Source organism: Symphodus melops, assembly GCF_947650265.1.
Source record: "Symphodus melops genome assembly, chromosome: 17".
NCBI lineage: Eukaryota > Metazoa > Chordata > Actinopteri > Labriformes > Labridae > Symphodus > Symphodus melops.
Window position 1 is genome coordinate 16776140 of NC_136707.1, and position 72089 is coordinate 16848228.

Here is a 72089-nt window from a genome sequence, read left to right on the forward strand (position 1 = left end):
TTATTCATTTTGATGATAAGTACAGAGATTACGTGACACGTTCAATTTCATTCTTCTGACAGAAAACATAGAGCTACCTCAAATCGCACTGACGCAATGAGTTTTAGCCCCCTAAAACCCCTCTGTTTTTTTTTTTTTTTTTTATATCTCTCCATAGATGAAATAAGGCCTTTGAGTAAAACTTCTTTCCTGTTCTGTCACACAAACAGCTCTGCTTCCTCTGCAGCTCACCTCTGCCTTGCAAGATTTATGAGAAGTGTCCAGGTGCCCATGAAATGCTGCCACGTCTGATTCTCTGTGATAGAATAACAACCGTGTCAGGTACTGATACAGGACAGGCTGCATTGATCATTCAGAGCGGGAGGAGGGTGTTCAGGGGGGGCAGAGATGTCTTTGCATTCAGGACCACGGACAAGAGCAGCCAGACTCATCGAGGTGAATGGAAACGATTAGTTTCCCTGGCTTTTCAGCCGAGGTCTGAGCCAGTGAACTCCCACAGCTGAATCACTCACTTTCTGCCTCCCTCTGCTTCCTGGTCTGATTTATGGGAAAAAATCATCTTTATTGAGCGATGGGGTCATGTAGCTTCCACTCTCTCTCTCTCTCTCTCTCTCTCTCTCTCTCTCTCTCTCTCTCCCCCCCCCCCCCACACACACACAAACACACACATTGTCATGCAGCTGAATACAGGTCCCATGTGGTAGTTTTTTCCTGTTTCCCTAATCAGAGCTAAGTTGGTTCATTAACACTCTCTGCTTTCTTTATGAACAGCTGCACATGTTTAAATTGGCATGAGTGATTCATACAACACAGGCCTGTGTACTGAAATACTTTCTTTCTCTCTCTCACTTCCTGCTCTCACATTCTGCTCGTCCCCCCCCCCCCCCCCCAATTTCTCTCCACGTCCCTCTCCCACTGTGGTGAATAAAACACTACTGATTACTTTGGCTGTCTGGAGGAGCTTGCAGACAACTCATTCCTCCTTCGTACCGAGGACTAAGTTAAGTGAGGATGGCATGGCGGTAGTGGTTGTGACGGTGGACGCTGAGAGCTGCAGCAGACAGCAAATTAGGAGTGGGCTGTGTGTGTGTGTGTGTGTGTGTGTGTGTGTGTGTGTGTGTGGTGGAGTTTGTGGGGGTGTAGTCAAGCTGTGCGTTTGAATCTTGGGTTCTCTGTCTGCCAGATAATCATCTAACACTCTCTGAAACCCACATGGCCTCGGTCTTCTGAACGTCCCCTTTCTTGAGCCACCCCCCCAGGGATTCTATCCCCCCACCCCACCCCACCACACACACAAACACACACACACACACACACACACTTTGAAGTTATTCTCCCCTACTGCTTTGCTAATGTTAGCTTTGCTGTAAGTGCTTTTGATGGAAGAGGCATCTGTGGAAATGATTACTCCCACTATTCCTGGGATAAAGGAGCTGTGGATGGGACGTGGCGAGGGACGCGCTGACTGCACACTAAACAGCCCAGTCGGGCCGCTCATCTTTTCTCACACCCACACAGACATATATACAGGCAAACGCATCAAGGCGCATGTTCAGCACAAGCTCGAGATGATCTAAGTTCTTCACCGCCACACATACAGTACAAGATGCCAAACTGGGAACAGCTTGTGCACTCGTACACACATCAGTGGTGTGGAAAATAATGTGTGCTGTTATCTGCTCTGACAAAACATCCAAGTTTACGTGGGCGTGAGGCAAAGGGAACGTTACAAGCTGAAACGTAGATTCCACTGCTTTTCTCCTGTTTAATCTGAACTCCTGTTTAATTTGCTCATTTCTCACTGTGACATCGTGACACGTTCAGCTTGGTTATATGGAATCAATGTCTGAGCAAGGAAAACTCGAGAGAGACTCCATGAGGGAGACATGACAGTCCGACAAACAACAAAGAAACATCTCCAACATTTTCAGCTCCAAAATAATGAGACCATGATGTGAGAGAAGCCGGAGAGGAAGAGGGGAACTGAGAAGAGAGATGGAATACAAAAGACAATCTTATTTCCTATATGCAGCATCTAAAGATCCTGCTGCCTGTCGCTAACACTAATATACAGTTAGGCCAAAAAAGAAGCTCATCAGTGCCAGGAATAGACCCTCAGCTCTGTTCAAAGCCTCTCTGCAAGAACAGTCAAGAGCGTTGCGGAGTTGGAAAGAAGCTTCTAGGAGTTCAGGAATCCTTTGACTTCAGAAACTCAAATTGAGTTTTTCAAAAGGACTTGACTTTACCATGTTTTACCTAACACTACTATGTGTCCTCGTCTACAAATCCTCTTTGTATTTTAACCTTCTTCTCTTTTCAGAAAACGAGTGCTTAAACAGGCCGTTTGGAGATTTTCCCTTTATCACAAAGTGCAGTAACCCCTCTCCCAGATGGTGGGACACTCCTACAGCGAGGTGTTTCTTCTGCCCTTGGATTCTGCCTGGTTATGGTAAACAAATGGTGCAATAAAGCCCAGGCAACCCAAGCCCCTCCAAATGGGCGTGGTCAAACAAAGATAGCTTGCAACTATAGACACAGAAAGCCTTTTCTGAGCCCGTCTGAGATAGAGGGGTTTATAGGCACGATCAAACACAGGATTAGAGTGGATTTAGAACAAGAAGCTTCACAGACATGATTTTGGAATCTGTGAAATGTATTTAAACTTGTTGAATAGGAGTATAAAATGGTACCTTTAAGCTTCACAGACAAGACAATACAAAGTAATCTCTCAACTTTTAAAATCTTAAGTTAAAGAAGAAAATCAACGCCTTGTGAGAAATAGCAGAGAACTGTAGAAACATGTTCTTAACATTGTAATTAATATAAACACAAAATAAAGATCCAGCAATAAAGAATAGACATTTAGAGCATTTCCTCTCTCTTTCTCAGGGTTTTTGACAAATTATCAAAATGTTCTTTTGTTGTTCAATGTTTGTTGTTTGTATTTTTGAGCATCAAATGGAAATTTCCTCATATGGCGGTCTATTTCCATGGGATTTCAACAAGCTTTCACAAAGCTGAGCTCTAGGATCAGCAGGATGAAGCGCTCGGCTCGATGTGTTGCACAAGCTGGTTTATCTTTTGCTCAGCTCAAAAACCGTGCATCAATGCTTTCCATATGATTTTCATGTTTGACAGCTCCCTTCTGAGGGTGAATAGTTAAACTTGTCATATACATTTCACTTTATGACAATTTGGTTTTGTTGCATTTATGCCATCTAAGAAAGGTTTAGCTCTTGGCAGGAGAAATAGAAGACATTGTGAACACAATGTCACTGAAACATTGGGCACCAGAGAGTGGGACGTGGGCTCGGAGAAAAAGGGCACAGAAGTGTGGAATACCATATTGATAGTCAGACTGCTCTTCTGCTTGATCATTATTCTGAGGTAGTGGGAACCGATGACCTTTCCTGGTCAAGAGCTTAGTGTGGTTAAAAATTCAATTGAGTGGAAGACGAGAGAAAGGAGAAAAAAAATAACATGGTAACCTTTATTCTGCCTTTGACGCTAACCTTGAACAACGGGCCCCAAAGGGGATGAGCGCCTTGTACTTAAATGTGTGAGAAAGAATAGGCTTTGGATTGTGAGCGTGTGTGCATGTACGCGACTGTGCATGCTTGAGTCTGAGTGAACACAGCGAAAAAGCAATTATTGTGTGTGTGTGTGTGTGTGTTTTTCGCAGTGGCAGAAATAAGTAGGCAGGCAGTGAGAGTGTGTGAAAACGGTTATGATGAAATTGTTTTCAACACAAAGTCAGACGCTGTTTAAAATAAAGTAATCACTTGGACTTTTTAACAATTCCTTTTGTCTTTTCCTTCGAACACGTAAATATCCATAAAACGGCTCTCGCTACATCCGCAAAAGCCCGTTTCCTCTGCTGCATTTCTAATCCACAGCTATTTCCTAGCCGACCTCTTCCCTTGTTCTCATCCTCCCCCTGCCTGTCTCCTTCCCTCTCGAGGACTGAAACAGAGCTAATTGAAATAAATGAACTGGAGAGCAAATCAGAGTTGATTACATCGGCTGTGCTGGGATGCTGATTGCAAGCTTGTTGAGCGAATGTTGCAGAACTAGTTTGTAATGAAGAGCCTTGTTTGTCTATTACACCCTGACTGGACTTTGCACACGGCCGCACGCTCTCATGGTTATTGTTCTAACCCGCCTACATGATTCTGAAGAGGAAAAAAACACAGAGCAGAAGGATTTCTTATCTGTTTTAATTCAACAGTCAAATTTTGACAAATGCATTTGTTTCAGACAGGCAAATGGTAATTGCTCATAAAGTCCTCAGAATAACTGTACAGTATATAAAATTAGTTTAACAAACACTATACACAGAAGGGGCAGCACAGGATGGGCCAAAAGGAACTGGAATGTTTAAATGTCATGAAACAAACAGAACAGCAGGAGTTAGTTACAAAAAAAAAAACAAGTGCTGGATAGGCAGTCCACTGTTTGACTCGGAGGATACAGGCAGAGCTGTAAAAAATGTCATTTGCTAAAGGGAAAATCAACAGTAAAACAGGATCACATCCATTTGTCGTTACAGTGATATTCCACGGCTCTGCTTGTTTATTTGAAGTCCCCGTGTAAGCCTATAGGCAGAGACAGACTGTGGTAATAATGTCATCTAAAAACAAATCCTGGAGCTCCTCCACAGACGGTGAATAATAGAAGAACATGGCACTACAGTGACACCCATGGTAAATTCAAAATGACGTAAAGACTAATTCTTAAACACAGCTCTATGTTTGCAAACGGAAAATTTCAAGCAGATCTTTTTTTTTTCACAAGTTCTCAAAATGCTACCTGATGACATCAATAACTCCAGTCTTGATGCAGTGATTTCTTAGCGTGTGTTGACAGGTGTCTGTATTGTAGAAGCTGATTCACTGTTTCAAATCATAGAAACAGCAAACTGTGAGTTCAGTTTAAGAATGGATTTTCCCTTCAAAGCGATAAACCACATTGCTCTGTACTGTCCCTGCCCTCCTTTCACTGGCCTTGTGAAATTGGCACAATCAGCCAGAAGATGTGCAAAAAAACACAGTAGACTAGTCCCCAGCCTCGGAGGGTGTTTGTGCTGCTGAAAGAGCAATAACCCTCTCCTCCCTCTCTCCTATAATCCTGCCCACAGAGACACACAAACACAGTGAAATAAAAATAACAGAATCATCTTTAGCACCACTGAAGAGCAAATCATGTCAAATGAACAGCCACATAATTCTGTTGAATTCAACATGTGAAAAAAAAAAAATTCAATACCAGAGGAACAAAACCCTTTGAGTAGGCCAGAAAAGTGAATACAGGTTATGTCAGCAGTTACAAAATGCGTTCAAGAGATGCGTGACATGTCTCTTTGTATAAAGGACTACACGACTAGACTGGAGAACATTAATAATCAGCATGCTATTAATTCTTGCCCTGAAATAACCCCAACCTTGTTGCCGAGGTATGTCACAGCAAGTAAACGCCACAGTAGGAGGAATGTCAGTTTGACTGGATTGTAGTCCTCAGGAACATACTGTAGAGGGCTTAAAAAGTCTATTATCAAGCCCGAGGAGGGAGGCCGTCCAATGAAGGAAACAACCTTCTCCGTTCAAGTAAGTGTTGGGTTCAATAACTAGCTACGCCTGTTGAATACTAATCAAGGTTATTCACTGAGCAAACTGCAGTTGAAGGGTAAAAAAGGACAATTTATCATTCCTGCACACAGGGAATTAATTACTTTGCTTGTGTGACATTAATATGCTAGGCTAGTTCGCAACTGCAATTCAATTGTCATTATGGGGAAATCTGAGCATACAAATGAGTATAACAACATCTCTTTGCTTGGATTATTTCAGTCTCAGTCTATTTAAAACATTAGGCAGCAAATAGTTCATCCATGGTCTGAAGAGGTCCACTTCACTGATCCCATACCACAGAATGACACACTATTCATTTCTGTGATGGGACATATCGGACCTGTTTTCTAAAAGTGGTGTAATCCGTAATATTCCAGAGAATACAGCACACTCAAACAGTGACATAAAAAAAAAAAACACTTTAAAATTAAATACATCTAACTGGAATTTTTCCCTTTCGTAAATGTGCTTTGTTCCCACTGTTGCATGTCCTTGTTCTTGACATTATTCTCGTTGTAAAGCCACAAACCTATTTCACTGGCTGTGTAAGAGTCTCAAACAACATACCACAGACCAACCACATAAAGGAACAGAATAAAATAAATATTACTTGGGCAGCTGTAAAAGTCCAGTTTTTCTTGCTAAAACTTGCTGTCAGTGTCCGTTTTTTTTTGTGGTTGTTTTTCAGTGTGATGTTAACCATTAAAGCAAACTCGTCCGACTTGGAATCCAAATTTCTGGTTGCTTTTGCCGAAGTCTGTTGGAGCTACGTCTATAATAGGCAGTAGCTCTGCAGAGGGGGAGTCAATCTCTAGAACCGTCCTCTCCTGACCTTTGCCAGACTGCAAAAACAAAAACAAACAAAAAAGAGCCATTGTTAGAATTGCCCAGCCTTAGTTGATTGAATAGTTATCCCAAATCTCTTGGCTATCCTAGTGGGAGAATTGTGGTCACATACTTGCAAACAAAGTGTAAGCACCATTTTCCAGCAATAAATCTGATTATTATTGTTTGGATTATAATTTGCTAGAGTATAGCAGATAATATGTTTTGTGTTTATTTTTGGAATATCTACTGTGATTATTCCATTTTCAAGGTTTGTTGTAATTCTATAAGACTTCCGTAGTCAGGGGCGCTTCACGGATCTGTTGGGGTCCTAGGCAAACTTTTATTGGGGACCCCTCCAACCAGTGTCCTTCATTTGTTTTTTACAGCAATAATGCACGTGACATTTAGCAGGGCATTGAGAGTGCGTGCTGTCAGATGGGGCCCCATGAGGGAGGTTTCCTACTGTCCTTGTAAATTTGTACAATGGGCAATGCTGTGGTTTAAAGTTTGTCAGCCTTTGGGGGGGCGACTACTGGCCTGGGGCCCCAAGCAGTTGCCTGCCTTGCCTGTTGACAAGCAGCGCCTCTGTCCGCAGTCACGTGATCAGGAGACAGGAAGTAAAGTGTATTGTTGTGTGTTACGCTGTCGAAGTAAAATAAACCAGAAACGGCGGAAAAACAAGGTCGTTTTACAGTGGACTCATGGACATGGGAACATGTGTATTAAACCGATTCAATGCGGAATTTTTTTTTTGTGTTGTCACTCTAGAGTGGTTAAATGTATGAAGAAGAAGCGTGAAGAAACCACTACACAAAGCATAAACATTGATCAACAAATTAGTTTCATTAGGGCTCATTCTTATTTCTCCGGTATGCTCCTGTACTGACCTGGCATCCATCATGCACTGCACTGATGAAAGGGCTTTTGGCTTGTGTGAGTTCCTCATCATTGCTGCCCCGGAAGCGGAGTGCACGCTGGTAGGAGTGGGTGGTGCTGTCATACCAGCCTGCAGAGTTCTGGCAGGTGTAGGTGAAGCTCTGCTTGGCCGTAGCACTCAGTAGTTTTAGGAAAGTCAGTTGTACTACATGTACAGGGTTCCCATCCCTGTCATTGTAAGTGAACTGGGTGGCACAGACACACAGGCATTAGTGTACTTTATAGTCAGACATTATACTACAATTACACATTCAAAAGAGCATTTCTATTAAACCACAAAATCTAACTGAATGAAAAAATACAAAAAACTGTATTTCTCTGGAAGAGATTAAGCCCCCGAAAACATGCCTGATCCTATAATCTGTGCAAGACAAACATCACATTTCAAATCACCCAATATGTGCTTACAAAAGAGTTTACGTAAGCACAAGTCAAAAAGTTACAACAGCTCCTCTCCAGAATTAAGAAAGGGAAAGAAAAGAGGAGGGGAAATGAAAGAGGAAACAAAAAAAAAAGAGGCAGATTCGAGTTCCTGTGAGAAATTCAATTCAGTTGCAATTGTGCTGGCAGCTCTGTGATAATCTGAGAGGGTTATGAGACATCTGATCAGGTGCAGATGAAAGGCCTGTGCTCTGAGCGGGCTGCCCTGAATGTGAGTCAATGAGACAGAGCTGCTTGGTGTGAGTCATCCAGGCTGCTGAATTCAGCTGCTGGCAACATCAAATCAGCTCCCTTTTTGCACATGGTCCAATAAATTAATACCAAATTATGCGATGCACAAATTGACAAATAAACAAAATGGATTCACACTCAGTCATGTGCACATGGATGGACACGCATGCAAGCCTCCAACATAATTATCTTAACCCCCCTCATATCAATGATGGAAACTCAATCATATGCATAAATATCAATCGAACATTCTCAATTAGGATGAGTAATTCAGCTGAAAACTGGCTGGCATTTGGATCCAGATGAGAATAATGCGGGGATGTAGGTTCTTTTTTTATATTTGTACCTGCTTGCCTTTCCTGTATTGGCTGAACCAGCTTCCTGGCTTCTCTTTGTTCCAGGCTGCTAATTTCACCTACACACACAGCGGGAGAGAAAGGGAGGATGCTGAGTCAAATTTAAGGCTTGAGGGATAGAGGGAGTGATTTGTGCTCTGATATGATATGACGAGGTCGGCTTTGTAAAGGCTGACAGCGAGAGATTGGAGACTCTACCATCTCAATCCTCTTGTCAGGGTAGAGACATGTTTCTCCATCAGCTGTGAAGTTACAGTAGACCTTGATGGAGTCTCGGTGACAGCCCTGGTTAGGATCAATCCAGTAGTCCCCTTCAGAGAGCACAGAGAAAGGACATCAATCAAGCAACAGATGTGGATTATAATGAAGGAATCTGGGCCAACAAGATGATAGCAAAAAGGCTGGCAAAAAATGTTTTAATAAATAAATAATAAAGAAGAAGCAGGTTGGAGATGGTGAAGAACAACAAAAAGAACCTTTGCTTACCATCTTTATAGCTGGGTTGGACCATCAGAAGCTCCTTGCATGTCCGGGCGGGGCTCTCAAAGGTTCCCCGGGGTCTTCTCATCACCTCTACTTCTGTCTTCATGGAGGACAGAGTGGCAAAGACTTCTTCCATTCCCTCAGCATCCTCCAGAGGCTGATCTCCCTGGAGAAACTCGTCCATATCCTCCCCTCCGTCCCTATCCGAGTGTCTCCGTCTTTTCCGCTTGCCCCCCCTGAGCGGCAGGGGCTGAATCATTGTCGCAGGTGGTCCCTGAAGAGTGAACAGACAGGTGAACGAGAGGTGAAAGGGAAAGGCAGAGATGAGAAGGAATAATAAAAAATTAAAAAAAAAGTGGCACTGTGATGTCCATGATGTGGATCATTGGCCGTACTCACTGGGGGTCCAGGGGGGCCAGCAGTGCCTGGATCACCTCTGGGACCAACAGCACCCTGGGGAGCAGAAAAGGCCAAAACTCAGTGTCATGCAGATCTCACCTGAAGCCCTTCTCACACCACTTGGCTAAATCCCAGCTTTATCCAGACAGATATGGCTGCTGCTTTATAGGATTATCCAGCTATGTGCATCAGCACTCTTTGGTCAAAGCCTTGGCTCTCAAGACACACTATAGTGGTTTTCATAACATCACACACACCAAAACCAAATCCTATTAAAAGAGCCCAATGGAAAAATTTGACACAAGGCAAGCGTGGCAGTACAGCAGGCTTTTAGTTCCAAAGACACGCAGTAAACACCAAACAGCATTATGATTATGGAGCATGCTACATTTAAGCCAACAAACACACTTTTTCTCTCTTCCCAGCATATGTTCCCAGCAGCTGCTAACCAAGCTTAGGTGTGTGTACAGGAATGACAGCGGGTAAATAAGACAGATGAACAGACTCACCATCTCTCCCTTCGATCCTTTCTCCCCAGCTGCACCCTAAAAGTAGAAAGACGGAGAAAGTAAGCAAAAGAATAAAAAGCCATTATGTTCTAGAAATAGGACTCGGTGTTGTAGTCATTTCTAATCTTCTTTTTCCTGTTTTAGTCACTTTTTCTTTTTGTATGTTTGTATCCTGTATTGTTGTGTTCATCTTTGTGTATCTGTTTTTGAGTTTGGTGCATTTTGAAGTCTCATCGATGGACGTGCGTCAGCGGTGAGCTTAGACGTTAAATGTTGTCGCGTGGCAACGATTGATTTCCGACATACTTGTCCCTAAAGAAATATCCATGAAACAAATTAAAAGGAATTATTACACACCTGCTTAGAGATGGGACAGGTTATGTTACAAATTCTTCCTTTTACTAAAAACAATAGAAGTGAGTAATAAAAGGATACTAGATCTCTGGATAGAACCGAAGCTCGACTCCCCAGTTATTGAATATTGAGTATTGAATTTTCAGTGAAATCTGAGGTGATTAACCTAACTTAAGCAAAGTTACAGAAACGGTATGAAAAAAGCGAGAGACTGTTTTTCTGTGCTTGGGCAAGATGATCTTAAAGCTAAACTGCCTTCTGTTCCTCTTTCTTCACATGCTTTTGGAACAATTGGATCAACACCTGGTAGGATCTTTGCTAAAGGATTGCTTTATATTCAAAGATGGATTCCTGACGTGAATGACATGCACACAACAGAAAGAAGAACACCATACCTTTAACTTTTATAAAGGCTATTCAGTTCATTGAAGCTACTGTATGGCTTAGCTATGAAGGTTTTTTTCTTACAATGCAACTCCTACATAATGGATTTCAAGACAATCCCAGCACCCATTTCTTTCTCTCTGTAGTCCTGCTACTTGAATGAGTCATTTAAAGAGGTGATACTATGCAGTAAGATGATTAACATTATGTGACTAAACTGATACATATATGAAGAATGTTTTATGTATTGAAGTTACAACAGCTGAGTCACTTACTGACAGTCCAGGGGGTCCCAATGGACCAGTGGGACCAGAGGTACCGCCCAATCCCTATAAATAAGAACAAACATATGTCGTCAGTGTAATAACTTACCATGTGTTGTAGTGAATGAGATGCATCATACAGAAATGTGTACCTCATCTCCTTTAGGCCCTTGTGCACCCTGGTTCCCTGGCAGGCCTCTATCTCCTTTCTCCCCAGGTTCTCCGGGGGGTCCAATTAGACCGATCAGCCCACCGTGGCCCTGCAGGCCAACACAGGCTGCATTACATCTGATTCCCAGAGTTTAAACTGAGACAGGGAGTTTTCTCTGTCATAGGTTAACTCTTACTTTATCTCCCTTATTTCCAGGGTCTCCTTTTAAACCTAGAAGTCCTGGTGGTCCCTGTTAACAAAGTCAAATGTATTAGTTGGCCGGTAGACACCAGAATGTAATTCATGACTATTAATGTCCCATATCTTTTTTTCTCGTGGTATGCTTTGTTAACAGCTTAATGCAAGGAGCTCACTAATGGTCCTGGTGGTCCCGTTTGTCCTGGCGGTCCATTTAAACCTTGCTCCCCCTAAAATTAAAACAGGATTTAGAGATTGGCTTCAATTATGCTCCAGCATCGATTCAACATGATTAAGAGCCGTTTGTGTTCCTTAAATGGTGTCGCTTCAGACTTTATAGAGGACGAATCAATGTGTCGAGTAATGTGTAGAGTCTACTTACAGCTGGACCTGGGATGCCTCGAAAACCCTCTGGACCAGAACTACCTGGATGTCCTTGAGGTCCCACTGGGCCCATCTTCCCAACAGGACCCATAGTTCCTTGAGTCCCCTGCAGAGCAAAGGGACACAGGCAGCCAAGTGTTAAATGCAAAATAAGAGACAAAAAAACCTTAATACAAAACACACCAGTCCTTACCTTGGCTCCCTTCATGCCCTGCTTCCCTTCTTTTCCTGCAGCTCCTATATGACCCTGTTATTTAGAAAGACAACATGGCTGATGAGATAACACCTTTTACTTACACACAAACATGCACGTAGCTACAAACACATACATGCAAATAAACATTTATAATATGCTAAGTTCACCCTTCGTCCAGGAGGACCTGTTGGACCAGGCTCTCCAGAGGCTCCTGCGGGTCCCTGAGGAGAACAAAAAAAGGGACTCCAGTTTAGAATGGATATATTATAATACCAGTGACAATAACAGGCATGATGACAACAAAGCAGAAATCTCAATAAGTCATCTTAGCATATAAGAGCTACAAGTATTGTCAACATTGGTTTGTAGGTACTATAATCCTGCTTACTGCTTTGCCTGGTTCTCCATTGTCTCCTTTAGGCCCTGGTCCACCATCCAGTCCCTGGGTGAAAAAAATCATTAAATCATTAAGAAACAATAAAGCCTTTAAAAATGATTATATATATATATATATATATATATATATATATATATACTGAGGATACTTACATTAACACCAGGTTCTCCAGTGGGTCCTGAGTCTCCAGGAAATCCGATAGGGCCCTTTACACACAAACAATGAGCTAGCAACCATCTTATGTATGGGATGACATTAACAGACTGACTGCTAGGCGAGATACTAAAAGCAACGGATCTAGTGCGAAACACTCACGATGTTGCCTTTGGGTCCATCCTCTCCTGGTGTTCCTCTGGGTCCGGGAGGCCCAGCTGCACCTGAAGGGCCACTGTCACCCTTCTCCCCAACATCGCCTTTGGCACCCTGAGACACCAGCATATGAAATGACAGTCAGTGTAAAGGGCAGTGAGAGAAAGTGCCCAAGAAAGTAAAGATTGAGGCAACATGACTCACAGCAGCGCCGGTCTCTCCAGCTGACCCTGGATCTCCAGCTTCGCCATCCTCACCCTGATAGAAGAGGGACATTCGATAATACTTAGTATGCAAATAACAACACACACATCTGCAACCAGGACCACACAAATAAACCAGCGACATTCCACTGTATGTACAGTATGTTCTTATTGACACACTATGTGGAGGCTATTTGGAAATGTTCACCTTCTCTCCGACAATTCCAGGTTGACCGACTCCACCTGGCATACCGGGTGCACCCTGCGGTAAGGGCAAGAGAACAACTTCAACAAAAAAAACCATAAAACCAGGGCATATTTGAAATATTTATTTGATTTTTTTCTCTAGAATCAGGTTTGTGATGCAGATTATGTTCTTGTTGTTTGTCAGCAGTTTCCCCTCACCCAATGCTGAAACTGGAACAGAATAATCGCAAAACAAGGAGAAATATTATGTGTCAGGTTTGCTCAGCGGATAGTGTCTGAGTCACACGGTAGGGTGTGTGCTATGTGTGCGCCTCGCTCAATCATTTTGTTTGCTTGTGCATGTGTATGTCTGCATGCAAGTCACTGTGCATGCATGTGTGTCAGTGTTTCAGGCTTTGTGTCTCAGTACGAGCCCAGTAAAAGCATGTTTTTCGCTAGAATGCACAAACATGAGGGCTGAGTTCAACAACGCACTGACTCTGAGCTCCTGCTGTCAACTGCTACCCTCACATGCCAGCCCTTCCCATTTTTCTATTTTCCAGTATTCCTGTATAGAACCATTTATGAACCCATCATCTCTGCTCAGCTACGTCTCCGTGCATCTTGTGATGGAGCACAAGCGTTGCTCATACAGATTCTGCAGCTCACTTCTGAATAATTGACCGCGGTAAGAGGCTGCAGAGGGTCGGCCATTACTAGAGGTAAATATAACTGCCTCAGATGATAGTCTTTTACTTCTTAATGATTCATAGAGCAGTAAATATAACTCTCTCACAGGGATTGTATTCTTATACCAATTAATAATTCAAGTTTCAACAGCAGGGGAGGGTGTGAGACAAGAAGTGTTCATATGAGGAGACTGTGTATGAAGAGACGAGCGCCTTAAAAATATCAAGTGCTGTGTTAGGAGAAGCTATTGTTCACTTTGATGCAAGACAACGCTGTGTATTCAATGTGTATGAGTCTCTTTGATTCCACAGCTGATACAACAGCATGTTTTCTTTATGACTCATAAAGACATTCAAATGCACACAATTATTTGACAACACCAGCACTCCAGCTTTCTCAAAGGGTTCGCGTGCAGTTTCCATTCTGAAATTGTCAAAGTCAGTTTTTTATATAGTCTTTAAAAATACATAATTTAAACGGGTGAAAAAAAAATGATTATGTTGCTTCAAATATAAAAAGGAAAAATTAGGAAAAATTCAATTAACTATCAGTGAAGTATGTCATGAATGCAAAGTTTAACGAGAGGACATCAACTTTTTTTAAGATTCATTTGAAGCATTTATTATTGTGATTATTCTAATTGGACTTATCGAATAAATTGGACCATGCTGGTGCATTTATTTCATATGTTGTCTTTGCAGATTCACTTCAAATGTTTCGACCAACAAGAAAGCTTGTTGAGAAGGCTCCTTGCACTTACTCTTTTTTTTCCCCTCCCTCAATATGGCTACTTTGTTAGATATTGCTTTATGCTCAAATACAGATCAGTGATTTAAAATTAAAAACACTCTACCTCTCCGCCAATTGCCCCCTGAGGGCCTCGCGGGCCGTGCTGTCCTGGAGGCCCCTGAGAAGACAGAAATTAAATGTTTTAATTAGGACTTTATTGGAGACAACAAGGAAACTCTGCATCAATAAAAAAAAAAAGAAGAAGAAAAAACAAACTGAATATGAACAGGCGGTTTGCTGGTGCCTGCTTTATTAAATGAGAATTAGATTCAGCTCATAGTGGATGGTTTATGCAATGGCCCAAGTATCTCCGATCATTATCCTGGTGACATGATGAAGACACCCAGACAGGTCATTACCCTCAATATGACACAAGCTCAGATTCTTTCTCCACCCCAAACCCAGCCCCCACCTCGCATATTCTCTCTTATTAATAAGAAACCTCGAGCCTGCAATGTGCCAGACCATATTCTCTCAGCTGCAGTAACGACATGTGATTTGACTATTCTATGCAGCTCAAAAAGAGTGCCAAGCAATTAATCTCTAGCAGTACTGGGCTTCAGATTCAGTTGGGTAGATGCTGAGCTGTGCTCCGAAGCACTCTGAAGTCTTGGAGGGAATCTTGTGTTGTAAAGACACTAAGACAGAAACACAGACAATCGGCCCAGAGCTAGACTGTGTGGGACTGGAGGAAACACATATCCTTCTGGCCGAGAGATACTTGAGCATTAGAGGGGAGAGTTCTGTGATCCGCAAAGCTCACACATGAATGAAACTTCCCCACTGAGTCTTCAGCATCTCTCCACTCCTCTCCTCTTTTTCACTCCCTTTCTCTCGCTCTCTTTTTACTTCAGTTCCATTCTGATACGTTCCCTCCCTAATCCGGCTGCAGAGTAGAGGGGCTATAGAGAATCCTGAGTGCGTGTTCATGGTTGACTGCGTTGTGAGATGACTGTCACAAAGGAGGATGCTCATTAGACAGCCAAGGCTGAGGCTAATCTGATTAGCAGCTGTCACACCGTCTTCCTGTTCACAATCAGTGCCCCGCCTCCTCCTTCCACTCTGTTGCTCCACTGCTTTCTCTGTGTCACCCTCTCCCCCTTTTCTGTTTTATCCTTTTCTGCCTTTTTACATACAGGGCCACCTCTTCTTTCTCTGGGCTCATCTGTCTTTCACACAAATAGATGGTCTGTTTTCTCTTTCTCACTTGACGTGTTGAGATTGTTAAAGGTTTAAAAGGTCTGTCTGTCTTTTCACAATCATTATATTTCTACAATTACAATTATAGGAAGACATAACGAATGCAGGCACACACAGTACAGTTAAAAGGAACATAATTAAGGCACTATTCCTTGTATTATTTGTTTTCATACTCAATTTTTTTGTCCGTCAGTTACCTCTGCTCATCTCTCTCTAAATATTGATGGATATGTTTTTAACTGTAAAGCACTTTGTAAACACTTTGTTTTTAAAGGTGCTATATAAATAAAGTTATTATTATTATTATTGTTATATAGTATGTACGGGCTGCATTTTTTTCATAACCAGCTTATAAACACAGTGTCTTAGATGCCATTGTAAAGTGGTCGACATCCCCTGCTAAGGAGAGCTACTTAACAGGTTTAATGTCAAATGTTCTTTGGTTTGACTTACAGTTCAAACCTGACAAAGTGTAAGCATTGTTAAGTTGTTTAAAGTGTCATTATGCCATAATTGTGATATGTCTGTTCTTTTAGAATAATAGCTCGAATAATGGCAGCACGAAGTGTGCCATTTCCTGGGCCCTGACATTTTCATGATGACTTGCTGGCGTGGCTCTCAAGGACACTTACCTGGAGCAGAGCATGAATATTACAAGCTACACCTTTGCTGTTTTTGTCATGACAAGTTAAGTGATCTGTTTAAAAAAAAAAATAAATCAACAGATTTGAAAATAAAGAGCAACTACTGTCTTCCTTCCCTCAACAGGTCAAGGCGGTGTGCCCCCCCCCCCCCCCCCCCCCACACACACACACACACACTGTTTTTTGTAATCTGCTTTTCCCTCAAGATGCTTTCAGATAGCAATTATTGCACAGCTATGTAGTAGCTGTATCGTAAGCCATTGTTTTCAATTTTAGAAATCAGCAATCGCAAAAATACATACCCGACATAGATTTGCTGTCCACACCTAGGCTTCAGCAGAGTCAATGTGAGGACAACAGCTTTACAACAGACAGTGAAGCTAGCTCAAACAGCTGCTGAAAAAGGCAGCGGAAGAGTTGCAAATGTTGCCTGTCTTAAATCTGTTGTGCATTGCCCCCTCACAGATTTGCGGTCACATCTTATGCACTTGAAGGTCATATATTATCCTCCTTTTCAACCGGTTTAAATAAGCTGCAGAGGTCCCCGAAACAAAAATCCACTCTGATCCTGCTGTATTTTATCTTGCCTGTATAAACCCCTCTATTTAAGCTCAGCTCAGAACAGGCTGTTTCTGTGTCTGTATCTTTAAATGCAAATGAGCTGTGTCTGACCATGAACCTTTCCGGAATGGATTGGTTGGCTCAGGCTTTCTCGATTAATTTCCTATTGTTACGATGAAGAGGCAGACTCAGAGGCAGACTCAGAGGCCATAACTAACAAATTTACAGCTGTTGGAGTGTCACCCACCTGGGGAAGGGGTCACTTCCCTTTGTGATGTCATGAAGGGAACATCTCCAAAACGTCTGTTTGAGCACACATTTTCTAAAAAGTGGAGCAGGCAAAAGACGGAGAGAATGGACTCTTCTCATAATTGGGGGGATTTGTAGACAGACCAAGGATACATTAGTATTAGAAAAACATGGTAAATTTGCATCGTATGTGACCTTTGACATGAAGGCTCTAAGTGAACACTCTCTAAAATCAGGTGATGAAAAATAAAAGGATTCCAACAAAAACAATACTTATTTTGTTGAAATCTAACAATGGATTTGGATCTCAACCAATAGATGTATTTTCTATTCGTCACCATCATTATGTATAAAATCCGGCTTGAAATATATATGTTGGGAGCTGATTGTCCTGTCACACAGAGCAGCAGAGAAACAGGTCATTGTAGTCGGCCACAGCTGGAGTGTGTTAGCGTACAATTACTGCAGCTGTACAGTGACACTTTATAATAGGACAGGTGATGTCGTTAAAGGCTGGGCTTGCTACAGTGACAAGAGAGAGAGAGAGCTCATGGAACTCTGTTCATCACTGAGGTGTGTGAAATGTAGGCTACTGCAGACTGAAGTCTCTGCTAACAATAACAGAGTGAGATACTGTCTCATTTGGATGGCTCCAGTGTGAGGTGAATCAGTGTCAGTATCCCTGTGTGTATATGTGTGTGTGTATATGATATCATTATGTCCTCCCAGCTCTGCATGTCTTAATCTCTCATTGTCTCATTACTCTGTTGCACAGACTGGACTTCAGTGTTGTTTGAAAACAGAAGTGTTGGTGATGACATTTTAAGTCTGTTGTGGGACAAGACTTTCAAAAAACACAAATGGATAATCCTGTACATGCAAAGTAAGGAGAAAAAGGTAAATGTCGGCATTTATTAAGAACATCACTCATCATGATGTTATTATAAAGTTTGACCTTCTCTCAGCATCCCCATCTCTACCGAGGTCTAGCTATTATTTTCTTTGCTATACCTGTTTAAATGTAGCCTGTTGAATCATAGATTTGGCGGTCAGGTGGCAGCCACTTGAAGCCTTTTCCAAAACACCAATGAATTAACTTGTTAATGAGTAGTTTATTCATGGAGCCCTCTGTGTGTGGGATAAAGCGAGCAGGCCAGTAAAAGAACGAAAGAAGATTGGAAATGCTCAAGACAAGTTTAAGGCTGTAGTACAAAACCAGATCTAGATCTACAGTAAGTTTCAGTTAATGTCTAATTCAAAGTTAATCATGCCTGCGCCGTGTTATCTCAGCTGCATCATGTAAGTCTGAAGCAAAATTCTACTCAATGTGTCAAGATTTTGTTTCATTTCGAACTTTTAAGATAAGATATAACTTTATTGATCCCCAGAGAAAACATGGGCGTTTTAGCAGCAATCCAGAAATCAAAAAGTGAAAACAGAATAGAATAGTAACATAAATACACATCTTGAAAAGTAGTAAGACTGGATATATACATTAGAATATACATGTGCATGATCTATTTCTTGAGGGCGTTCACTCTTTTGGCTCTGTGATCGTGGTGAGAGAATCAGCTCGTTGCAATCGGGTGTGTGTCACTGATAGACTGAGATTAAGCCCAGGTGTGGGGAGCTTTTATAAACCCTGAGTCTCCAGTGCTCTGTGCTGACTCACTATTTCAACTTCACAGGTAGAGAGAGCTTGTCCCTGCGTTTTCTCAAGTTGTTGGTGTAACACCAACTAAGATCTTTGGGTGTATTATTTTCTAATTACCTGTCGCCCAGTGTATACTCTGGTGTGCTGTATAGTCTTGTTTTGAACCTTTTGTGCTATCAAAGGTTTCTCTCACAGCCTTTCCCTTTCGTTTCGTGTTTTCTGGGTCTCCTGGAAAAATTGAGCTTTTTGTCAGCTGCTTGGCATCAGTGGTTTAATGAATCATTTTCAGTGCAGTATTTAGTTTAGGAACATTGTTGTTGCTCTACAAAAGCTGCATGGATTTTCTCCGTCCTTTCCAATCTACCCATGCGATTTAGTGATTATCCTTCTGGGATAACTTTGAGAAATCCCAGGGGCTGCACCTGCATCCCAATCCCCCCCCCTCTCTGTCCTTACATACAGTATTTCTGCGCTCATCAAACTTGCACCTTGTTCGAATACTGATGTCCCATTCATTTCAGAAAACATCCAGTATAACACAACAGTCCTGGCAACAACATTCAATATCTGCCTGTGTTAATAAGTTGAAGCCCTCACACTTAAAGCCAGTGTCTTTGTAGCTATGAAATAATCAAGAGATACAGAAATGCAGATGTACAGTTCTTGCAGAAGCTGTATGTTTCAACTTCAAAGAGATTGATTAGGCAGCTTTTGAAGCTGAAAAGAAAATGGGAGGAAATATATTCAAAGGTTTTTTGGAATGTGAGGAGAATGTGACTTGATATTGAATTTCAGAGAAGACCCAGCAAGTCAATTTGATAGTAATCATGCAGCTAAGTATAGGACATTAAAAGAAATGGCGTGGAGAACAGATTTGAGAGTGACACTGGACCACAGCAGTGCGATTTAGATGAGTGTTGAATGAGCTGATATTGCTTGAGCAGTTCTCACCATTGAGCCAACGTGGCCGCTCTCCCCCTTCTCCCCCGAGAGGCCTGGCATCCCCTACAAATGCAGACATCGAGATTAATGCAGTCTCAGGTATGAGATGGACAAACAGATTTCAAATGTGAAATCATGAAAGTGCAGACAGAGTTTTGAAAATGATGATAAATTGTACCTGTAGTCCAGAAGGACCAGATGCCCCTTTGAAGCCTCGTTGTCCTTCATCTCCCTTGGCTCCATTCATTCCCTGCTGCCCACGAGGACCTGGCTCCCCATCTGCACCCTGGAATATTCAGATAGGTCAGCGCTGTTGACACTGCACAACATAAACAACAGTATTATGCATTGCATTGTTATATTTGAAACGTACTGGCAGTCCTGGCTGGCCCACAGGTCCTTGAATTCCAAGAGGTCCTGGGGGTCCCTGGAAAAGCAGATGAACAGCTTAATTAAATGGACCGTAGAAAGACATGATAAATACATCTGAGGATACATTGCCCTTGTGAACAGTTACTACAATAAGTTAGCAAAGACCAATTAAAGCCGGGTTGTCCGATACCTCCTGGTATCTATTGTGATGATGATATTTTAGGATAACTGGCATAAAATCCATACTCACAGATTCTCCTTTGTCTCCCTTGCTGCCCTTCTGGCCTGGTCCTCCTATCTCTCCCTGTGAGGAAAAACATGCACATATAACATGCACAAACACAACAGACCCTTAATGTACAAGCACTCTGCAGCAATGCCGTGTAACTACCTTGTCTCCGTCTTCTCCTGGCGGCCCAGGAGATCCTGCAGCCCCTGGCAGCCCCCCAGGTCCCACCTCCCCGTCATGCCCAGCCGGCCCCACAGGCCCCTTCTCTCCCTGGGGAGCAGATGGGAAAACAGCAGACATCTAACAAATGCTACAACACTTATTATCCCTATATAGCAGAATGACACGTTGATTTATGTATCGCACCAGGAAGGAAATTCAGACCCAAGAAAGCCTGCTTTATCACATACATATTGCCTCCCTCCCTTGCTCCTTCTGTCCCCTTTACCTGTCTCCTGCTCTTCGTCTCATAATGACACATTCCAAAGCGAAAGCACATGTTTTTTATAACTAATTGGTGAGAGGTGATGGTTCAGTTAGCGTTGATGCCTAAGAATCAAAAATAGCTCATTCTTACTGGCTCGCCTTTCTCTCCCATTGGCCCAGCAGGACCCACTCCGCCGGACCTTCCCGGTTGGCCTATAGCGCCAGCAGGTCCAGCGGGGCCCCTCTCTCCTGTAGCACCCTGGAAATAAAAACACATAGTGAGGTGAGTTTGTCACATGACTCACTCTTCGATTTAATGTGGTGGTTACGATCGCTGATCACCATGGAAACAGCCTCCTGCTTTATATGTCACATATAGATCAGGGGAATGGATATGAAGCAATTTAAAATCTGACTTACAATAAGTCCTGCAATACCAGGTAGGCCCTCTCCCCCTTTCAGACCTGCAGGACCCTGGAGACACACACGGAATGAAAAACTAAATCTGCATCTTAAAAAAAACCGTTTAATCAATTACATAGCATTAGCTAATTTTTTATTATGGACTAGAAGTGTGATCTTATTTAAAACTGGAACATCTTTATAAGTCTGATGTAAATGAGAGCAATGAGAATTGCAATGGAAAGGATGAATAGAACTCTGTGCTACCATTGCACCAGGGGTCCCTCTGCTCCCTCTGAAGCCTTGCAGCCCAGCGGGGCCACTTTTTCCTGAAGCTCCTGGTGGACCTGGGTCTCCCTGGAAACCGCACATACACACATATTTGATTAAATGTAAGCCAAGTAGCCAGCAGACAGCAGGTCCTTTTATGCTGTCATAAATCACACCAAGCAGCAGGTCACGCTAGGAAGGCGGCATAATACACTCAACCATGGAGGTTTCCCCTGTTATTTATTAGCAAATTAGAGGATACGATTAGACCCATGAGATAAGATATTCAGGCAGTGCTGAGAGAATCCTTGTGCATTATCTAGTAAAACAGTAATAAGGTGATGCTGGTAAGTGATTATGATTCTAACATTATGATGACACCCACTCACCTTGGCACCCTCCTTTCCGGCAGATCCAGGCAATCCGTGCTCACCCGGTGGTCCTGGTGAACCTGGATGGCCTCTATCTCCAGTCGGTCCTGTCTCACCAGATTTACCCTAAAAATATCGATATTCCACAATAAACCTCACAAAAGGTCAATTTAAAATAAGATAGTATGAAACTAGAAGTAGTTATGGAGAGAGACCTGTTGAGGTTAATAGTTCAGTCTTCCATGATATGTAAAGCACAACGTCTGGATATATTTCCATAACTACATGAGGATTCTGTTCAAATGTGAATTGATTGACGTAAAAACACATTTCTTCATAATGGTATGTTTTCATTTCTCGTTCCATGCTGCATCCCATCAACAAGTTCACAAACATCCAGGAGGATTCGAATAATTCCACTGAGAAACAGTTGCATAGCTCAGAAATCAGAACCTTCTCTTACCTGTGGTCCTATAACACCTGATGGGCCAGGGGGTCCATTCTTTCCTTGGAAGCCCTGTAGAAAAAAAACAAGTGAGTTTTGGGACTTGATTAAGAGAAGCTGAAACAAAGTTAGTTTGGTATCCAGAATACAATCATTGATGCCTGCACACAGATGCTTTTTCACTTCATTTGAATAAATAAAGTTCAGTTAATATTAATTTGTTTTTATCCCTCTGATAATTATGCTGGGAAAAGGGGTGACAGAGATTATTTTTATTTTTAATCTTAGTTATTTCTTGGGTCATTTTTGCCATTATTGGATAGAACAGCTAAAGAGAATATGGACATTTTGGGAGGAGAAAGAGTGAGGGGCTACATGCAGCAAAACAGCTCCTGCAACAAGAACTATAGCCTCTGTGCATGGGGAATAAGACACAAACTGAAGACACTCTAACACCACATATTAGTTTTTGAAAACCTTAAATGAATGCATAACCACACAGACAGAATATAAGCACAAGTGGAGCTACATCAAACAGGAGAGGTCACACCGCAGCCCATAGAGCAGGGATAATAATACCAGATCACCCTATCTGTTTTTCTCTGCAGAGAATGTGTTTGTCAGAAGATCCTCATCTGCAACAGGAAATTATCAAATAAGGGAACATGGATGGCCTAATTCTCTCAAACAAATGAAAATCAAACGCGTGCTAATACAACTCTGCATTCATAGCTGGTATATTTCATTGATGAGAATGGGAAGGACATCACAGTGACCTTTGCCTTTGACCACCAACTTGGTGGTACATTTATAGAAATGCCCTCTGTGTGACTAAGACATTAAATTTGCAAAAATGGGATGGGAATATGGACAGAAATGTGTTTTTTTTCCTTATGTAATGATATCATGGAGAACATCCTTTGCCGTTTTGTGTTTAATGAGGACTCCTTTATTGTAGCCAATCATATATGATGTCATAATAAGCTGATAAATTTGGTGTTATATCCAAAACATTAACAAACACTTGAGAGATCACTTCGACGTTGACCTTTGACCTCCAAATCAAGGGTGTGCCTAGAGAGGAGGCCACCATTGAAATGTGATAGGCCACCCCGAGTGCTAGCCCAAACATCCCATACTCTGATTGGCCAGAGGCAAACATAAGCGTTTAAACCAACTTTAAGGGCTTTTTGCAAAAGGCTCTCTTTCCATATCAAACATATTTTGGAGCCTTTTATCTTTTGTTTATACTATAAACAACTATAACCCCTACCATTGAAACAAAAACTTTGCACATCTATTTCACAAGTATTACACACTGTCTTACTGCAGTGAACAAACTTACAAAACATTGCCAATTAATGTATTTTATCAACATAGACAGAAGTCGAAAACGAGTGTTTGGATGCAATTTTTTAAAGTTGATATCTGGTGTTATGAAGTGCACACATCACACTTTAGGCCACCCCTGCATACGTTAGTGCCCTGGTTTGGCCACCCACATCAAAAAAGTCTGGACATGTTTGTGCTCCTTGTTTTAAATGGTCAGTCATTTCTTAAGAGTGACTGTTTGTGTGAAATCAGAGGTTATTCCTCCAGGTGTGTCTGATATTTCACCTTCATAAGAAGTGTGTACGGAAGATAAGACAGCATAAAAAGTTAGTATTATTGTCATTGAAGGTGACTCACTGGTTCTCCCCTCTGCCCTGGATGACCTGGTATTCCATCTTTCCCAGGCGGCCCCTGAAAGAGAAGCATTTCCTTACTTCAAGGATAGGAACTGAATGTGACCAAAGCTAACCATGAATTGTGAGATGCATTAAAAACAAGAACGAGTATAATTTACAGAGCAAACACTACAAAGTATGTCATGGCTCACTCACATTAGGGCCTTTAGGTCCTGGTTCTCCGTTTCTTCCCTGTGGACCTCGAGGACCCTAGAACATATGAATACAGATTCTTAAAACCCTGTCTTAAACAATTCTGAGGCTTTTCCAACCAAGTCTAAAGCATAACTCTTTTACATCTCTATTCGATTTGGATGATGTTTTTCCCCATTATCCAAGTGTCAGCAGAGTACCTGTTCTCCAGTTGATCCTGGGGGGCCGTCTTGTCCAGCAGTACCCTACCGAGGGGAACAGGGCACATGAAAAGCTTCAGTTCAAACACATGAGCAACTCAAACAATTTCAGTTTTCTCTCCAAAAAAACATAAAGCTTTCCCAAGATGCTGTTTGAGGGAGAGAGCGTAAACTGAAGCATCCCCTGCCAAACAGTCACTTCTCTCTGCACCAGATGGCCTGTCATCTCGAAGTGAACAGCAACAACCAGTTCCAACTCGGTCTGCTCAGTCATCCACACTTTATGAGACAGCCAGGTGTGTTTATGTTAGTCTAACTGCAGGTGCATGCGTCTGTGATTACGTCAGGCTGAGCGGGGTTGTGTTTCTCACCTTTTCACCAGGCTTTCCAGTGGGTCCGTTCGCCCCTCTGCCCCCCCGGGCTCCCTATTGGAAAACAAACAAGAGCCTGATTAGCACATGCATAACTCATCTGGAGGTGGAAGATAAACGTTTGGTGGAGTGAAAACAGTGATGTAACAGTCTGCCTCCCACACGATGCAGTGAACTGATAGTATCTAATTAGAGCAGCCTGATACAGCTTAGAATATGTGGAATACAACACAATGCACACGCATATCACTGATTGGTGTACTTACATTAGGACCTCTTTGGCCCCCAGATCCTGGTTGACCAGCTGGACCCTGCATTGTAAAGGTTCACAAATTATTGATATGTTCTATGTATGATATTCTGAAGGACTCTGAATGTGACGTGTGTCAAATCATCAAAAAGTCCTCACCCTTCGTCCTTTCTCTCCCATGACCCCGGCCCCACCAGGGAAGCCAAGAGATCCCTGCAGACACACGTAGAGGTTAATCACCCTCGGCGTTCCATTCATCACCCAATACCCCGAACATCTCATTAATGTATAATTAACTACTGTATCAAATTAAAGCAAATCTAATCCATGCGCCCAACACAGACTTAAATACACCATTCATCAACATGTAATGAATTGATGTCACCAATGAACTATTAATAAAATAGCTTTTTTTCTTTCTTTTTTTTTCAAGTCAGCCATTCATCATCCTTTATTTTTAATCAGCCAGGAAACAGTCCAGGCACAGACACACATCAAGCTGGTTCAAGCTTTGCTTAAGGAACCACAGGACACATTAACTGATAATAATAGCTCGTCAATGCTAAATCACCTTAGGACCTTGTCTTCCTGGGTATCCTGGCAATCCAGGCACGCCAAGTTTACCCTGCAGAGACACAGGCAGAATAATGTGGGAGGAGGAAATAAACCAGAGGAATATTAACAAGAACAGTGCATGAAAACCACTTAATTAAGACTCGTATGACTCACTGCTGAATATGCATGTGCCAATACAGCAGGATATCTCCAGCTTAATGTGTTTAAGGATGGCTGAAGATGTAATGCTTAAACATGCACACTCGTTCAGAGACAGTTCTGCCTTAGGAATCAGATGTAAGTAGATGTAATTAATGTTGAGTTATCAAAATCCATATGTCTTGTATTAAAAAAAAAAAAATCCTCACTACAGATAAGAAATGCAACTATAATTCTATAATGGCTCTAGCTGTGTTACGCAGGTTGAGAGAAGAGCTGTCTTATCATATGGCCGCCTATTTTATTCCTCCTTGGTTGTCCTAACCTTGTCTCGGAATTGTATCTTTAACAAATGTACCTTCTCGCCAGCTATCCCAGGAGCTCCTAAATCTCCCAGGGGACCTGATTGGCCCTTAAGCCCCTCTGGTCCATCTTCTCCACGAGGACCCGCGACTCCATTATCACCCTAGGTAAAGAATTACAGTAGTACAGTAAATTAAATGTCAACTGTGAGAGACAGAACAGAGAAAACGATACTGAGGCATGTGTTTAGTTGGCGTTCTCACCCTGTCTCCCTTGATGCCCATGTCACCTTTGAACCCAGGGAAGCCATCTTCTCCCTGTGATGTTATAATTCAATTTAAAGTATTTTATTTATCCCCAAGGAAAGATATCTGAGGTAGGCATTGTAAAAACGATAAAATACAAGGCATAAAAAAAACAACTCCTAATGAATGAATGAGTGACAGACAGCGATGGTAAAATAGTTATCTTGTCAAATGAAAAATCCATCAGGTGTCCGGTTAGATATCGAGAAACAAAATAAATACTCACCTTCTCTCCTTTGCTTCCCTTTAGACCCCTGACTCCATCTGCTCCCTGTGAAAAGTGGAAACAGATCGACAAGAATCCAACATCACTGAAAAGCCTAAAAATCTACAGGTTGCATGAATTCCCAGAAATACTCTCATCTTAATCTCAGCCATGATTTATAAGTGAGTATTGATTTTCTCTTGACCTAACATTATTCTGTTGGTGAGCAGCTATTGACCTTCCTTTATTTCATACTAATGATTGCCAACAAGGCTAGACTTCCCCTGAGGGACCCTAAGCTAAACTACCAGATGAAAACCAGAACTAGGAACACCACAAAAACAGACAACTACACTTTAATACCTCAATTTTAAAAGCACACTCAGTGAGGATGGACTGCTCCACACTTATACACAAAGCTCTACTCTATGTGACGCTTTCATTTCTCCCATCCGTCAAATGTTTGCCACTCTGTTGTTAGCGGTCCCCTTGAGAACGGAGGTGCTTTCCCTCCACCTGTCATCTGTCAATCAAAGACTCAAACAGCTTGTCCGTCACAGGTTGGCATACACGCAGAAACAAATGTGCAAGGGAATAAGTATCTCAGTAGGTGTAAAAACTGAGATCCTGATTTGTGCCTCACCTTGACTCCACGGGTCCCTGGGTACCCAACAGGCCCCAGAGCACCTGGTAAGCCCTACATTTTTTAAAAAAGAACAACAACATCAGCAAAGTAGAAGCCAGCATTTTGTTTAACCAGATATGAATAAGCATTGTACCCAGCCACAGTGTGGTTTAGTAAGTGATGCTGCTGACTCTTATGAGTCTTGTACACTTAAGATGATGACGTTGTAGGAACACAATGATTACAATAAGGGGCACAAGCATGTATAGATCGATAGATAGTAGTGAGTGAGTGCACAGCTAAGCTACAGGACGACAAATTTTGATTTCAGTTGCTCACTTGTATGCCTTTCTCTCCAGTTGGGCCCTCTCTTCCTGGGTGACCCTGAAAAAGGAAAATCAAAACACAAATTAGACTGACTTAGCACTGCTATAAATACATCATCATTATATCATTCCTTCATGGACATTTCTGAATGTAATCTGTAAAAAGAGGGAACTTCAAGGGCACTGAGAGCGCAGCATCATGAACATATCACAAAGCTTTGAAGGATAATACACAGAGCATTAAGTGAAACCCAGTCGGATGTTTCTGCCCTGCTGTACCAGGATTTGTTATTCTCTTTGTATATGCCACGGTACTCCGGGGTCAGTTCCAGAATGAATAGTGTCTGCACAAAAAGTTGTTTTGACTGAGGATATGTTACCAGACGTACTGTTCATCCTGTTCATCCTGTGAGGTTTACTGTTTGTGAAAATGATTTGGACTGTGATGTAATGGTGAAGTTAGATTTAGCTTACTGACTTGTTCTTGTTTTAATTCAGTCTTTGTCTTTATACCAAAATACTTCTCTGTCATATTTATAGTTTTAAGTCTAGTTTAAGTCGACAGGATTTTTAAAACATTTGAATCCAGTTTAAGTCATTAAAAAGTCATTTCATTTGATACGTAACTCTTCAGATCAATGTTTTACCTCTCTGTGAATTCATTTAATGAACCTCATACAGATATCATCATTCAGTATCAGGGTGACAGGGTGTATTAGCTCTTTGTCGAAACTCATAAACACTTGAATAACCTTCAACACCGAAAGCAATACAAATTCAAAATGCATATTAATGCACCTTCAAAATAATACAATCCAATAACATTGACAGTGAACATGTTAGGTTATTATCAATGCTTTACCCCCTTTATTGTATCTCCAGCCCGGGCCACATTTCAGCACAGAAAAGCTGATTTCTACGTCTTTATCAAGGGGAAACCTTAACCTTATAAGGTTACTGATATTCTGACATAAAGACATAGCTCACTCAGAATAGTGCTCCTTCATGTTGTTGTTTTTTTTTTTAATTATCATTATTATTATTTTTTGAATATGCTTTATTCATCCCTGCGGGGAAATTCTGGTTCGCAATCTGTTATTGTAGAGACATGCTTGTCATGCACACAAACACGTCCTGCGCACATGCATCAATGGATAGATGTCAGAGTCTGGTGGCAGCCCACATGAGGTGCCCCCTGAGCTGGTGGTGGGGGGTTCGGTGCCTTGCTCAAGGGCACCGAGGCAGTGCTCAAGAAGTGGTCTGGCACCTCTCCAGTTACCAGACCAACTTCCACATCCAGTGCCAAGTTATTCTGTCAGGCAGCATACCACCAACATATTGTTTTGTTTTTGTTCACGTGACAAAAACAAAACAATAAGTACCGTCAGTGTTTCCATACAGTACATCAATAACCTTTCGTCAGCTTGTCAATGTCTTGTCTTCATCAAGGAAAAGCAAAAATGTAGTTATTCAATTCTGGGTGTTTTTATTATTCTGGAAACTTTTTTTAACATGTGTGAGAATTTGTTGAAAAGTAAGTCATTTGATACTTGGCTACACTTTGTACTGAGTTGGGCTGTTTTTGTGTGAAGTGACGGAGAAGCAGCAGCAGCACACTACCTCCTATATAAACATACTTGATGTGCAGAATCAAGTAAAGATGCACGCCTTTGGTCTGTGTGTGATTGTGTTAATGCATTCATACGTGCTCTTCTGCAGTATGTCTGCATACTTACAGGAGGGCCATCAATGCCTGCTAGTCCCTGCATGCCTTGTTTCCCCCGGGGACCCTGAAAAGGAGAAAGAGGTATTAATTGTGGAGTTTAGCTCGAAATGTGATGTAGCATCTTAACCCTTGACTAAGAGACCACGCATTTCTTTTATCAGTCTAATCAACCTCATGATGAGCACTGGCCAAGGCTGTCCCAAGTGTCTGTTGTGCCTGTGCGTGTGTGTTTCTTGTGTATTGATTTCCTGTCTTGCCCTGCCTCATCTGAACAGGAGCCAGAAGTGCTGGGGTCGGACTCTCCCGCTTAGCGGGCTCCCCCTGGGTATGTGATGACAGGGGTCACAAGGTCACAGCTTTAATTCTGAAATTAATTGGGAGACATGCTACCTACCTTCTCACCCGGCACTCCAATGGGACCCTGAGACCCAGGCAAGCCCTAGACCAGAACAGAGCATCAATCAGGGCAAGTGTCACAAGACCAGGAGAAAGCTGGGAAGGTTAAACTCACTGTCTGTGTGTATGTGTGCATTTAGTATGTGTGTGGAGTTGTCATCAAAAGTACATGTGTCTTTGTGTGAGCAGAGGGTTGAACGTATAGTCGGCATACAGATAAGTTGAAAGGTGATTGAATCTTTGTTTCATGAATGAAATGTCTCAGATGACCTTTTTAAATGACATGCCATTGCTACGGTTTGAAAACCTTTCACCTCCAAAAACATTCATTTCATGAAGTAATTAAAAAAGCCTTGTTTCCTGAATACACTTTAATGTCATTGAGTCGGATTATTGAAACGGTTTGTTTACTTAAAAGACCAGAGAATTTTCCCAAACCATAAGAGGACAAGCAAACCTTCAGCTTTCAAGCAACCGAGAAATGATAAATAAAAGAAATATTCCGTCAGAGAGGGCAAATGATTAATGGACGTGTAAGCTTGCAAATGATGGTTGTTGTTGGGGGGGGGTTGATAAACCCTCATTGTGGCAGCTTCTTGTGTTGCTACAGTACCTGAACTCCTGGATTTCCCTGTTGGCCTGGGGGGCCAATTTCTCCAGCTGGACCCTGAAAACAAAAACAAAAACACACTGATAGTTGCACAGTTCACATGAACTCTGTCATGTGATCATCTTTGCATGGCAGGTTAATAAGAGAGCCACACGAATTCTCTGTGGCACATTAATGTTTTCCAGCTTCTTAGTGTCTTTAGTGATATATAATATTGCCATCTAAATAATGTACTGGCACTAACCAGGTTGCCTTTCGGCCCTTGTACTCCATCAGTTCCAGTAATACCCTGATAAAAAAAAAAGCAAACATAAAAAAGTCCGACCATAATAATGAATTTCATCAAAAAGAGACACAGTTCAACAGCTCCCTTATTTATCCCTCGAGGCACATACATGATTATGTGACGTAAAGGACCTTTGATAGAGACCAAGACTGAAAATCTCTGATTCTGTAATCAAGATGTTGTTGACTTACCGGTTGGCCAGGTGGGCCAGGTGGCCCCCTTGGTCCGACAAGACCCCGAGAGCCCTGGAGACAAAACACAGCAAATAGTCAGCAGCTAGCCTGAATTCAGGATAAGGTAGAGTGAGTGTGGAATACTAAATCATAAATCAGAACGAAGAAGAGGGGAGAAAAACAGGGAGCAACAGATAATATATTTGTGTGTGTGTGTGTGTGTGTGTGTGTGTGTGTGCGGGCACATCTGGTTCGGATGTGGTAGCCACGGAGACTGTGCAAGCCTGTATGCGCGCGCACTGTTTTTGTCAGCCTCCCTCTTTGTAGGCTGGCCAAGCCACCTGTTCCAAAGCCACATCTGTGATCTCCTGGGAAGTGATTGATATGGAAATATAATCATTCGGGCCAGGATTTTTATCTCTTCCCTCTCCGACTCCCTCTCTTTCCTCTCTCCATCTCTCTTTTATCTCTCCCACCACCAACCAAATTCCAGTCCCGCGTTTGTCTCTCAATGTCTCACTTCTACAATCGCTTCTACAGCCAACTCCACTCCCTTCCTGTATCTTTGTAGTTAAACACAGCTTTCCTAACATGTCTTATGGCACTCTATTTCTTCCTGCAGTGAGTGATCCATTTGGAGGGACAGAAACCCCACTGAGCCTGAACCTCACCTACTGGGAGAAAGATAGAGTGTGAGTCATAACCAATCAAGCCAGGGCTCACCCCGGAGAAACATAGAAAATAACACAACTTAAGGTCTTTGTGGACTCAAAGTGATCCAAAGTTATATCACAAGTAGTCCACGACTGATATTTGTCTAGAATATTCAAGCTTGCTTTGCCTTTGTTTATGTTTGTGTACGCCTTCTTCTAGTGACCTTTTCTTTCCTAATGCCAGGTTGAACGCTGTGGCAGAATGCGTTGATACGATTTGACCAACCTAGCTTTTTTATTTATTTATTTATTTTATTTTTTTATAGTTGTCATACATTCTTAAAAGAATGTTTTGCAGTGCTTCACTTGTTTTCAGTATGAGCTGTAGATGTTCTACTTGTGTGAATTACTCTGTAAGACTTTGGCAGCAACTTTAGCTGGAGCTTATATCCAGTGATCTCCGAAAATCCCCTCAGGGTTTCAAGCGCAAGTCTTTTGTTTCACTTATTCTACATCAAGAAAAAGTTTTTATGTGAGGAAATTTCTTTAAAAAAAACAAAAAAAAACAGATGTGACAAATTTATCCTCTTAAGTATTTTATTAGTGAAGAAAAAAGATATTGTGATGTAAGTGCATTGATGTAGGTCTGCATGTGTTTGCATCTTTAAGGAGCATGATATTCATCGAGTTGTGGCTACTCACAGGCTCGCCTGGTTGCCCTCTCGGCCCCACAGGTCCATCAGATCCCTGAAATAACAAAGACACAAACAGATTCACGACATAAACCTCACACACTCTGCTAAATCATCCCAGGGCACAGAACCAGTCACATCCCCACAGACATAATCTGTGAAAATAGCTCATTAAATAAATTCGTTGCCTGACAGATAAGGCTCAACCATCTCTGAGCAAAGCCTAATAGACTGCTCTCAGAATTCTCTGCCTGCAAGCATTGATACTATCTTGACAGGGCTTCTATCTTTCATATTTTCAATTCCATGTCACTGCTTTGCAAGCTTTCGTGAGCTTTGATACTGAATGAACTCAGGCTAACGTAGCAAAATTCCAATTTTCTTTTTTTCAATTAATTTCTGTTTCTTTAGCGCCTAAATGATTTGAAGAACTGAGTCCCTGATCTGGAAAGGTTTTCACCTCTAACCTCATGAAATGTAAAAATAAAGTACAACAAAGCACTGCTGCAGGATGTGTTTTCTGTTGCCCTTACCTTTTCGCCTGGCTCTCCGACGGGCCCGAGAGGACCAGGCTTTCCTCTGTCTCCCTACAAGATAAAAGCATTAGAAGAACACCTCAAGATATTTAGGACCTTTCTGTTCATAGCAGAACAATATTAAGCAGATGCCTTTAAGTGTGTACTCTCATTACAGAAATCACAACAATCAGCAGGATGATAACACGCAAATAAACATCTGCCGTGTGATGTGTTTGAGATATTCATGCATGCTCTGCTGTTTTGTTAGTGGCTGAATGACCTCATTAATACGGTAACAATGTTAAGTCACCAAATCAAACTCACTTTGTGCCCCTTGTTTCCCGGGAGACCTGGCAGGCCGTCAAAACCCCTGTCACCCTGAAAAAGTAATAGAAAAGCGAGCGCATTAAACCCTGAAAGCCACACACATACGGTAACGTGTAAACATTAGCAGAATTGTGCTGAAAGTCTCCCCTGGCAGAACCTTCCATCTGCTCTGAATGTGTTGGGGAGAGGGAGCGTTCAGATTAGCTGTAGGTCTGCTAAAAATGTTGCATTGACTGATAAAGACTCTGCTGTTCTGTCAGAGCGAGCATCAGGGGAACCTGATTTATTTACTAAGCTCTTCCTTGCAGCTGTTGGGTATTGAGTGGCCTCCTTGTCAATACATATAATAAGCTGTGGGATGCGGGATACCTAAAGGCTTACACTTGCAAGTGGTGTTTGTCATCATACAAGACCTTGCTGCCTAAACATGCGTTGTGCTTATTGAGTTTATGTCACTGGAAAGTGAATGACTAAAAACTCAACGTCAAGCATCAATCATGATGTCTCACCAACTGGCATTGAAGCATTAACCTGAGCTGGTATAAAACTGTGCAGTAAGGACGCAAATCTATGGGCGCTGCAGTGTGATATCTAAGAGTTTACCTTAGAGCCTGTTTCACCTGGAGCTCCACGACCCCCGTCCACTCCTGCGCGCCCCTACAACATACACAATCCAATTAAAACAGGTTTGGTTTGTATAGCATCAGAGCGAGAATGCTTTAAACACAAGATGCATATACAGAGGTTTTGACACCTGCAGTACTCAAGATATCTCACCCTCTTTCCCGGCTTTCCATTGAATCCTGGAGGGCCTGGCAACCCACGTGGCCCCTTAGATAGAGACAAGGACAAGAAAAGTGTGAGAAGGTGTAAGACAAAGAGTAACAACAAAGGAGGAGTCAGGCAATAAAAGAGAAGTATGGCATATAAAAAAAAAATGCTTGTCTTACAGGAGGGCCACTCTCTCCGTAGTCTCCTTTGAGCCCGGTGGGACCTGGAAGACCCTGCAAAATGAAAACAAGACTTCATTTAAGCACGACATGACATACAGGAGCCATTTCACTTTTCACTCAAAGTTAGCACAGAACAAACAGCATGTAAATGAGCTCACAGCGAATCATTTTAAAATTCTACTCACTTTGCAACCCTGTAGTTATTTCACAATCACAACAAATTGGACATACTGAGCATGCATACTGATGAGGTTAGGAGGGTAAGGCAAGAGAAGAGGTTGTGCCTGGTCACACATCATGAAGTGAAGTTGGGGAAAAAGTTGCAGGTGCACTGGAGGTGCAAATTTGGTCAAGGTCAGAGATGATGCCTTACCAGCGGGCCTGGTCGCCCTGTGAGACCCAAAGGACCTGGAGGTCCCTTCAGTGACAGCTGGGAGGGAGAAAAACACAATTTAGCAGTTTACAGATTCTGCAGAAAGCAGCTTTCAACGTGGATTATTATTTGATCTTTTAGAGTTTTTGAGTACTCTACCTTGGCTTGTTGCAGGATAGCCTGAGCCTGCGCCTCCTGGGGTGACACTACTGGTCCTTTCTGAGAATGACCTCCATACTGGAACTGGAGGAAGGAAATTGAGAAATCAGTTCCCAATGCAGGATTCCCCAAATGTAAATGTAGTTCAGTCACACAGCCCCCCCTTGTGGTCATGCCACTATGCAACACTGGAAGGTGTGCTTTGTGTCTGTGTGTGCGTCTGTGTGTGTATCCGTGTGTGTGTGTGTGTGTTATCAAGCATCTGTGTAATTTAAGGTCTTACTGGTAGCATCAATAGTGTTCCTGAGGGACCTGGAATCCCATCAACACCTGCAAGTCCAGGACGTCCTGGGGGACCCTGAAAAAAGAGAGGAAAGAGGAAGGGATAAGATTCAGCTACAGTGTGTACGGTGGCATTTGTTTTTCTGTGTGTGTCGAATATACAGAAACAGAGAAGAGAGAAATAAAAAAATAAAAAACTGCAATCCAATCACTGTGAGAATAACCTTTGCTTTACATCCACTGGGCAGATCAAATGCACACAATATATTATCTGTTTACTGCAAAAACATCTGTTAAAAAAAGTAATTTAAGGTTTCATTGAGTCATCGGACTACTGTACGGCAGTGATCTAAAAGTATTCCAGTTGTTAAGATATATTCTCCAGGCCGAGTAAGACTCTTCAGTAATTCAGTCATTAAAGTCATTTAAATACATTTGATACAAAATGTCATGTGATGTTGGTTATAGCAGTCCTACGTTCACAATAAACTGAGTTATCCAGATTAATGATTTTCAGAGTAAAGCACAAGTGTCTGCTGGATGTTTCGGTAAGTATTACATAAAACCCTCAAGGCCTAGATTCATTCACTTTGTGAACTGTTGGACGGATTTCATTGTGAAACTACTCATGCTGCCGAAAAAACAAGCAGGATTATTTTCTCCATCTTTTGACTCTATTGTTTCAGGCACCTGGAGACTGTTAATGCTCACAAATTGTACAGTATTACAGTAATAATAGTGCTCAAGTTGTTTGTTTTATTCAATTTAGATTACAATGAACTTTAGGTATTGTCAGTATGTATTCATTCATTCATCTTGGTCATTTTGTGGATATACTATTTGAAATCTGTGTAAGACTCCTCATAGTAGCATCTACGTATATTTGGATATGAACCAAGAGTGTGTTGTGAGCTGAAAAGGAAATGTGATTTGCTCAGATTGAAATGCACGTTTGACAGTTTCAAGTGAAGGTAATGACTTCTTTCCAGCCTTTTAGAGATGTACCCAAATGGAAAGGAATTTGTCGGCTGTAAATGCTGACAGAATATAATTAAGACTGTCAACATAAAATCTTTGTCAGCTATTTATACCCTGCTACTTTTCTGTTAACCCCCCCCAAATAATCAAATCTTTTCATAACGTATTCATCTCAGGGTCAAAATCGGTGACCACAATTGAAAACAGCCCTTGTTGCATCCCGTCAGATTTAGATTAAAAATAAAGATTTACTGACAGTATCATGTGGCCTGAATCTGAACTGTGCAAAGCTACTTAACATGATGTATCAGTAAGCCATGATGAGCTGCAGACTAGTAAACTTCCTACAACTGCTTTGCCAAGTAAAATGACAAAAACCATCAACAATCGTCAGAGCATCTGTCAGCTTTTGTGGGTGGGTGGGGGACTGTATGTTTTTGCGTGTCTGTGTTGGAGTTCGTTCAACTTTGATGAATCATGGACCAACACATTCTGTCAAGCAATCGCACACACAAGAAAATCAGGTCAAGCATGAATGAGTCAGCATCCGGCCCTGGGGTGCAGCAGGTTTAGTTAGGCAGGACATTGCGATCCCACAGACATGTTTCAATGTGAGGTCACTGTTGAACCCAAGCTAAAGGGGTCAAACTGGGAGCGAACTAGGCCTACTGTATGCCAGACTTACCATTTCACCAGGATCTCCTCTTGGTCCTGGAGGGCCAGTTGGTCCAGCAGGGCCTGGAAGCCCCTGTGAGGGAAACATTCACAGCTTTCAAACATACATTAAAGAATATACTAGGGTGGTCTTCTTCTACACTTCATCCTAAACTTTTAAGAGCTTGACTCATTTTTCATTTTGATGGAATGTGAATTAAAGAAACATGCTGTGATGCTTTGTAGTGAAGGGTTTTATTTCAAGTGTTGCTTTTTAGTATACTACATCCTGAAATGTTGAGACGATCATCATTTTGTTATAACTATGTTTTCTCAGGAAGTGGTTGGCTTACCTGTGGCCCTGGTAGACCTGGAGGTCCTTCAACTAATGTACCCTAAAACAAGAACAACGAAAACGATATGTACATCAGGAGACTATCAACCTGTTTCTATAATCATATCAGAAGCTATCACACTGTTCCCTTATTGCCTCTAGCAGCTCACCGGCTCAATAATAGCTGGCTCTCCCTTCTGGCCTTTCTCTGCTCTGCGGCTGGTCTGAGGAGGAGAAACGTGCAAACAGAATCACTCGACAAAGTCAATTGCAGACGTGACCATTCACTTGATGTCACAGTTCCCGCCTAGATTTACCTCTCCATCCCAAGTCTGTGCCCCTTCCCGCTCTGCAAAGTCAAAGCCGTCCTCATATATTTCATACTCTTCATACGACGACTCTGTGTCGTTCTTATAATCATCATATTCAAGAGTCTGTTAGGGAACAGAACATCTCCTTTAGTCACAGCTGTAGTGAATACCAAAAAAAAAAAAGCCCTCAGTGTTTCAGAGCTGAGGTGAAGCCACTTGACGAATTTGCATTTAACTTACCTCATATTCCGTCACATTCGGACGCACTGTTACCGTGGAAACAGAGAGATCATCATAGAGGTCTGCGAAAAGGTCATCTCCATACTCCTCCAACACCGGCTTCTTCGCTGGCATGCCCTCCTGCAGGCCAATGAATGGGCATCAATGAGTCATAGCGAAGGTGAACCAGGGGACACTGAGCATGTCTCATTAGCGCCCAGCGCTGCTGAGTAAATGCACATTTTGTAATGTACAATAAGGATGTTAGCATAACAGGTGTTTTTTATGGGAAAGTGTTGATTATCCGGGCCACAGGTGGACAGTTGTGCGAGTTAATTGCGGTGCTGGAATGCAGTTTGCTGATGGACTACATTTTATTTGATGTGGCAGATTGGCAGAGAGTCCAACAAACAACGTGAGCATGAAATATTAGCTTACTGGGTAAATAAGCAAATCATAAACATGAAGGAGACAAGTATTCCTGGTTTAGACGGTGGGTCTATATTCCCTTTGAATGAATTGTAAAATGTATACTCATCCTGTAGATTTGCATACTGAAAGACATATATGGTATTTTCCATGCATACCATAGCTTTCAAATCTATGGTATGTATGTTATACCTCATGTTCTACAAAAAATCTATTTAACATCATACACAGACAAAAAACACATTGCATGGTCATAGAAATATTTTCATTTAAAATGCATTCTTCATGTTTTTCGGGAGCGACGTAGCAGGCGATGATTAGGATGGTGCAGGTTAGTGGTGCTGGTTGTCAGAAGGTAAGAGGGTGCTCTCTATAGTTAGAAGGGATTAGGGGAGTGACCAGTTAGAACTACAAACGGCAGGAGGGGGTTGAGATGGAGGCAATCTAACGGTAAACATGTCTACCTCCTCTGTAACCTCTGATTCGATGGGCACCACAGTGGGGGCCACAGTGGTGGAGTCAGGCTTATGTGTGGGCGTCACCATGGTGGATTTGTAGAAGACTTCAGTGGGGATGATGGTGTCCAGGGTGCTCAGAGTCTGTGGCAACTCTGTTGGCTGAAAAGGTTCCTGGGATAGATAATCAGGCAGTGTTGTGGACACCCTGAGAAAGCCATCTTCAAGACCCTCCTCATGTTTTTTCTTCCTGGATCCCTTTTTGCCCTTGCCTTTGCCTTTGCGTTTGCCTTTGTCCCTCTTCTTTTTGTTCTTTTTGCCTTTCCTGTCCTTCTCTGAGTGCTCCTGTGGTTCAGTGGGCTGGTCGCTTTGCATCATGGCGTCAGCCCCGAGTAACGGGTTCTTTTATGAGAAAGGGGAATGGAGGATGAGGGCACAGGGTAAAAAGAAAAACACTATTGTGAATGAAAAAAGAAGGAACAGTTTAGTGACACAAACAGGTCCCATACCTACTTGGATCCCCACAGAGCTGTTAAAAACCTGAAGCAAACAAGAAATGAGAAGGGACAAACACAGAGTTGTTTCCTCTGACTCAAAGTAGACAATTTGTTTGCTTGCGGGGTCAGAGGTCACCTAGTATTTAATTCTCGAGAGATGCCTGTTCTCAGTGTGCTCTGGCAAGTGAACAAATACGTGCTGAGTCATCCTGCACAGTGATTTCCATTGCATGTCAGTGATATGACTGGCCTGAGCCTGAAAATGACGCTGAGGGCCCAGCCTGTAAAAGACATCAGTGATGTGAGTAAGATCCACTTGTAAACAAGGTCAGTGTGTAAGGGAGAATGATGGGAAGTAGGTCAGTGGGGGGACAGATGTTACCATGTTCGGCGTCCAGACCTCATTGCTCAGCTGTTGTTATCAAATCCAGCTGGAGAGCTATCGAAATGGCTGCACGCTAACATTAAGGAACCATCTCTGGGGCATAATCAGTTATCAGGGTGCAAGCAGTTGCAATGTGTGTGCATTGAGTGTATACACATGATCTCATCATGAAATATAGACGTGCATATAAACATAAGCTCCTTGTTTAAAACTCTATATCCATTCAAGCTAAAAACACACAGGCACACACAGTCATACTTTTTTGCTTCCTCTCTTCTTATCCATTTCTTTCACACAGCACCAATGTAGGTATACAATCATTTATATCAATGATTGATTCAATAGTCTCATGAATGCCCTGAGGATGGGAGACCTATTATATCATGTCTGAGTTATTAGCTCTTGGCCATGTCTGTGTGTGTGCTTGTGTGTGCTTGTGTGTGTTTGTGTGAGTGTGTGTGTGTGTGTAGGTGCGCGTGCGTGCGTGTGTGTGTGTGTGTGTGTAGGTGCGCGTGTGTGGGTGTGTGTGTGTGTGCGCGTGTGTGGGTGTGTGCGTGTGTGTGTGTGTGTGTGTGTGTGTGTGTGTGTGTGTGTGTGTGTGTGTGTGTCTCGACGTGTGCATCCTGAACTTGACCCTAAGAATGCTCCACTGCTGGCAGCATTTGAAAGAAGACTACTCCTCTGACTGATAGCCTTTTCCACCTTAATCTCTCAAGTCTCTTTTTTTTTTTTTTTTTTTGCATACGCTCGGTACACTCACTCTGTGCTCAGACCTCTTCTTGGCTCGGGTTGTTGTCTGCTTGTAAATCAAGCAGGTCTTAGGAGCATGAACTGTAGGTCTATTGATAGGCACGCTTGGCTCCTTGCTACCAGCTGGCTGTGAAGCAAGTTCACTTTAGTATTACATAAAGAACAGGATCATGTTTGAACATAAGGACTCAAAATAAAAGCTCCTCATATTACCTAAGACATCGAGTAAAATGCAGAGCCTCTCAGGGTATGAGGAAACACTTGCTAACAAAGTAAATACAAAGGTATTTAGATATCCTGGCCTTACATTTACTTCGGTGACTTAGACGCCATCACATGAACAACTGTAGAACTGTATGAAGGATTTGTGTGAGCTTTTCCAGTGGGCATTGACTCATACTGGTGGAAGTACTGACCTCCTGTAGCTCCAGGGCTTGGCTTTTGTAGGGCAAAGGAGAGTCACAGTCTGGTATGTAGTGAACACAGTAGTTGGCAGCAGCTTGGGGGTCCTCCAGAATCAGAAGTTGCTGAATCTCTCCCTGAAATAACCCAGAAATAAAGGCAGTCAATTGTCATGTAACAAGGCAAGGAATACAGGAATTGCTATTGCTATGTCCCTGGAGCGCTGACAGAAACATAAAGTGTATTCTACTGCACAGTAAAAAAAAACATTTTAAAGAACAGGAGACTGAATCTGTATCAATACAACAAAACGACCCTACGCTTACGTCCTAGATGCAGAAAAAAAACTGTAAGCAGTAGCATCATAAAAGTGTCACTTCAACTGACACTTCTATTCAACTGCTGCAGACAATTGTGTTATTGTTTTTTCCTTAACTACAGGAAAGGCACGCTTGTGTTCACAAAACAGTCAAATAGCGCTCTCTCGCCCCCCCTGCCAGGACCTTTTACTTCCCGTCCTGCCCTGCAGGCGAAGCCAGTGTGTATTCACAAACACGCACAGAGACAGCGCCGCTTTACCCTGCAGCACTAAGCCCAGGGCCTCTGCTGGCCTCAATTGCCTTACAGTTAACATCAACAATGTCTTCTCTGCACATTATACTGATACAATACAGACAGATGCAAACGCTTAAAAGTAATGGATTGGATTGTTTACTGAATGACACATTAAACAAAAATCTATTAGAATACTTAAATCTATTTTTTTCTGTTAAAATTCAAAGATATTAATAAATCAAAGATATTCTACATATACAGAAGTAAAAGTAACTGTGCACTGCAGTGCTGACTGAGAAATGGTTCAAAAAGTAACTCAATACAAACAATACCCACACCCTGCAGCAGAGTGTTTGACAAGCTTTAGATTGGATTAGTGGAACAGATCTATGTAACTGACAGGCCATTGCGAACATATTGCCTGGTGAAATGTTATCCAGGGACAGCCGGGCAATGATTTGTCATAAATCAAGTCCGATTAACCGCTAGATGTTGTGCTAATTATATTTTCATTGTAATCTTTTTAATTAGGCTTAAGTGGCCAGAGGTAATATAAATCATGTAAATCATGTAATATAAATCTGATACACACCAGCAGCTCATGTATCTCTCCTACAGTTTCAATCATTGCTGATCAGCAATAAATGTTAAAGCAAAGTATGAGTCAGCACAAAGCAAAGTTTAGAAAAGAATGTGGAAAAAAAGATTTTAAGCTAAAACACATCAAACATAAAATAAGTTGTCCTCCACTAATTCTTTATTCTTCCTTTTTTTGTGGCTAAAAGCCAGTGTCAAGCAAAGTCAATTACTGCACTTTAAGGTGACGGACAGAGAGAAATAGTACGAGAGAAAGGCATCAGGGAGTTAATCCAAACTAATCCAATCTCAATTTAAGATCAAAGGCAACTCTTTCTCAGAGAGCTTGTGCCGTGTTTCTTGCCTTGCAGGGGCTGTCTTTTCTAGAGACTCACAGAGAGAGAAGTTTCACCCCAATTTTATTTGTGCCCCGGTCTCTGTAAGAGGACAGGGCAAGGACATGTAAAGAGGACAAGCACATATTGATAAAGTCCCACAAATGTCCTACATGAGGTCATACATGTGTCTGCTGGCAAAGAAGTGTAACCTCTATGATCGTTCTTTACTCTGCTCTGTAAAAAGGTTAGCGAAATATCCTACTGTCTCACCAATTCAGGACTAACTCAACTTCATATGACGCCCATCTTATTCATTTACATCTTGTTAACTCGGTTTCATTCTATTCAGAGTAAATCTCTTTGTTGTGTGAGTCACAACCTTCGTGGACAAAAGAGCAACAGAAACCTTCCAACAAACTCAGTGTGATGAAACAGATGTTCACAACATCTGAACGGCATTTCATATCAATGATATATGACATAAAGAGATCTTGACCTTGAGTGTGTTTGTTGGAGTTGAGTGGTAAATCGATGGGGTTGCTACACGTTCAAATAAAGCAGCCCTTTAATGATACGCTTGACAAGTCATGGTTTAAACAAGCCTTTAACAGCAAGCCAAAAACATTTGCTATTTCCAGACTGAAAGGGTCTGAATTTCCTCACAAATAAACACTCTGTTGGATCTTATCTAAGCAGTCAGCATGTTGTAGGCACACACACACACACACACACACTCGCAGCACTACCAGACATGTGGACAGTTTTGTGTTTGCTTTACTGCAATCCAAAGCAGAGTGTTGAATTTGAACACACAACTCTTGCAGACAATCTGGAAGCAATAGATGCATTAGTGGCTGACCACAGTCCCCATGCTCCCACGCTGAGCTCCCACGCTGGGAGAACTGGGCCGGAACACTGGCCTCCACCCCCAGAACCAGGGCCTGGGAACAGAGAGCCAGAGGTCAGCCGGCTTAAGCTCTCCTCCCTTGGTACCAGCCTCACCCTGAGGTGTACAATACTGATGCTTAAATATAGACTGCAAGGCATACTACACATACTGACTGCTGTGAAAAAACCCCCACTTTAAACATTAAACTTATCAAGGAAAAAAGTAGACAGGGCTTTTTGGAGACCTTTTCAATGGCTCCACAAAAATCAGTGACGCTAAGTGCAAACCACAGGAAGTGAATGTATTAGACTAAAGAATGGATCTGATCAACAGATACTGCATCATCTTCACCATCGTCATCTTAACTCTTCACCATATGACGATATGGGAGTGTTTTTGGACTGAGTCCAAAGATTAAATGGTCTCCATTGCTTCTGACAGAAAGACATTTATTGAGCCCACAAGAGATGTTTCGAACTGAAGTGGGAAACAAAGTTATTCAAAAACGTGAATGTCTGTCAGGAAGGGAAGGGCAGGAAGGGAGTGTAGAGTATAGAGAACTTTCAGCATAGGAGGAGCAGATGAGGTTAACTTAGAGTATAGCGAAGGTAAAGTATAAGGGTGGACAAGGTTAAGGAGGTAGATGTTGGCTACACACCCGAAACCTAAAGGCAGTAGAAATGTAGTCACTTGTCATGACCGGTGACATCTGTTTTTGTTTTTTTTTAATCTGGTGAAAGTAAACAAGGTCAGGCTTTCTGTCTATGAGGCGAATAGGGAGTGATAAACCCCTCCCGCTGCACCTCCTTAAAGTTTTACATTTCCCAGTTGCAGACTGTGGGATATTTTGGGGACACAGAGGTGAAAGAGGCTTGGAAGATGGTCATTTCTCTGAATTTGACCGTGCCTTATTATACAATTCCTCTTCTTTCTTGCCCCAGGGAAGAGAAGGAAATCAAGGGGAGCCTCAATGGGATTGACAGTGGAGCATGAGTTGCAAGTTGTCATGGAAAGTGCACAGAATGGCACACAACAATAAAGATTACTGGAGAGAAAAGAGAGAAATGGAACCACAGAGCTTAGATTGAATCATTTTGCATCTCCATTTTTTCCCCCAGCATATTCATTTATAAATGGACAAGTGGCTCTTTACTAAAGTAATGCAGTTCAGCTTTTAAAAGGATCTCCCAGTTTCATTTTTTAGAGGAGTGTATTTTAAAGACCGGAGCAGGATTTCAGTATGTAATAGATGGTTTCTGCAATCCGAGCGCCAATCATGTCTCTTACCAGCTGGTCATCCAGACTCCCATCCAAACATCGACAGCCAACAGATCGAAGGAAGAAGCCAAAATGCAAAGAAAATGTGTTGTTGTTGGGCTCAGCAGAGAAAATGAGGAGGCTGGGCATGTCTGAACAAAAACTACAGCTCCTGCTCACTTTCTCCCCAAACACCTCATTTTCTCTTCACCACTTTGTTTCGGCAGGACTTGATTGACAGGAGGCTCCTATTACCCAATTGCTTCTTGACCCATGATCGTCCCTCTAAATAATTTCTTAACTTAAAAGACAAGTGGATGTGAGAGGAAGAACATCCATAGTGCAATATAATTTGTATTCTGCTTGACTTTACATCCGATACAACAGGATACATTTTATTGTCCCCTTGTGGAAATGTGTCTTGGACTCGCATACACAACTGTATATTGTTTAACACTGTAATGAAATTGATTTGATACATATGGTAATAGATTTATATTATAGAGGAAGCTCAATCCAAATATTCTATTTCTAATTTTTTTTTTTTTTTTTTTTTTCAATAGCACTTATGAATGCTTGGCCGTTGAAGCAGCATACATATGTTTTGTCATCTGATCTTGAAACTTTTGAAAACTTTCAAACCCTTTTTACCATACACAAGTTTTTCTAGCCAGCATTACTTGTTAAATCTGAAAAAGTATAAGAAAGATGCAGAATAATAATGTAAGAAAGACTTCCTGTAACGCAAAAGGTCAGCAAGATATTACCCTACAGCGCCTTGTCAGATTACTCAGTGCACAGTATATGCATTACATATTATCCAAATTCCAGTCTGCCACAGTCTTGATTTAAATCTATCTGAACACCAAATTGAAGAGAATCAATTGCAGTTACACAGTACATGCTCTTCTCAGTAAACACTGAAAACAGGGACATTGATTTATGAGATTTATGATTTACGTTTACTCAGTGTGATGATATCCTACCTCAAAAACAGCCTCATCCAGCAGCCGTGTTCCAAACACAGTGACGCCCTTGGTGCTGACTGCAGCGTTGTCCCCTCGCAGCAGATCCAAGGTGGAGACCCTCTGGCCGTCCAAGTACATGGTTACAGACTTGTCCTGAACACTGTAGGCGATCCTGTGCCATCTGAAGGCAAAAAGAGAAAGAGAGAGAGGGGGGGGGGGGGGGGGGGAATTAATACATGCTTAAGCCTCGGCTGGAAGTGCAGGGAAAATGAAGTAATGCAAGTATTTTGTATCTGAACCTCTTTCAAGTCGAGCGAAACACAAAGTGCCTTTGAGCGCGAGACTGTGAAGGATTGATTTCTTAACCCCTTTGATCAAGTCAAATCATTGCAAAAGCTCCATGAGCTCCTCACTCACTTAAAAATCAGTCAAGGTCAATATAAGGAAGGCTCTGTGAATCAGACTGCAGCTATTAGAGGCCTGCCCCAGAATTCAAGGCTGGATAAAGTTATACATGCAAAGTTTCATATAAATTACACAGTGATGGTGAATCTGCTCTAATATCAAATCAACAGCGTGTGGGATTTTTGATTTTAAAATAAAAACATGGAGGGGGGGGGGGCATCCTTGGAGGCATACTAAGCCGTCAAACTACCCACTTTCCATCAGCGAGGTTGATCTTCTTAAAGATGGGGTACATTTCCGGTGAGGGCTTTCCATGCTGATCCTCATACAGGAAGACGGGCGAACGGCCCACTTCAAGTCCCAGCTGCTGCACCCCCTGGTCATCATAGACTGAAAGCAAGAAGAACTGGGAGCCTTTTTTAGCTCGCAATGTAGCCATCAGGGAGAAATTTTCAGGAAATGTGGAATCTGTATGGACGAGAGGGAGAGGAGAGTAGAGGAGAGGAGAGGGATGCTTTTATGTCGTACAAGAGAGAGCACAGCAGGGAGCAGACATTTTTATAACATGCAGGAACCACCCGCTGACGATGAGACCTGAGTTAAGATAATAATGATGAAAAACATCGCCTGTGAAAGCGGCAAGCACCCACAAGGAAGAGGAGAGGGAGTTCAAAGTCAGACATCCTGAGGTTTTACAAGGAGCAGAATTTCTCGCAAAAGTGACACATTTGAGAGGTTTTTAGTTCTATTCTATTTTTGGAAATCCTGGAGTTTTTCATTGCCTCTTGTGACTGGGAGCCGTGCTGTCTCGTTTGAATATAAAATCCACTACCTGGGAAGAGCTGTTTGGTGGGAGCACTGAGCTGGATCTTTTTGTCTATCTTGAAGGCAAGGTCTGTCTCCTCCATGCCCCTCCGGCTGGTGCAGAAACCAGCCTCCAAGGACACCCCCTCCATGTTTTCTGAAAGCTCCAACACTCGCAGAACATCAACGGGATCAGCTGAAATGAAACAAGAAGAACAAATTAAGCATCTGCACATGCTAATGGTATTTGTAATTAAGCTTGTTCCTTCTTCGTTAAGACGATGCTGCATAAACCCCCCTTAAGTATGCTAATATCCTGCTTTGTATTCGTTTTCTGTTTCTAGAAATGTAGGAACAATTATAAAGACTACCCAGGAAAGGGTGGAGCTAGAGGGCAGATGGCAGCAGCATGCTGTTTGTGGAGTCAGTCTAACGTTTAAACTTTGCCAGTGTGACAGCACTTTGTTGTCTGGATGAGTTAAGTGCTGGTTGTTACTGAGCTGAAGAGCCGGGTTTAGTGTGGCTGGTCTTAAAGTGCCGAGGCTTCCTGCTTCCCCGGAGTCGGAAGAGGCAAGCTCCTCTGAGATGTGGCAGCAGGTGGCCAGGCTGCTGTGGGTGTTATTACAGGATAGGGTTGGTGCATAGCCTAACCCGTAATCCTACTGCAGTGCACCTGACAGCTGACACCTGCAAGCCTCTCACTCTGCAACATAACGTCTGCATCGGATGTGAGCATAAATAACACCGAATTTGACGATGTGACGAGATATTTCAAAGTGGAACTCTTCCAACATGTTTATTTTCACTTGAAACACCTCATTAATGGGTCCAATGAGATTGTATGCTTGTTGTAAAATACACAGTTTCATATTATGAATATTTTCATTTAGCTTTGTAACTGTTTCCCCTGTAGAGATGAGTTTTTTCCCAGTCTTGGCTCTCTCTCATTACAACGAGCCTGTGTTTTATTAGCAGTCTGCTGGTTGTGTTATTAGATGTTCTATTGATAAAGCGCTGCCATGAGCATTAGCCAGGATCAGAGCTTTGTGAACAGTCAGTCTCCCACCAGCTGCTACAGAGAACCTGTTCAGAGCAACTCAGCACTTAGCATTCCAGGCATCTGAAATGAGGATCCTAAACCCAAATTACCTCCTGTAGCTCTTGTCCCTCATACAGAGTTTGCCTTTTATTCTCCCTGTTAATTAAACATGTGGACAGAGTTTAGTGTTGCGCAGACGTTGCTTGCAGAAGAGCACAGCTTTACATTTTATGGCATTATTTATTTGCATAGCAGAGGTTGTTTATTCCAAGCAGCTTTGAGAGCTCACCCTCACAGTCCCATAGCATGGCAACCAGGCTGTAAATAGGCTAAGCTGTGAATTACAGCTAGGTCCCAACAATGGACACATTAGCTACAGATCTAAAGGTATTTAAGACCTTAGGGTATACATTATGCATCCATACAGAGTCATAAACAAACTGTGTGAATGAAATAATTACAGGACCTGTTAGCGTCTATCAGAAATAAAACATGAAGCATGTTATGTTGCAAGCAGCACCAATAATTGTTAGCCTATGGATTATATCTGCTCTAGTCATTCTGACAGTTGAACAAGTGTAAAGGAGCAAAGGATCTGTGGATTTCAAAAGGTCGCAGTCCAGTCACCGCGTCAAGTATGTTGTGCAAGTATGTGCAAAAAAGTCTTGTGTTAGTCATTTTTAAAGACATGTTCAGTGCTTTAGGAGCGAATGCATGAATCAGGTTTTTCTCATATGGTTGTCACATCATTTCAAATTGATTGACAAGTTGGGCAGTAAAGAAAATGTGTTACAACTAAACTAAACTTTGTGAAATACATTTTTAAATGTTTTTTTTATAAATAGTTTGTTGGCAAAAAGAAGTTATTCTTATTTTGTTGCTATTCTTTATTATTATTTATCTTATTTTCATTATTTTTGCTGTTATCCCTTTCATATGTTTAAAAAAAAAAAAGCTAAACTAAACTAAACTAAAACAAAGACATGGCATGCATATCGTATAAATTTCCCTCAGAAGCAACGCACCAACATTTCTCTCAAAGAGCTTATTACTTGACACCAGTCTACTTTTACATCATGTCTGGGTCTTAATCCTTGATGTTTGTGTTTAATTGAATTGGAAGGAGAGTCTCTGTCCTCCTCTAATCCCATGTGGCCTGCTTCGATTCCTGACTGCAAATCAATTTCCTTTGGAACAGCAAAGTTGGAAGTTTGTGTTTTATTCAAGGGTCAGAAACTCTCTCTCTCTCTCTCTCTCTCTCTCTCTCTCTGAACTTTCTTTCTTTCTGTCTGTCTTGTTCTTTCTCTTTCTCTCCCATGTTTTCCCGTGCAAAGAGAGGAAGACGGGTCATAAGTCAGGGACGTTTGGAACACTCTGAATACTGGTCTTAATTGAAACAACATGGATCTAATTAATAGGTTTCTGGGGTTCAGTTCATCCAGAACAGCGCAGAATTGCCTAAAAAAAAAATTAGGGGAATCTACTTTACAGCAAAAATTGTTTCGTTTTCAAGCACTAAAAGAATGACACGTGAGAGCACCCAAGGATCCAAAGACGAGAAGAACTCTCCCTCAACCGAAAAGACTTTTAAAAATAACCATTGCTCAAGCATAACTTTGTTCCAGGCATTGACATTAGAGCGTTGACCTCTGACTCTCCCATGACAACAGAGAACAGTCAAAATGTGCAACAATGCCAGAGGGAGAAATCTGAGACAAGTAAGAGAAATTCCTCCAAACGGGAACAATTCACAACAAACTGCCACTTAAACTTGCAGGGATTAATAGGCATCCTACACATGTGCAAAATGAACTGTAGAGAGAGTTTGGCAGATTCAGAGGACATGGGAAAACAATATGTTGACTCCAGAGTTGCAAGAATTACCCACATTATATACAAGCAAGTTTCTGCAGAGCATCCTGTATTTCCCCATTTCAATACCACCACCCGTGATTCTGGCGTCAAGAGGAAAACCCCAGGCTATAGTGGCAGCCAGCCATGTGAAGTCTGGATCCAGACAGTATTCAAAAAAAGACAGTCATCTATTCCCTCTTTGAATCTTTAAGTTCAGCCAATTCTTCACCTATCCTGCAGCTCTGACTGTCTGAGCAGGCTTTGCTTGAATCTCATTAGGCTTTGATGTAATCGTGACTTTATCACAACTGCCAAATCATGTTACTTCTAGAGAAAGATAATAAGAGCCAATAAGCATTTAGCCGACAAACAGCTTCAGGAGCACTACGAATGGACAGAAGTTACAAGCTGCAACCTGATGGTTATTCTGTCGACCGGTGACGCAGGCTGCTACCACCCCTTGGAGATGTGTTTCTAATAGCACTGGAGAATCTCTACAGACTGATGACTCACACTTTGTTCCATTCACAACAAAGAGTCAGAGTGCAATGGAAGTAGCTGAATTATTCAGAAAATGTACAGTCCTTTGGCAAAATTTTGAAAAACAAAAGAAGATGTGTCCAGCATGTAATTACTTTGTGGGTGCAAAATCATACAGATTCTGCATATAGATATAGTTTCTTTTCTATGTTCTTTTCTTTTTCCTTTCCAGACACAACTATATCTTCCTGGTAACAGTGTTGTCCACATTCTGAAGGAAAAAAAAATCTGGACACTACCCCGTGGAAATGCCACCAAACACTGCATCTGTTTAACTTCAATGTCAGTGTGACACTTGACACAGTCTCTTGAGGTCATGATGGACATAATACGTTCTGTGTGTTACTAGAGCAAATGTCTCTGAAGACATTCTGTATGACTCACACCACCTACACTCCCAGCCCAGCCTGAATAAACCCCCTCTCACACACACACACACACACACACATGCACACACACAATACTGCACTGTCAGAATCTATTGCGTCTGGGAACTGGGGAATTTTAACAAGAAATTACACCAAAATGAATCTGGGTAATGACTACTTCTCATAGTATCCTGGACCACACCCTGAGATGAGCATAGAAAAAAGAACCGACTTTTGAACCTGCCATTTCAGTTGTGAGGTGTCTTGTGATATCTCAGCAGCAATAATCATACAAAGACCATACGTCTACAAAGCAGTAAACATTCTGGCAGAACATTTCGCCTCGATTTTTCAACATTTGTTAATTACATAAAGTACTTATTTTTTTCTAGATTCATTTCGTGATAACTAGCTGTAAAACCTGTTGCGAAGAGTCATGAAGTGTTGCTAATAGATTCACTCGAATAAATCCAGAGCGAGATTCTCCCAGGCTCCATGAAGAATTGCCTTAATCTAATTAGCAGTGGGTGTGACCTTTTGTCTGGGTCACTGCTGTTTGTGAACAAGCACACGATGGGGCGAGGAGAGCGAACACACTGAACAGATGAACATTTCTCCACATAAACAGCCAAATAGGATCGATACACTGACTGAACAGTAGGGGGGGGAAACACAAGCTTTTGGACCTCTGCCCCTGTCAAGATGTCTCTCTGAATCACTGCGTTGTTTCATTTGTCCAACACTTTGCTCTTTCGCTCTTTTACTTGAAAACAGATGTTATTGAAAAGAGAGAGAAGTGTTCGAAAAAAGACAAAGCTACATTTATTGTAGCGCAGAGACAAAAGCATTTATGCTTAAAATATACAAGCTCAGAGGGAGAAATATTTATCTCCTCAAGAGTGCTTTGTGGTTGGGTCTGCTTTTGGTTATCACTGAGAGTTTAGGGGCAAGTCAAGTCAGCCTTCCTATGGACGGCTCCTGGGAATAATGTGATACTTATTCTTCAGGGTTATGTGGGATATTAAGGCATGACTATTATTACGAGATACAAAAAGTGAGGATAACTCACAGTGCCTCACATCAAGTTTTAAAACCATGTAATACCAAAATATTCATAATACCACAACTTCAATATTTATGTGGCGATGCTCCGGAGCCTGTGTATAGGCATGAGATACAAGATAACTAAAAACACGCAAACACGAGGGCCACGTTTGAATCTGGACCTACTTTCAAACACATCTAAAAAAAGACAGCACAAAAGGCAAAAACTGTGTGCAAGGCTTTTTCTGTCTTTTTGTTGTTTTTTTTTACTTGTGTGACATTATAAACGATCTTCTGGCTGACCCTCTCCATGGTGCAAACCACAATACCTCAACTCACCATGTTGTAGTGGATGTATCATATCATGCAGGCTTTATTTTCATGAAACATACACAGGTTTGAATCATATATGAAAAAAGTAACACTCTGCTGATTTGACAATTGCTTAAAACTCTAGGTGACGTCTTCAACATGCAAACGTGTTAAAATATATGGTCACATTATGTCAAAATGTGATGGCCAAAGCTCAGCGTGAGATTTTAAATTTTTCTGTGGAAGTTGTGAGTTTCTACTGGAATCTGCTCACACATTGCTCTCCAATTCACATCGTACACCAAATTCTTCAATCTCCACAGTTTGTTCTGCTCATGTTTGCACACAGCATGATGAGCTGAGAGGCCAAAAGCTGCTTGGCCCATGGAGAAAACACCTGCCCCTCGCAGATGCTAACAGGGCAGGCACTAATCCATACAAACACTAACTTTTAGACTTGTGAGGACATTCTTTAAATCCACTCCCAGAAATGTCTGCTGCATGCTTAACACTGGCCCTCAACCTAGCCTGACCCGGTTTCTTTTTGATTTTTAAAACCCATGGTGAAATGGGGAGGAAGGGCATAAATGTTTTGATAATGGAAGATACTTGCACTATTTCTGAGGATATTACGTTATTAAATATACGACACAACAAACGACCACAACATACAAAGTACACACTCCATTTTCACGCTCTTTTCCTAGCACACACACACCTCCTCAGGCACAGAGGATTACCGCAATAGAAACATACAAGCATACGCATGACAAAAGCTATTAAAGTTTCATCCGAGGCTGTCATTTAGTCCCGCAGGCATCAAAACGTCGAGACGTTTGTAGTACAGGTATATACACAGGCTCCTTTTGAAGTCATGTCCCTTTATGCTCCTGAGGAACAGAAATTCTTTCCAGGATGTGGGCCTCTGTGGAAATCGTTCCCCCTCTATGTTAGCAGCTTAGTGTCTGTGCTAAGTGACACTTAGCAGGTTCAGATAAGTTGAAATATGAGCTAGGTCACAGTGTCGCGCAGAATAGCAGAGTGTTTTTTACACAGGGTATAATAAACCTAATGACTTAGACCTCTACGAAGATGTGATTGACCATATGAGGGACGATTAAACTGTCCTGACGCTCATAAACTGGGTGATAGAGGCAAATGAAAGAGTATAGGGACACTGCAGTGAAGTCAGCTCCTCTGATGTCTGCTCATTGCAATTCTACAGGAGAAATCTGTAACCGGTCCCACAGAAAGCTTCTTAAAGCATTGAGTGATCAGAACCTCAGAGCCACAGAAGCCTGAGGGGACAGGAGTCACTGAGTTTCTGGAAGCCAGATGTGAGTGGAATACTATAGAGTCCACTTTCATGAATTGTTTAAGCATCACTTCTGCATATTAAAGAAAACTATTCCCCTCATCAAATGTCTGAGATGCAGTTTGATATAATACTTGCAGCATCAGCAGCTCGGGGACAGACATCAGCATATCAGAAATGTGTAATGTTTAATGTTTCCGCTGGAGAAACACAAAAATCACTTAAGAGAGGAAAACGCTAGATCCGTAACAGGCGTAAAATTTCCTCTTTTCATAGTCTGTATCCTGCCAAATTCAGCTGCTTTTTCATTTGTTTTCATTTGCCTCTAATTTGTTGCCAGATCAAAGGCAAACAAGGCTCGCCATCTTCCTTTGGGAGTCGGATGCAGGACTGGCGAAGAGGCTGGATCAAACGGGACCCAGTGAGGGGGCTCTACGCACGATTTCTCCCCCCCCCCTGTCATAGAACTGAGCGTGAGGCAGGGCATAGGCAAGAGGAAAAGGATGATGTAAATGAAGAGATAACGCAAATAGAATAAAAAAAACAAACACTCCCGAATCCCAGGCTTTGAAAAGAACAGAGGAAAAAAAGAAAGCTGAACAAAAATGTGTTGAGGCAAAAGAACAGAGGATTGTAAGTGAAACTAACTGTGGACGTGTGCAAGAATGTCTCACATCCTGTCAGCAAACATAACTACAAAGTACTCTCTCATCTCTGTGGAACACACACAGAAAGCATATGGGAAAAACCTTTTTGCACTTTAAAACACACACACACACACACACACACACACAGACTGAGGGTCACAAACCCAACATCAACCATGTGTACATATCTAGAACCTCCATATCAGCTCCACCATATGTCTGCCACTTTTAAATCATCTCAGCCTCTTGCTTCAGGCGCTCATTATAGAGAGCAGGGACACCAAGCCCGCTGTGTCACTTGGATGCGAGTGCGTCCCTTGGCTCACTTCTCACTGCCATCAGCACACCATAAAGAGTGAGCATGTAGAGGGCCAAAAGTTTAAAAAAAAAAAAAAAATAGGGCATCTTTAAGCACTTTTTGGTGACCACAGGGTTAGCCTGCTGTTGAGACATGTCACTTAATCAGGGAGACTCTAAACTACAGCACCTGCAAGGAAATTGTACGTTTCCAGTAGAAGACACTCAGGACGTGGCCACAGGGCATGAAGCCTGTGTGGGTGACAGACAGCCCTGGGCCAAATGACATACAGTATGCACAAGCTGGCTGTTCCTGGCTAAATTTGGGACAAGGAGGTCCTGAAATGGCTGAAGCACTTGCTGAACAAGGCATAAAATGTTGACACCTGCAGTCAGACAAAGTGACAGACAGGCAGGCAGGCAGACAGACAGACAGACAGACAGACACAGCTGCAGAGGCCAGCCCTAGTCATGCAGGTGGATAACTGAACAATGAGGGCAGTCACTCACCTTCAAGAAGACAAAGTGTGATTATGTTACAACAGTGTAAAATATGACCTGAGGTGGTCGCCCGCAATAAAATGTGTATAATATTAATGTGTGCCAGAATACTCATAATAAGGCAGTAAGAGTGTTAGCGCTAAGCGCCTTCACTTAAGACCTGAGCGAGCAGAGGGCACTTTAAACAGATCCATGACAGGAATTTTAATCTACTCAGCTCGGTCAGTGTGCAGCCATTCACCTCTTTCTCAAGCCAACGCTAAACCTCTTCACAGTAAACCGACGCTGGTCACAAGCAAACTCAAACATGACATCATAAATCTCCTGAGCGGGCTCCAAGTCCTCCAGCACACCTGACGCGGGAAAAGGACATTAAAATCCAAACCCTGGAGATATGTTCCATGACAATGCAACCTGGAGCAGGACACGTGAAATCAATCACAGCGTGCTCTTGTGCAAGGATACGCACGATTAACAAGCAGGCAATGCATTTAGAAAATAACGTAGAAAAACATAAATCATTTGCACACTTCTGAAAGCTTCTGACAACTTGTAAAAGTCATTTGCAGACAGCTCAGTGTAAAACCCAGCCTGAGGCGACTCTGTGGGGCAAGTTTCAGCATCACCAAGTTACATTCACAAAGACTTAAAGCCCTGGTATGATTTAAATTAGGATGCAAGGTAACAATAAAGTTAGAAAAGAAGCTTTTTGAGTTAATGTTTTGGTATTGGCTGGGTTCAAATAGTCCGATGACTGAAAGTGCCCTGCAAAGTGTTGGTAATTTGTAGGTCAGTGCATAATTTCCTAAATGCAGTGACGGGACTACTTTTTGACATTTTCACCAACATATGTAGCACCGGATGTTTTTATTATTGAGCTGAATGTGTTCAAATGGATACTTTACCCGCTTGTGTCGCCGTTACATGAAGTAGAATCAAAATGAATTGCGCTGTTCTCCTGCGTGACCTGCTCTTTATTACATGGTCCATCTTTACCAGCGGAGACCCCCCTCTGCCTCCGCCACCAGAACTTTCTGCTGCACGAGTTATATGAACAAAAACTCAGCAGCCATGCGGATAGAAAAATAGAGAAGCCAGTCTGTAGTTCCACTTGCTCGATAGTTGGAGAAGTTTTGATGTGGTGGCTCCTCTCAGATTCGCTCTGTCCCTCTCATTCAATTTCTCCCTCTCACCCTCACTCCCTCTCTCTGTTCTCCTCCTCCTCTGCCTCTTCCCTCCCATAGGACGCTGTCCTGGGCGCCTGCAGAACACCATCCATCATAAATAACCTTTATTACACGCGATAATTTGTTAGGTCTCATTTCATTGGAGGGTCACGAGCTGCAAAGTTGATTTACAAGAACATGGTGTTAACTGCTAACCTGTCAGTGTACTCATTGTTGTGTATCTTGTAACCCTTTGTGATATTTAAGCCAGAGCAACTATAACAAGAGGCACACCTGAATGTAGGTGGTTCAGAAAAATGACTTCTCAGCGCAACAATGGAGGCTGCCATTGTCATTATGTTGATGTTGCAAAACTTCCAGAGATCTCTGTATTAGTTGTTGATACATGTTTTCAATTCCCTGCTTCAGTAGAGAGGGAAGATTAGAGGTTTGGCTTAATCATTTGACGCTGGAGGGCATATTCAAGCTTTGAACTTACACATAGCACTTGGTAAATACCCATCATAACAACACCCCTGGACAGTTCATGGAGGGAAGTATTAGCAGGTTATCTCCACCATCAGTCTAAGGTCAGGCCAGCATTACTGCAGTGTTTCTGTGATGCTTGTTCAGGCTGAAGCTTGACCACAGAGAAGCTGCAGGCGGAATCACCTTAGGTCAAAGGTCAATGACTACTACTTCAGGAGCACGCACACCTGAAAATATTGTCTAAAACAGGAATATTGATGTACACCACAAGTTGTAGCATAATATGGAGTAATTTTTGACAGAAATGAGCAAAAATAATTGGTTGTGACAATTAATCTCCTAATACAGCTGAGACAATCTGTCCAAATCATCTGCCAAAACTTAAGCCTGCACAGTGTTGACTACCTGTGCAGCATGAATACAGTCCTGCCAGAAGTATAATTAATTCTAGGAACACTGTGGTATTCAGTTGAGGCATGCTCCTGAGATAAGACTTGTGAAGAACTTGTCTAATTGAAAATGATAAGAGATAACGCTTCCAGAAACAAATCTATGACAGATCTGTTTAAAGTAAGGGTGAAGGAGAGAGAACATTCAGAGAGAACTATCCCAATCAACATTTCTCGAGGGAGAACAGTCTCAAACCACAGAACGGAGCAAAGACACATTAATGTGACAGCTCATGTCTTTTATGCTAGGAGTCTGTTTTATATCAGTCCTATCGCCAAACCAGCCCTGCACCTCAGATGCAGAAACACCATTGACCCACAGACATTGATGATGCTAATCCAAAATATGTTATGCTTCATCATTCAGGGTAAATGGAAAAAGATTTTAGTTTAGCAACATTAAAAAAGGAACCGTCTAGGGAATAGTTGGAGCACAAGTGGGAACATGATCAGAGAGAACATTCAACAGCTATGGAAATGAGGGATAGGAGGGGTTCGAAAGAAGCACGGAGATACTAAGTGGACAGATGGAGGTTGATCTGGAAGGTAAACAGCAGACGCCCTGACCTCCCACCGTCTCCCTCCTCTCTACCAGCTTAGCAGGCCGGAGTCAGGGCCGCATTCCTTGCAGCTTTTAGCAGATAGTTACTAAGAGTCCAGTGGGTAGTCTAAGCTCTGTGTGTGAAATATTTCCACAGCACGTGCTGTGTACCTTTGTCCAACTTCTGGGCCCATACATCTTACACATACAGTAAATATTCTTTAAACATAAACAGCCAATATTCTGCCATCTTTTTTTCTTCAAACGTCAGCCTCAACATTAGTGTGGTTTTTTTTGTTTTGTTTTTTTACATGTGGCAGCAAGCAAACTTTAGCCTGCTGAGACCCAGCTCATATATTCAAATTATTACACATGACGTGACTGCAATTCACAGGAAAGTTCAAATTAAAATCAAAGTTGCTCCATTTGACCCGTGCCCGTAATTTGTCAGCTTTCATGAACTCAAACGGTTTCATAAATCACGCTGATAATACTTAACGTAAGGTTAGGAGGTGATCCTTTTCAAGATGATGTCAACAAAAATAAATACTGTTAATGAGTTTCCAACAGGGACAATGAAATCAGCTCACGCTGACGGCCTCTTTGGTTTAAACCACAGAAACTAACTGCAACTTTTCTGTAACCACTGCTAATACAAATCATGTCGAGCAGCACAGTTGTAAAAGTTTACTCCATATGTGTTGTGACATGAATTGGTAGATACATGATGGATGAAGTCTGGAAGGAGATGAATCCACTTTGGATACTTTGGAGATGGAAATAAAGCCAGGGAGGTTTCTGTTCACCTCTTTACTTCTCGTTGTTTTTATTTCACTGTGACATCTTTTCTATTCTCGGAGTCTTACAGTTCCCTAAAGAATGTTTACATTTAGTTATCTGTTAAAAAATGAAACAAAAACCAGTGATCTCCCTCTCTCTCACTCTGTCTGCAGGTCATTCTGGGCTGATAAATCATGTCATTTTTTTAAAAATAATTTCATCACTGAGAGGTTGGAGAGTGAAGTGAAGTCATCTGTCAGCATCGTTTAAACCCTGCGAGTAACGGCGAAACCTTAATAACCTTAAGAGGTGCGGATTTCTAATTAGTGACGCTTGAAATGGGATTTCAACAGAGTCCGCCGCCAATCTGCTTCCTTGCGTTGAAGAACATGACAGGACAGGACAACAGGCAAACTGTCAGGAAAAATATGCCTGTGAAGTCTCAGACGAGTGAGGAGACTGACTCTTTCAGTTTGCCAAGAATGATTTATGAATATTTAAAGGGGGAAATTCTTTTTTTTTTCCTAAGAAGTCGTTAAAACCACCTAACAAATCATTTCAAGTCCTACGCCATCGCTTTCCAATTAGCTGCGGCTTGTGATGTCACTTGGTCATATATCATATAAAAAACGTTCTGTCATTACGATATCAGACACCCCATTTAAAGAGGGGTGTGATTGTGGTTTTTGTGTGTGTTTGTATGTTGGGGTTGGAAAGCTGATCCATTGTCTCTGCATTTCACTGTTTAAGAGCAGAATTATGAATGAATCTCAGACAACATCTACAGTTCCTATCTTCGCTTAAACATTTCAAGAAACAACAAATATCTGTCTGGAATCAAATGGAAGAAAAGCGAAAGTCTCTTTAAAGTTTCTTTAAAACAAGAAGACTCTGACATCTTTGACTTGTAAAGAGTACAAGACATAAAAGTTATAAAAAACAAAGGAATTAAACAAACGCATACACTGCTCATAGGGGGAATATGTAGGTTCATCTCTCTGACAAACCCTGGGCTGTCGAAGCATCTCAAGAGAAAAGTGGTCGTGCCACCCACAGGCTGCTGATGATTGCATCTCAATATATCACAGAGAATGTGTTCTTGCATAAGAGCGTTCACCAAGTCACATCCTTTGATGAAAATCCATTTAGCGTCAGGTACTCATGGGTTAAAGTCCTTTAAATTGAACATCAGACAGGATTCTTTGCCTGCTTGGTATTTCATCACTACTCCTCATACCCGAACATAGCAATTATGCTGTTTCTGCATTGGTCAAGAGCATGTTCACAAGTTGTACTGAAAGGAGCAAGATCACCATCAGACCTATAAAAGGGAGTATTCATGGAGAAATGTGGTTTTAGACATATTACTCAAGACAGTCAGTTGCTTAACCTTGCTCTAATAAAGTTGCCAAACCAGGGACGTGACCACGGGAAATGTGGAAATAACCCCTTTTGCACTGAGCCAGTACGGGGATCTGCCAGTCTGGTGATAATTATAATACTTAGAGATGACAGCGGACTAAGCTAATTAACATCTAAGGACCCTGTCTGTTAAATTAACTGCTCAAGCAAATAGACTAAATAAACTAAGTCAGCAACCACACTGAAGCTTCCCCGCCCGTTAACCCCCCTCCCCCTCCCGTGCTGCACAGTACACAGTGATTGCATTTTGATCATTAAATAGCGGAACACTTATCATTAATTTCCCTTTACTCTTTCTGTCTGTGTACAAGATAAACCCATTTTGATTTTTGCAGCACCGTGTAATGGCTTGCTGCAAGTAAGGAACGAGAGAGCTTAATAACTTCCTGTTGTTTTTAACCACGCACAATGTGTTTTATGCAAAGAGCAGATGAATGAGAGAACATGAAGGCCTTAAGGAGAACACATGATTTTGTCTGAAGAGTTCTGCTCGGCGCCACAGTTGCAAAGTGGACATCTCCCCAGGAATCCTTAAGTGTACTTAGTTTGCCTAAAATCAGATAGAACTGGCAGCAGAGACTCATTTATAACTTTATGTCTGCAGTGCTTTGAGTGAAATAAACTTTTGGAAACCCCAAAAGATCGCCTTCATGCTTTATTTCTATTGTTGTGTTCATATTTATTTTGAGTTATTAATTAAATATTAAATATGTGAGTGATGCTTTTTGGAGTGTGTGATAATATTGATCTTTCTAAAAATGCCATTCACTTTATGATGGAAATGTGTGTGTGTTAAACCCCAGTGAATCACTGTCACTGTCGTGTTCATTGTGTGTGGTCTGCAGCTGCAGCAGCACTCTTAACTCCTGCATCTCATGGGCAACCCTTTAAGCATTTTCCCTCAATTAACAGTGTTCTCTGTCTGCCCCAGACACTAAAACACTTTCCCAGTTCACTCCTTTCTGAGTCTTTGCACCCATTCTTTTTCTGTTTTTAACTCTCCCTCCCGCCCAGCGACCCCCAGCTTCTCTTTCCCTTCATCCCTTTTATTCTCATGAAGTTTGCATTCCACACCTCCTCTGCAGACTGCACACAAAAGAGCAAAAAGCGCCACTCCTGACCTGTGGCAAACATTCCAGTCCTCTTGGCCCTTTCACACGGCCACAGTCCACCACGCTTCCTGTAGCATCATCCGGTAACTGTATATTATCTGTATATAGATGCCCCCAAGACAAGCGGATGGTTGGTTTGATGCACTAACTACTTGATAAAGAGTATCAATAGAAAGGTTTATGAAAATAATGCTATATAGGTAGCTGGAATAGTCTGATGTGCATTTCACATTCAAAACATCTTGTTCACTTAATCACACAATACAGAAAACAGTCAGACAGAACAACCCTGAAAGTTCCAGAAGCGTCTGGTTAAGCGTGTACCTACAAAGTCAGTACACAGGAAATTGATTATTAAGCTCTTAAAGTTTTAGAAGAGATGAAGTTGACATTTTCATTGACTTCCATAACGGCTTAACAGATGATTTTGAGCCTGGGTATAATGAAAAATCCCAGAGGTGTCAGAGAGGACAAGTGAGAAGCTCAGAGGAAGGATGTTTTAAAATGGGCTACTTTATTGAGGGTTGGATGTAAGGGCAGCAGAGAAAGTGGAGGAGAGTTTAAAACAACACTTTTAAAGCGGAGAAAAGCACGTGGCATGGCGGAGCATGTAAGGGCTTGTATTTCCCCTCCTCGTTGTCACTTTCCTTACTCCTCCTGTGTCTGAGGGCCTCAAGCTTCTGAAATTCCAGCAATAGCTTGGAGGCTGTTAGACATCACCGGCCATAAGGCGCCCCTCCTCTTCTCCACCCAACCCTGTTCATCTTCACCCACACCTGTCCACTTTCTTCTCCACAGAGAAAGCATGCAACTAATGGCCCTGTCCTTACTGCACTGACTCACTCTGGAGCTTTAAGCACCTCATACATTGGTGGACAGCTTTTCTTTTAATACACCATTTGGTTGAATAAGACAAATAAAATTGTATGTTACATGGACACATGATTTTGACAGGTTTGTGACAGCATTTCTGTTGCACAGGAATTCCCCGTCCCCCCTCAGTGGAACAAATTGATAGAACATAGGATCATATATATTCTCTTTTTTCATTTACGTGTCACCATGTCTTACTTGTTTGTATTTTTGGACATCTATTTCAATTTTTTAATCTTCAGTTGCAGGTTGGTTTACGTTTGCGTAGAACAGCTTAAATAAGAAATGTCATCAAAAAGCAAAATACATAAGATACATTGCCACAGTGTCAGTTTGGATTTAGAGCAGCACTATTTTACAAATGATACTTATACTATACAATCTCATTGTCAACGTCTGCTTTCCAGAGAGAAAATGGGTCATGGCTTAGGGATGTTTTTAAATAAGCAGACATCAGCTCTGTGAGACGGCAGAAGGAAATTAGGCCTGAACTCTATGTAAGCTGACAGTCTACTCTCTCTTGGCAGCATAATAAACAGTCTATCACCATTAGTCGTGATGAAACGAGTGTGAACAACTGATTTTTCACTATGTATTCTCATACATTGAGTTTATAATGCACAGATTGCTTGTTTTCACTCTCAGGCTGAACCTGTCAAACAATCCTTCGGTTGGTTTCTGGCTGACCTTCTATGCTTCAGGTCAAGATTCCACTCATTGTGAAAATATGTTTTCCCTTTGGGTGAATTTCTACCTTCAAAGTTAAGATGGTAATGAATAGCTGCAGTTGACGATGGAGGCCTGTCCATAAGTTGCCCACATGGGAGTGAAAAGACAAGAAAAAGTTCCCTCTGCTGGTTTGTTTGTGACTTCTTTCGCAACCTTATCTCTTGTCTTGTCCTTATATGGACCTTTATGCTTTACACTGTATTAACATGATTAACTGGGGACATAGTGAAAGGGGTTAATAAGGAGGGTTTGTCAGTTTGGATAGAGAGGTTACAAACCTCCTTGCAAATTTAACAGGTTAGTCTCCCAATCCAGACGCCTATTTGTTGAATGTCAATTCCACACATTTTTTTTGTCTTCAAATGTCTAATAAAGGCCAAAATGGATAAAAGCATGCTTATTTTTATTTTTTTTATACAACTTGAACTGGAGGGTACTATATTGTATACCTGCAATATTTGTAAATAATAGAAACGCTTAAGACCAGCAAGTAAACACATAAAACCCTCATGTTGAGGTTCATACAGATTTCATGAGAAAAAGTCCAAAAAGTCATGCAATCTTTGGAAACACCCTTTAATACCTTTATATCCATTCATGCATGCTTGAGTAACAGTGTAGGAGTAAGTGGATATAGTCACATGTGCAGCCTGAGGTTGCATCACAAACAGGCCTACACAGGGCAGACTGTGACTCTTGCACTCTGGCCTGTTTGCAGAGAAGCAAGTCTATTTTTGAGATTATATCAGACGAACTTTGACCCTTTACATATCTGTGAACGACAGGGGCCTCTAAACACCAAGACACCTTTTCTAATAGCAGGATTTTTAAAAAATATATCTAAGCAACGTAGAAGAACCGTACACTGTTTCTTTGAGATTCTTATTCAGGGTTATATGTTTAATCAAAGTGATTTAATTTGACGAGGTGACATACTCTACATTGACTAAGCCTGCGTCTTCGCGTGCTGCTCTTTTTCTTACCAGCAGATGGCAGCACAATGCAGCGCATTAATTCAAAGAATTCCCAAAGAAATGTGAGAATAGGATTTCCATTGTTTTTGATTATTTCCATTTGAGTCCAATCCAAGCGCCACATTTGGCTTTAATCTTGGCAATAGGACATTTCATTTGCATAATAATTACAATAATGATAAAAGTAATAATAATAATAATATCAAGCCCAATAATAATAACACATCCAAGTTAAGAATGCCTATTTTTGTCTGCGAACCCTAACCCTTTGGAGTGTAATAAACAATATCATTGTACAATTATAACTAATCCGCACACATTTCAGAATAAACCTTGAACTAAACCTGGACTATCGTATGATCATTATGTCAGTCACACTTCAGACACTTTACGGATATAACAGTTTGTTCTATGTCAGGGTCACCAACCCAGAAATTAAGTAAGCACTGCCCCCTCGACAACACGCACGTGCGCGCACGCACGGCCAGACACATTTTACAGGAATAAAGTTCTTTTTCAGGGCAGGCGGTGCCCATGAAGTTCATAATCTTGTCAGCAAGTGGTGTTTGTATGCCACGTCTGGTTTTTTTTTGGTTGCTGATTTTATTGAACATGTGACTGAATTAGACGCTCACATGGCTGCGGTGGCTGCATGATCCGCTTTAGTTCTTTAAAGTCCGGTGATCGGTAGCTCCCTCAGCAGCGACCATCCGGAGCAGAGGACCGCTGAAAAACACAGCGCGTACCCGGACAAATCATGGCGAACAGCGGGCAGAAAGTTGTTCTGATCACCGGCTGCTCCTCCGGCATCGGGTTACGAATCGCCGTCACGCTGGCCAAAGATGAAAAGAAGCGTTACCATGGTAAATGCGCCTTCTTCTACATTCTTTCCTTGATCGGACCTATTAGTTGCAAGCCTGTAATAGTGTGGGTCTCTCGAAAACCAATTCCGTGTTTACTTTTCCCTGCAAAGCTCGTCTATTGCACCCATTCTCCTTTACGCACAAAGTTCGGTTGAGTTTTATGCGCAACTCGCTTCGTGTTTCAACAATGTAAGCGATTTACAATTATGCCAATTGTAACAACTAACCTTGTAGCCTAATATCGGATCCATATCCTTTTGTAAGGACTAGGAATCAGTCGCCCCTTTGGCTTAACTATTATCATCTGAAAGTGCAGTTTCCAGGGAAGGGTTGTGCAAGGATGCCGCTTGCCAGACGGAATCATAAAGGAGTCTTGTCAGTTCTCTTTCAAGTGACTTCTCCTACACAAAGCCCCCTTTTATCGCTGTGTATTGTAGACCGCCTGCTCCGGTTTAGTGCCGTGTCTAATGTGCCTATAGTCCCCTCACTGGGGCGAGTGTTGAAAGGGGGACAAAGTTTGAGACCTGTACAAGCGAGGGTTCACTCTAAAGCAAGGGCCTTGTTTTGAAGTCTTCATTGGTACATTGGAGTGGGTGTCCCACTTTGACATTGTTGATCTGTGCGTCTCCTCTCCTGCTTCCCAGCCATCATTAATGTCATTGTTGAAATTGGACATCCAAAAGCACGTCATGGAGCCTCACACAGAATTACATTAGACCACCTTTCCCCCCCCCCCCCCCACCCCTGTGGATAAGAGTTTGCCCACAAGACCCCCCTCTATGTGACTTAATGCAGAATTATATAATTGGCTATTTGCATACAGTGAGTGAGTTATCAGTGAAACTTGTGATTGGCGTTGTCTGATAACCTTATTGGGGTATGTTGAGTATTTCCTGCTGTTAACTAATCAACGCACCACTGTGCGAGAGTCAGTTACTGTTTTTAAAGGTAACATTTGTTAGTTAACACTTTCTTTGGGGGTCACCAGGAATTCAGGGGCTTTATTACCAAGTGATGAGTCAAGAAGAAATCTCAACGCCGGCTTGAGCAGCTTTATTTTTCTCTCAATGTGACCTGTTTGTTAATAAGGCCACACTGGGCAATTAAGCTGATCTGTCCTTTTCCATAAATCTCTCGAAAATCCAAATGAGATTAAATATTGCATCTTGCATGAAGGAATAATGAGCTGCAACAACATGCAACAAACTCAGAGCCCCCCCCCCCTCCCCAAAAGACCCCCATTCTTGAATGTGATTCATTCAAGAATGTTTAAGCGGTCCAAGAGTTACTCCTGAAGGAGCCAGGAGAACAATGGATCTTTTGTTCACTTCTCTACCAATCCATAAATCTCTCTTTTGCTTTGTGGACACACACAACTCTAATCGTAAGATTAGGCTTAATTACACTTTTTTAAGACATCGCTGATGTAGTTAGCACATTTGCCTACTTGAAAAGACAAGCTGTGGGAAACTGATATTCTCTCAAAATCATAAATGTTTGATTTGTAACATTACATAACAGCCTAAAACCCCCTTTTATTCTTCCCTCTTTAACCTTGTCTTTGTTCCTGCATGTGTCAAGGACAACAGGTAGAGTCAGATGAATGTGTGAATATGAAGTTGTTTACTCGCACTGATTGCCATTGTGCAACAGCACTGTCTTCCTTTTCCCTGCGAGATAACATCAGTCAGCAAAGTGTTGGCAAAACACACACCATGGAGCAAGCCACAGAAGACCAGTCAACACTGTGCTGATAGCCGCTGTCACAGAGCGTGATAGATTCCTGAGCTGTATGTAGGTTAATGTTGCCCAGGGTGAATCAATTCAGTGGCGTGGTCCGTGCGAAGAACTTTGACCCTCTGTCACAACTGTGTGTGTGTGTGTTTGTGTGTGTGTGATAAGGAGGAGGTGTCCTCAAAGATCAGAGGTTTCATGGTTCTGCTTGTAACTTAATCAGTCACAAACAAAGGTGAACAAAGATTTTCCCCTTGTCAGCCCACATAAAATGATTAATTCCTGATTTTCTTTCCGATTTATAATTTAATTAAAGGATAGAACGAGAAAAAAACAGAAAGTCAACAAAAATGAACATCAATAGAACTCTATTTTTCTTTGGTAAGAAAGTGAGTAAAGCAGGAATCCGGGGAGAAAGAGTTGGAAATGAAATGAGGGGAAGAAGCCACGGGTCGGGCTTGAGCCTGGGCCGCCTTCGTGGAGGACTGTAACCTCTGTACATGTGCTGCAAGCTAACCGCGAAGCCATCTGTGCTCCTTAAAAATGTATCTTTATTCAGATGATTTGAAGTTCTCTATGCGCTCGGCAGCTCTTGCTCCAAATTGTGCCGCCTAACTGGTTTAAGGTTTAAGATTAAGGTTTAATTTTCATTAAGTAGTACTCCAGTAATATTTTACCCCCTCTTCCACGCACCCCTTCAGTCATCGCCACGATGAGAGATCTGAAGAAGAAGGACAAGTTAGTGGAGGCAGCAGGAGATGTATACGGAAAGACCTTGGTGTTGCTTCCGCTCGACGTGTGCAGCGACGAGTCCGTCAAGCAGTGCATCAACAATGTGAAGGACCGCCACATCGACATCCTGAGTGAGTGGGACGACAGTTTTCTGCCTTGTACAACATCTTTCCTTTAACTCCCCTCTTTTTTCATACTCATGTGTAATGCATACATTTGTGTTGTGCCTACAGTCACACATTTAAAAAGTTATAAAGACTTAGTTACAGTAATTGGTTTTATATATATATTCCTTATTTAACTTCCTAAAATGTGTAAAACTCCATCAACTCCTTCAAAAGAGTAATGGTATCAACTTAATGTGTGACAAAGGTCAATAGTTTGTTGCTGGAAAATTCACTTGTAAATAGGCAGTTTCTTTTCAGTGCTTGTATTAAACCCCCAATCTGGATTAAGGTTCTATTCATAAACCTTCCTCTATTTTTACTAAATACAACTTTACATCCCCCTTCACCTTATTACTCAAGACTCTTTAACATGGCCTGGTGTTACGTCACACCTCTGTGTTGTTGTCACACACTGACATCTGGTGGCAACTTCAGGTAATCCCATCTGTGATATATGAATAGGATTTTGTAGAAACACCAAAAGAACAAAGCAAACAATACATTTATGATCTCTCATCATAAATAAAAACAGTCTGATTTGTTGTGTGTCATCTCCCGGTCTGTGTCAGTCCATCAATCAATTACTTTTTATTTGTCTATCCAATTCATAACAAGTGTTGTGTGTGTGTGTGTGTGTGTGTGTGTGTGTGTGTGTGTGTGTGTGTGTGTGTGTGTGTGTGTGTGTCCTGTCAGTCAACAATGCAGGTGTGGGCATGCTGGGTCCTGTGGAAAGCATCAGTATCGAGGAGATGAAACGAGTTTTTGAGACCAACTTCTTTGGAGTTGTTCGCATGATTAAAGAAGTCATGCCAGACATGAAGAAGAGGCGTTCAGGACACATCGTGGTCATGAGCAGTGTCATGGGCCTTCAGGGTAGGATATGTGCGAATTCATGAAAACGCAATCACGTTTGAAATCCTGTTAAGATCCAAGAACAACAACTTAAGGATTTATTAAATATATGAAGTTAGTGACACATTTGATTAAACCCTTTATTATTATTATTATACCATATTTAACTATACAAATCAATGTAATTGTCACAGAAACATACATTATTATACTTCATTATAGAAAACTGATTTCTTTAAATCATTGAATGAACAATAGTAGATTTATTGTAAGTCCAAAAGTAATGCAGACAATGCTAGTGCTAATGTTGTCATCAAGACCACACTAACCGAGACCAAGACATACTGTACCTAAGACTTGAGTACTCCAAGACCGAGGCAAGACCAAGACTACAGCAGAGTGAGACAGAGACCAAGACCAAAAACCATAAATTTCACTGAAAAATCATCATCTTGTGTGCAGGGTGCGTGTCACTCACTTAGACCTTAACACTGAGAAGGCTGTAACCAGGGGAACAAACCAAACCACAGATGAATTGAAGTTATTTCTCTGATTTAAAGTCCGGAGTCAGCCCAGTCTGAGACCAAAACATGACCGAGTAAAAATGCTTCAATTCCAAGACTAGACTGAGGCCTTCAGAAAGGGGTCTTAGGACGAGTATTTAGACCAAGACTGATGTCAAGTAACACAACGCTAGCTTGTGCACAGTTTTTCTTTTAGGGTAAAGGTAAAGCTTCACATGTTAAATCTGATATATTTGCTGAACTTTTCTTTGTTGAATGTGTTGACTTGTCTTCTTAGGGTCCAATAAAGGTCAGCTGGGCTTAAATCAAATAAGGTCCAAAGTTTTTAGTGTTTGTTTAAACTTCTTTGAAGTGCCAGATGGGTGGGGTTTGACCAGAACAAACTAAAGAGAAGTTGCAAAACATTCAAAAGTTAAAGTTAATGAAATCAAGTAGGCTATTGTGTCAGGGTTTCTCCTATGATTCAAGTTGGTTAATGTGTACATTCGTTTGAGGAAGCTGAATACACTGAAATGTGATAATACAGTGCAGCATGATGACCTTTACCTTTCTGTTTGGTTGGTTCAGGAGTGGTGTTCAATGATGTTTACACTGCTTCGAAGTTTGCCATGGAAGGTTTCTGTGAGAGTATGGCGGTGCAGCTGATGAAGTTCAATATCCGGTAGATTACTCTCTTTCCTCTGTTCTTCCTTCACATCTGTCTTTACTTTGTAGTGTAGTACATGCTAACTCATCACGGGTCTTTCTTCATCTTACTGCCCTCAGGTTGTCCATGATCGAGCCTGGCCCTGTGCACACTGAGTTTGAGACAAAGATGATGGAGGATGTGGCTAAGATGGAGTATCCAGGAGTAGATGCTGACACAGTTCGATACTTTAAAGACGTTTACCTGCCATCGTCCATAGACATATTTGAAGCCATGGGCCAGACGCCAGAGGACATAGCCAAAGTAAGTTACAACTCCCAGTTCAAGGAATTCATGAGAGTATTCAAAATTAGTTATTTTTCTCTAATTACTGAACTATACAAATAGAAAAACAGCCTTTAAAGAATAGAAACAGGTCAAAACTTTATTTTGCCTCTTATTTCTCCAGTGCACTAAAAAGGTTATTGAGTCAAGCAGTCCTCGCTTCAGGAATCTGACCAACAACCTCTACACACCCATTGTGGCCCTGAAGTATGCAGATGAGACTGGTGGCCTGTCTGTCAACACCTTCTACAACCTTCTCTTCAATTTTGGCCCTCTCATGCACATCACCATGAGCATCCTCAAGTGCCTGACATGCAGCTGCCTGCGCAGACGCACCATCTCACCTAACTGAAGAAGGGTGTCCAATGCTGCCCCTTACCCCAAACCCTACCAGTTCGTTGACCCAACCCATTTTCATGAGTTTTTCGACTCGGCAGGTAGAGTAGATCCGGTAACCCTGGGGAGTGATGGAACCCTCACGTTTTAAAAACAGTACCATGATAAGCTTTGCTAGAAAACATGCACAATTGCACAGAGATGTTGTATGCAGAACGACCTCAAGTACACACATACAAACACAGAGATACAAGCAATATACAGTGGATTATTGTACATACATATTATTAAGCAAAGGCTATGCCATTGCTTTATGGGAGGAACTGAACAAATGTAATAAAAGTGGTTTTGTGTGTATATTGTTCCAACACAGATATAGGACATGATGGTCTGACCCGTGACAGATCAAAGCACAAAATGAACTCAGTTACAAAGAGGAAAAAATAATACAGAAAAAATGACTTGTAGCCTCGATTACAGAAAACTCTGGCATGAGAAAGTTAAAACGTATATGACAGAGAAGGAATGAATATATCTGCCTTGTGAGTTGTACCCTTATTTTCATGTTTGCCTTAACATAGTGATCTCATGGTCATAACTGCTGTTCAATCATATTTTTAATCTTTTGATAAACTGAATGAGTTTTTTGTTTCAAAGGTTTTGCGAAGGGTTTAGTCAGCTATTTTAAATCTCGCGTCTTGATTTAGAAATAAACAGAACTCTGATTTACCCTCAAAGGTATGCTTTTTGGTTTTTAGGATTCCCAAGTTGTTAAATGGGACCATGCATGCTTGCCAAACGAAGCTCTAAGGGGTTGTCCTTTGACTGCAAGACCTCTTTGGTACCAAGAGGGGGCAATGCTTCACAGTGTTTCCTTTGCAGCCAACCTGTGGCTGTCGCAGCAAGTGGAGATGGAGCTGAAGTGTAAAGGAATTTGTTTTGAGTTGCCAGCGATAAACAAGTGTTATATAATTAAAGAGTGAATTGTTTAGACCGTGGTTGCCTATTGTTGCAGACACTCACCACTTTTACAAGTCAACCTGTTTTATTCGTTTGAATGATAATGGACTATAATATATAAGGTAATTTAATAGTCAACATCAGAGCATACTGACAACTTTGAGGATAATTTATCAACATAATATATGTAACAGCTGTATTCCAGTTTACAGAGATTTAAAAGCCGGTGTGGACTGTGCAGGTAAAAAAGCAGGGCATCTTCTTTTCCTTGCCCGTGCATTTTACTGAGGGTGCATGTCTGTGCACACGCACTAACACAAGTTTGCATGCATGTGCGTGTGTTCGTGCGTCTGTGTGTGTGTCTTGTATGAACGTGTCTATGGGCCAAGTTAGTGATCTGTTGATGGATATAAAGAGGTCATGGCCTGCTCCCCATCAAAACCCCTCCCTTGAACCCCCAACCCTCTCGCATACACACCCTGCTTTGTGCCGTGTGAGAGAATGTGACCTGGTTCCCATCCCTGAGGAGGGGTGAACCCTAATGACGGCCTCCTCAGACACATTGCGCAGCCCTGCTCCAGCTGGCCCCCTCAGCCCATCGTGCCTGGACCCCCTGGTCCACTCTGGGAGCAGCGTACGATCCGGCCTTTGCCTGGTGCAGCCCGTACCACCTCATCCTGACATGTCCTGCTGTGTCCAGGCAGCTTACAGTCGCCCTCTCTAACTGCATGCAGCTCATTATCAGAGGACAGTGCAACTGGTTGCAGACCTGTAGTTTGTGTGCAGTGTACAATGAGCACAGCGCCTCAGCTCTGTATATGTGTCTTCATCAGAGGCGACAGCTCCGTACAATGGAACAAAGGCGCTGTCAATCACAATGAAATGGGTGTGTGTGCAGGGGTGAAGGGGAAGGGTGGTAGAGGATCGGAGAAGGTTAGGGGAGGAGTCTGTTTGTCCCGAATGTTCAGGGGGATGCCAAGACCCAATGTGGGACGCTGAAGGCTAAGGGCAGGGGGTGGAGGGCGCTTTGGGGCACTCCGGGGTGGGGGGGTGTGTATGTGTCGCTTTTGGGAAAATGAGAATTGGGGGTCTCAGACCTGAATGGGGGACCTGTTTACTAATTGAATGAACACAGGAGTTACAGCAAAGTCTCATTAAACGAGGTCTTATCAAACCATTGTTGTATACCTTTGTTTCACAATCAAGAACACAATTGCAGTATAATGAGGGCAGCGTAATGTTGTTAGGGCTTCCCTAAGTTGTAGCCCTGTCACAATTACTGAGCCACAAAACACGCTCAGACTCTGTATACATGCACCCTTTCTATGTGTACATAAAAGTGTCTGACTTGAGAAAAGGGGAACCTTAATAGTCATCTGTGGCGTGTTATTATGATGCATTCTTTGCAATGTGTCCAGCCTTAAAGGTTCAGGGTCATTGCTGGTTCACTTTATCCTCCCTTCACTGTCATCAACACCAGAGGAGAGAACCTCAGGCTGACTCAGTCAGCAAGGAGACAGGTCAGAGATCAGAAACAAAAGTAGGCAGCAGAGGTTAGCAAAGTGTGACATCTTAATTATGAAAATGAGAAAGAAAAAATAAGAAAATTGTGTGTGTGTGTGTGTGTGTGTGTGTGTGAAAAACCCACGAGGCACAAAATAAAGAGACAGAGGGATGGATGCTGTGTGGGATGCTAGCATCAAGTGGAGCTGAATGTCTAGACAGGGTGCTTCAGCCTGATCTCAGGTCAGGTAGGATCAAAAGCAGGCTCCACTTGTCGGTTTCTGTTATTACTTCCCTTGATACCCATTATCTATGTCTGAATAGTATCACAAATTGGTCAACGGAAAAACCATATGGCTCACTCATCCACCAGACGTAGATTCAAGTCTTAACACGAAGAGTGAAGGCTAACTCAGAGGTCAGCCACCATTTAACATGTTACGTCTGACTGGAAATGGAGCCACACGGGACACGTCACTATCTGTAGCGCTGATCTTAGGTCTGTAGGGAGCTATCAATCTTCATATAGTCAAACCAGGAGAGGTCTGTGTTGCCCTGTTCCTGGCCTGTGGTGACCTGAACCAGTAGGGCAGAATAGGCCATAGGGAGATACAACCATCGATGTCTCCTAACTTCGTCTCCGTCTCTTCCCGTTCTTCCTTCTCTTTTCATTTTACTCTCTCTCTCTCTGTGTTCCACTGTCTGACCTCTTTTCTTTCCATCTCAATTTCTCCTCTGTGCAGTGACCCCTCACACACCCATGATAGGGTCATTTGTGTTTTCACGTAAAGGGAGAGGTTTAATCGTCTCTGGCCCTATGTTTGCGTGCTCAGCATCATTCGGAGGTCACAGCATAAATCATAAGAATTTCTGGGCTTCAGCTGGCCAGTCATACACATTGTTTCAGACACAGAACCACTATTGTCTCTGTGATTACAACATTACCGTTGTTCCCTTTCCCTACTGCTCTCGCAGAACATAAACAATTGGGCAGGAATTTCCAGACCGGGACTGATTTGCCCGCTGTGGTATCATTTGCTCCGCTCTGTTCACTCTCTCAAAACTACCAGTTCCAATGACTGTGAAACTCTGTGATTACAGGGTTCAATCTTTGTACAAGCTTTATAATTCTCCAGCAAGGAAGAGGTTGTCAATAGTGTTGAGTTAGGGGTGATGTAATCTAAGCAGAGGTAACATGATCATCTTGTTTTAATGGTGGACAATGAAGTAAAGTTGGTGTAGTTTTCCACCACTGAAATCTGACTGCAAAGACGTGATGTCAATACAGAGATTATGCTCAAAACCTGAAACTCCTGTTTCTGGGCACGGCAAGCCGAAGGGCTTTACAGTCCAACATGAACAAATCTGACTAACAGATATGGCA

At 42.0% G+C, this 72089-nt stretch overlaps 2 protein-coding genes across 2 annotated transcripts; one reads left to right on the forward strand and one right to left on the reverse strand.

The window, feature by feature from the left end:
- Positions 1 to 4219: 4219 nt before the first annotated feature.
- On the reverse strand, positions 4220 to 54686 carry col5a3a (collagen, type V, alpha 3a). Its single transcript, XM_079366375.1, has 67 exons — positions 54435 to 54686; positions 45641 to 45808; positions 45063 to 45276; positions 44422 to 44584; positions 39835 to 39957; positions 37796 to 38188; positions 36924 to 37043; positions 36690 to 36806; positions 36543 to 36596; positions 36392 to 36433; positions 36070 to 36132; positions 34408 to 34482; positions 34125 to 34208; positions 33966 to 34022; positions 33590 to 33643; positions 33417 to 33470; positions 33243 to 33296; positions 32637 to 32690; positions 32328 to 32381; positions 31805 to 31849; positions 30468 to 30521; positions 30235 to 30279; positions 29994 to 30047; positions 29379 to 29423; positions 28995 to 29048; positions 27272 to 27316; positions 26951 to 27004; positions 26329 to 26373; positions 26061 to 26114; positions 25853 to 25960; positions 25352 to 25405; positions 24940 to 24993; positions 24797 to 24841; positions 24531 to 24584; positions 24160 to 24204; positions 23963 to 24016; positions 23769 to 23822; positions 22098 to 22151; positions 21653 to 21760; positions 21261 to 21350; positions 21012 to 21065; positions 20743 to 20850; positions 20328 to 20435; positions 20187 to 20240; positions 19938 to 19991; positions 19743 to 19850; positions 19574 to 19627; positions 14379 to 14432; positions 12858 to 12911; positions 12651 to 12704; positions 12453 to 12560; positions 12290 to 12343; positions 12129 to 12182; positions 11908 to 11961; positions 11738 to 11791; positions 11543 to 11650; positions 11337 to 11390; positions 11159 to 11212; positions 10964 to 11071; positions 10824 to 10877; positions 9811 to 9846; positions 9302 to 9355; positions 8906 to 9176; positions 8618 to 8730; positions 8410 to 8478; positions 7343 to 7576; positions 4220 to 6469 (listed from the first exon to the last, which is right to left on the reverse strand). The coding sequence occupies exons 1-67, from the start codon at positions 54517 to 54519 to the stop codon at positions 6323 to 6325; spliced, it is 5571 nt and encodes a 1856-aa protein (XP_079222501.1). The 5' UTR covers positions 54520 to 54686; the 3' UTR covers positions 4220 to 6322.
- Positions 54687 to 62568: 7882 nt separating this feature from the next.
- On the forward strand, positions 62569 to 69236 carry rdh8a (retinol dehydrogenase 8a). Its single transcript, XM_079367202.1, has 6 exons — positions 62569 to 62927; positions 65363 to 65524; positions 66254 to 66433; positions 67504 to 67597; positions 67702 to 67885; positions 68031 to 69236. The coding sequence occupies exons 1-6, from the start codon at positions 62822 to 62824 to the stop codon at positions 68256 to 68258; spliced, it is 954 nt and encodes a 317-aa protein (XP_079223328.1). The 5' UTR covers positions 62569 to 62821; the 3' UTR covers positions 68259 to 69236.
- Positions 69237 to 72089: the final 2853 nt, after the last annotated feature.

Excerpts from the sequence above, each read along its gene's own strand:
- rdh8a (XM_079367202.1), top strand. The coding sequence starts at position 62,822 with ATGGCGAACAGCGGGCAGAAAGTTGTTCTGATCACCGGCTGCTCCTCC. Across the intron at positions 62,928-65,362 it reads TGAAAAGAAGCGTTACCATG|TCATCGCCACGATGAGAGAT; the intron begins GTAAATGCGCCT and ends GCACCCCTTCAG. Across the intron at positions 67,886-68,030 it reads CGCCAGAGGACATAGCCAAA|TGCACTAAAAAGGTTATTGA; the intron begins GTAAGTTACAAC and ends TTATTTCTCCAG.
- col5a3a (XM_079366375.1), bottom strand. The coding sequence starts at position 54,519 with ATGGACCATGTAATAAAGAGCAGGTCACGCAGGAGAACAGCGCAATTC. Across the intron at positions 39,958-44,421 it reads TGGATGAGGCTGTTTTTGAG|GGAGAGATTCAGCAACTTCT; the intron begins GTAGGATATCAT and ends GGGTTATTTCAG. Across the intron at positions 11,792-11,907 it reads CAGGTCCTCCTGGACGAAGG|GGTCATATAGGAGCTGCAGG; the intron begins GTGAACTTAGCA and ends TCTAAATAACAG.